The sequence below is a fragment of the Ochotona princeps genome, chromosome 23 (genome assembly GCF_030435755.1).
Source record: "Ochotona princeps isolate mOchPri1 chromosome 23, mOchPri1.hap1, whole genome shotgun sequence".
NCBI classification, from domain to species: Eukaryota; Metazoa; Chordata; class Mammalia; order Lagomorpha; family Ochotonidae; genus Ochotona; species Ochotona princeps.
Genome location: NC_080854.1, coordinates 30,796,726 through 30,868,630, shown reverse-complemented (window position 1 = coordinate 30,868,630; position 71,905 = coordinate 30,796,726). Strand labels below are relative to the sequence as shown.

The 71,905-nt window shown below is 44.7% G+C and overlaps 1 protein-coding gene across 1 annotated transcript; it reads left to right on the top strand.

The window, feature by feature from the left end:
- Window positions 1–16,573: 16,573 nt before the first annotated feature.
- On the top strand, window positions 16,574–60,864 carry BASP1 (brain abundant membrane attached signal protein 1). The gene is made up of 2 exons (XM_004583628.3): window positions 16,574–16,771; window positions 59,602–60,864. Exon 2 carries the CDS (start codon window positions 59,611–59,613, stop codon window positions 60,334–60,336), a length of 726 nt encoding a protein of 241 aa, XP_004583685.2. The 5' UTR covers window positions 16,574–16,771; window positions 59,602–59,610; the 3' UTR covers window positions 60,337–60,864.
- Window positions 60,865–71,905: the final 11,041 nt, after the last annotated feature.

Here is a 71,905-nt window from a genome sequence, read left to right as displayed (position 1 = left end):
CAGCCGGGGGCTGTCATTGGAAGCAGAGCTGCGATGGAGCTCATTCTCCCCAGTGCGGACTGTGGGGATCCCAGGCAGGGGCCATCCGGTTTTGGAGGATTTGTTCTCTCATGGGCGGATAATTAAGAATAAGCTACCACTGGGTGGTGTGTCAGAGCGGCTCTGCAGGGAGTTGGGGGTGCTATTTCCAAGGTTGTTCACCCGAAGTGCTTAGGACATGGCTTAGGACAAAATGTTTAGCCTCGGTATTTCCTGAGGTTGAAAAGAGCAATCTTAATCTTTTTTTTAAGCTGTCATGACAAATAAGGGCATGTCATGTCAAATATTTAGAGCAACTCAACGGAGCGAGGGCCTTACAGAACCAGCTGGGCTCTGATGCTTAAAGCCACTAGGACACATACAGGTAGATGCACTTGAAGCAAAGTGGGGGTGTCTCCAGGAATCTTGAAGAGCTGTGCATTCAGACATGACAGGGTGTTTTCTGTTAACTCCTGAGAAGGTTGCAGTGAGGAGGAAGAAGAGGAAAAAGCAGAAAGGAAGAGTTTTTAAAAGCACATGGTGACTGTGCCCTAGGGTTGTGGTAGGGAAACATCACACGCCCGGAGCAGCATTAGCTGCCTTGGTACAATCCAAGCGCGGGCAGGGCCAGGCCATTCTGCAGGATGCTGGTTCAGTCTCCGCTCAGCCATCCCTAGGGTCCCAGACTTCCGGATGCACCCTCCCCCTGCCTCTGGGGCTCCACGGCTACAATGTCTTCTTTCTGCACCCCCGAGCAGATTTCCTGTCCTTGGAAAGAGAGCAGTCAGGTTAGATTAGGGCCTAGCCCACTGACCTCACTCTAACTTCATTATATCAGCAAAGCCCCTCTTTCCAAATGAAGTCACATCCCATGTAATGAGTGAGTGAGGGGGCGGTTAGCACTTCAACATAATTTGAAAGGCAGAAGAGGGGCATAACTCAACCCACAACAAGGAGTAGGTGAGAAAGACCCTCATCCTGTCCCACGGCACAGAACTGGGATGCTCTCCACGAGGGCGAGATCTCCAGGGGATGGCTTTGGCAGGGCAGGCTCCACCAGCGAGAGGTCCAGGTGCTGGGGCGGTGTTCTAGGTGCCCTGATGGGACCTTTGGGAAAGTTCTCTGGGCTCAACCATTCAGCTTTCAGCACCGCCCTCCCTCTGCCGGGTCACTTTCTTTTAAACAAATAAATGCTTTTGAGAAATGGTTAGTTCAAAGAAGAAAAAGCCAACTGCTTTGGAACCGGGATCCGAGCGAGGTGCCATCTCTTGCTCCCTGCTTTGCCGCAGCTGCAGAGGGGCTGCAACCCAACCTTGGGCAGCACGGCACCGCGGGGAGCAGTGGTACCCTGGCTCAGCAGAAGGCAGCAGCTGGTGACAGCAGACAGCGCGAAGTTCAGTGTCCTCACTCCAGCCGGGAGCCCTCAGCTGGGGGCAGCGGGAGGGCGGTGGTGGATGAGGGCGTAGGGAAGGAAGGACGTGTCAGCTGAGCAGAGCAACCCAAGGTGACATTCACAAGACCCGCATGTTATCTCTGGCCCGGCTGGCTTGATCCACATTCCTGTACGGGTTCAAATTTCCCGATTGAGCTAATTCTAGATGCTGGAGTCAGCTACTTTTTAGCTTCTGCTGCCAGAAAAGGGATTCCCCCCACCCCCTTCAGCAAAAAGTGCCTTGTGCAGTTGTTGCCTAATCATATCTGAAGAAAAAAAAACCCCAGAGGTCTGTCATTTTACTGAAACAATTCACTTTGGATAGTATTAATAAAATAATCCGAGTTAAGGGTTGAGTTCATCCTTGCAGTGCCCCCTTGTGGTCAGTTTTATGCTACACCTGGTTCTCTGTTTTTTGTTTGTTTAATAAGGAAGAATAAATAGCATGTGAACACTTGCTTTCTAAAGTGGTCCATAACCCTGCACCCGCGTGGGAGACCTGGAAGAGGTTCCTGGTTCCCGGCATCGGATTGGCGCGCACCGGCCCGTTGCGGCTCACTTGGGGAGTGAAACATCAGATGGAAGATCTTCCTCTCTGTCTCTCCTCCTCTCTGTATATCCGGCTTTCCAATAATAATAAATCTTTATATAAAAAAAATAAAGTGGTCCATAGATTTTTTTTAACTTCCTGATAAGGTTCATATCAATACATGATTTAATTGTGTATACTCTAATTGTTCACAAGTTACTGGCTACATTTCCCCTCATCTGATAAGAGAAAGGTTTGATGGGGGAAGAGCTTAACTGATTCAGTCGGTTGGAGAGCAATTTAGTGCTAGAGGCTTGTGATGGGTGAGGGACTAGCAGGTGCAGGGACAATGGCTACTTTCCTGGTGCTCTGCATGGAGGTCTTGCCTGCTACTCGATCCTAATAACAGGCTGGGTGGGCGAGAGGGGCAGAGGCTTTTCAGAAAGCACAGGTCAGCCAAGGAGTGGGGTTCTAACCAGGATGGTCTTGCTTGGGGTGCAGCTATGGAGGGGTGCTCAGACTTTCTAAACCTGATTATAAAGTTCCTGCAGGAGCCCCAGACTTTGAGGTTTTTGCAACTCCACAAAAATTCTTAAAAAAAAAAAAAACTCATGGAGAATTTATGAAAAATTTTAAAAATGTAAAACTTACTTCTCAGTTGAGTGTTGTGACACAGCACGTTAAGCCAACACCTGCGATGCCGGCATTCCAGGAGTGCTAAAGCGAGTCCTGACACTTAACTGCAGATCCGGTTCCTAGCTGGTGTGCTTGGGAAAGCAGTCAAGCACAAGGCCTGCCCTCGGGGAGACCCGAATGGAGTTCTAGGCTGTTGGCTTGGCCTGGCCCAGCCCTGGCTGTGACTTGGACAGAACTGCTCTGAGCTCCCTCTGTGGCGTTCGGACCCAGAGCTACCTGGGAGAGCAACTGTTCCCTCTTGAGTTACAGGGCTTGCTCAGGCCTGGGGGTGCTGGGCAAGCCAGGACCAAGGGAGCTGCTTCCTGCAGTCCAGCTCAGCCATAGATCACTGAGGACAAGAGGAAACGACCCCGCTGGGGGAAGGGTGGGGGAGGGATTCCAAAGCCTGCCTCGGCGCTGTGCTGCATTCCAACACTCAGGAATGCTAGCTCCGGGAGGAAATTTTCTGACCCTCCTGACCAGGGATTTAGCACTGGGAGGGGCCCACAGTCCCGGGGTTGGATCATGCCATTCACACAGTGTTTTCATGAGGTGCCAGCATCCACTGGCATAGTCTTTTGAGAGGCCAGCAGCTCCACCTGCCACCTGCGGGACCCCACAGCCTCCAGCTGCAGCCTGCAACAGACATGCTGCCAGCGGTGGCTGGAGTGGGCTGTGGTCCCACTGGGCCTCCATGCGCTGAGCCACGGGCACGCAGAGCCTAAGACCTGCACCACCCCACGGCCCGAGAGTTGGTGTTGAGGCCTGAGCACTCCCACTGCTGGCTTGAGCAGAATGAAGAAAAGCCACCAATTCCTTTCTGGGACCCTTCCCCCACATTGCTCTTGGCACTTGATATCTTGTGTTCCAGTATTTCTCTTATTCAAGTTCAAAAACTCTTTTATTTGAAAGCCTTGTTTTACAAACACTTGTTTTCTCCCCAGATTTAATTCCGTGTTCACATGGGCTCCTTATTTTTCTGTCTTACCATTTAAATTATTTGCACATTTTCCCATTCTTTATTTTTTAATTTGAAAGGCAGATTTATAGTGAGAAGAGTCGAGCGTCCCTGGTTCACTGCCCAAGTGGCCACAGCTGCAGGAGTTGGGCAGGACTCCCACATGGCTGCAGGGGCCAAAGGACTTGAGCCATCCTTCGCCGTGTTCTCAGGCCAGTGCAGACAGCTGGATTGGAAGTGGAACAGCGGGGACTAGAACCGGAGCCCAAGTGGGACGCCTGTGCTGCAGGTGATTTTAGCCTGACGCACTGCAGTGCCGCTCTTAGCACACTCTCCCATTCTATGGCCCTTGAAAGCCAATGCGCCTCGCACTTGTCTGAGCATTATGTTGTAATCAGTGACCTATTTCAGCTCGGTTTGCTGCCTTAGGATAAGCTCCCCACAGCGGATAGGGCGCTGGCCCTCCTGCATGGTACGTCCATTGCTAAACTCCAGGATGTGAGGCGCGCTGCCTTGCTCTCCGATAGAAGAAAGTTCAAGAGCTGGAGATGCAGAAATCACCCGATATCATCCGGGTGACACGGGTGCTCGCGAGGGACACACGTGGGAGAGACACGCCGAGGAGAGGCAGGTGTGACGGCGGAGGCAGAGACTGCGGACATGCGCGGTCAGCAAGGGCGCTGGCCGCTCCCGGAGCTGCAGGAGGCCGGCACAGACAACCCCTGGGGCTCAGTGGGCAGCACCGCCCGGCCTCCACCTTGGCCTTGGCCTTCCGGGAGCTGGGACAAAGGCATTGTCTGTTGTTCTAAGATACTACATTTGTGGCACTTTGTCCTCGAAGCCCCAGCAGGCTGATACAGGCGCCCATGTTCTCAGCCTAGTTTCAACACACTTCCTAGACCGCGCCACTGAGTCATTGAATGGAATTTCCCAACTGGCAGGTTTTTTTTTTCATTCTGTCTTTGAAGTGACCACGTGTGGTCATTTTATGTATACTGTTTGCTGCGTTTTATTTGCCAGTTTATGAGCTGTGTCTGGAACTGGAAATACTGTCTCTGCCAGTCAGCAGAAAAAGAAAATGGCCGCTTACTCCGACCTCACAAATTATGGAGCAAAAAACCTGGAAAACTTACAGAATTGGACATTGCAACGGAAATACAAGTTACATCAAGGTGTATTTAGCAATTGCACTAATTCTACTCTTCTAGCAGTCTGTGTTTGAGTGGGGACTGGACTTGCTGGTTTGTAATTCAAAAAGCTCTTTCTATTCTCGGGGCCTCAACTCACACATGTGTGAAATGGGTGCAGTAATCATACCAGCTCATGAAGTTTTTGGTGAGGATTAAGAGAGGTGATACTTGGCAAGTTCCGAGAACAACATCTGAGACAACATGGGAGAATTGTGAATGGCTGCTTATTGAAAAAAAAGATGTAGTTTTATTTGAAACCCAGATTTACAGAAAAAGAGAGAGGGAGAGTGAGAGCGAGCGGTCTTTCTTCTGCTGGAGCCAATCCACAGCCAGGAGCCAGGAGCCAGGAGGAGCTCCTTTCAGGTTTCCCACGCGGGTGCAGGAAGCGCGGAGTTGAGCCACCCTGCTTGCCCAGGCCGCAGGCAGCTGCATGGGAGGCGGGGCCGCCGGGACACACAGAGGCGCCCGTGGGAGATGCTGCTGTCGCAAGCGAAGGATTAGCCCACTCTGCATGGTGCCAGCCCAACATGTGTGTATCATTTAGACATCAAACTAACATGAAAAGTCCTTAAAAATAAGGCTGAGTTTCCACAGCCTGTTATTTCCATAAGCTGAGAGCATCAACAAAGTGTGCCTGTGTGTAGCCGTGACAGTAGAGTGTTAAGCAGTTATGTACACTGGTCTGAGGAAGCGCAAGGGACGAAGTAGCCGCGAAGCCCCCAGTCACCCCTGCACAGCTTCGCAGGGAGTACAGTGCCAGGCATTATCCTTCATTAAAGCCGCGAGCTGGCCTGCTCCGTTGGTTCTTTGCAAATGCTTCTCCAGTGCATTCGATCGCTTCAATTCAAAGGTTAGCTGATCAAGCTCCGGTGGCGCAGTAGGGCTTGACAGAAGCACCATTGGGAGGATTCATGGGCCTGTCCTTGCACAACAAAGTTGTTTCTCCCCGGTGGGATTTTAAGCACAGCCTTCGTTCTGTAAAATCAGTGAAAAAATGTAATATGCCACATGAATATTTGGCCAATGCTATAATATTAATCGTGTGTGTAATGAAAGCATACTACAGAACGTGTTTTGAAATGAACTTACTTGAAAGGTGAGGACAGAGACGGCGGCAGGGGTGGGTAGGAGCAAACTGGTATCTGCTGGTTTAGTCCCCATGGCTGCAACACTGGGATTGGGCCTCGTTGAAGACAGGAGCCTGGAACTCCGTCTGGGATTCCTGCGTGGGTGGCAGAGACCAAGCAAATGGGCCATTTTTTTTTTTTTTTTTTTTTTTTTTTTTTGCTACTTTCCGAGGTGAAATATCAGGGAGCTAGATCAGGGAGCCAGAACAGCTGGGACTTAGATTGTGTTCATGTGGGATGCCAACTTTTGGCAGTGGCTCACCTTGCTGTGCCACAGCGCTGCTTCTCTGGGAATCTTCTGAGACACTTGTCCTGCCAAATGTGACCACGAATGGGAAGTGAAGAAATGGGGAAGGGTCCCACCTGTCAGGCCCTCCCACACTTTAGAATAAATCCATGCCGTCATTGGCCATGTAACAGGTGGGATGTGGACACGGCATCACTGTCTTGATGCTGGGAACACGCTTTCGCTGACTCCTGTTTCGTCCATGCTCAGGGGCTGTGTGCATGCCTTTGATCTACAGAAGCATTTTGCATTTTTTGGCCTGGCTTCTGGATGCAGGGGCCACAGCCTGGCAGGGGCACATAGCGCACCCTCTCCGGGCTTGCTCATGCCCCTTCTCCCTCCCAGCAGGCTGTCACTGCTTCCAGGGCATTGACTCGCCTGCCCTCCCACGAGGACAAGCAGGGTTGCCTCTGCGAGGCAGGTCCAGACTCACCCCCTCTGGAAGTCCTCCCTGCCGACCTGCAGCTTTCCAAGCGTGCTCCTCCTCCTGTCTCAGGACACGGTCTCCTGGCAACTCGTCAGACTGCCTGGGGACTTCTCTTATTGTCACTATTTATTTAAACTTCAATTATTCTCATCTTGTTCTTATGTACTCGTATGATAGCTCCTCAAATGAATGGCTATTTCCTTAATAATAGCTTGTATCTTGTCATTCTTTGTTTAAACACCATTCCCCCAGACATTTCTTCCCACCCTCCTTTCCTTCCCTCCTTAGGCACCCCCTCTCGGTTCCCGGTAGGTTCCATCATACTGCCACTCTTTCTGCGGTCCTCGATCAGCACTGATTGAGTTTCCGTCACGGGATATTGTAACAGACATTCTGACGTTCCCCTCCAGCGCCTCCTTGCTCTCAGTCCTTGCCTCTTCTCACCATGCTGTAACCTTCACCTGCGTCTTGTTGTTCCAGGACATAGCTGGACTACAGGAACGCAGTATCCTGCTGTGAGGACCGACTCAGGGCCTCTCTCCAAAAGCGCCAGTGTGATATTGTTCATATAAACCTAATGCGGGTTCCAAGATCTGGGCCTGAGATGTGCGGGCGCCCTGAGGGAGGATCCTGCTCCAGCCCCGGGCTTCTGTAATGCTTTCTATTCATCATGTGACTTGGGCGTTTACCAAGGGTGAGACATAGCCGACAGGCAGGAAGTATTTGGATTTTAAGGGAATTTAATTTTAAGGAGGAAATAAGTCCCACCACAGGAAGCACACGGGAAGCCTTCGGATGCCAGCCCATCATGACACTTAAGTGTTTTCCTATGGTTTCATCAAGTCTTGTCTGTAACAGGAAGCAGGCGCCTTCTGCTGCTGCTGTAATTTGTTGCACAGTATATTAGAACCTTCGTGATAAAATCAGCCCTTATGGGTGCTAGCTCATGTCCCCACTGCTCCACTTCCCATCCAGCTTCCTGCTTGTGGCCTGGGAAAACAGTCAAGGACGGCCCAAATCCCTGGGACCCTGCATTCGCGTGGGAGACCCCAAAGAAGCTCCTGGTTCCTGGCTTTGGATGGGCTCAGCTCCAGCCGTTTTGGCCATTTTGGGAGTGAGCCAGCAGATAGAAGATAGTTCTATCTGTCATTCCTTCTCTCTGTAAACATGTCTTTCCAATAAAAATGAATCTTCCAAAAAAAAAAAAAAAAAAAAGCCCAACATACAAGTTTGGCAACTCATGTGACAGGAGTTTTCTTGCACAAGCCTGCCACCTTGTGGTTGTGTGGAAAACCAGTCATGGCAGTACCTCTCCTTTAATAAGGGTCAGTCAGTCCCAGGCAAAGAGCCTACACCAGAAATGCAACAGGCAAGATTCTACAGCTTTCCAGAACAAACATGATATAGCATAGTATCTTGTGTATGTGCGTGAACCTACCAATTTACCGTCTGTTAGATTTCTAGACCCTCAGGGAAGGAACACAGCAGCCAAGCATAAAAAAGTGAAAGGCCTTTGTTCTGGGAACTCCCCCTCGGGCTCTCCTCCCACCCCAACCCTCAATGGAGAAACAGCGAGGAAGAGGGAGTTGCAGGGATGAAAGGCAAGCAAGAGAGCTCGCAGGAGCTTTATAAACCCCTCCTGACACGGAGGCCCCAGCGGATCCTGCTAAGGTCCTTGATGGATGAGGCTTGTGTTGGTCAACAAGTGAACCTTGCCCATCAGGGCTTGGCTGCCCTGGTGACGTGCCCAGTCCGGCCTGAGGCCTGAGTGATGTGTGGGGTCTGATGCAAACTCCGCCCTTCTCCCGTAACCCCGGTGCCCATCATCCTGTCCCCCACCTGTGTGTGCTTGTCTTACCATTCTTCCTGCTGTAAGTGGGAAAACACATACCCGTTCTATCCTGGCCCTTTGTCTCGCCTCTGGACCCAAACAGCTGTGGTTTCTTAAGGTCTCGGGGGCTTTTCAGATGTAGTGCTCCTGTTTTTCTGAATCATCATCAGTGACCCCCTCCTTCTGCATCAGGCTCTAATGATGTTCTCTCTCTCTCCCCCTCTCTCAAGATGTATTTGTTTTTATTGGAAAGTCAGAGATACAAATACTACAAAAGACAAGTCAGTTTGCTCAAACTCACAACTACAAAATGGAAGGCCGGTTAATGTTTTATTTTTTATTTTTTTTTAAAGATTTATTTTTATTACAGTGTCAGATATACAGAGAGGAGGAGAGACAGAGAGGAAGATCTTCCGTCCAATGATTCACTCCCCAAGTGAGCTGCAACGGTCCGGTGCGCGCCGATCCAATGCCTGGAACCAGGAACCTCTTCCAGGTCTCCCACGCGGATGCAGGGTCCCAATGCATCGGGCCGTCCTCGACTGCTTTCCCAGGCCACAAGCAGGGAGCTGGATGGGAAGTGGAGCTGCCGGGATTAGAACCGGCGCCCATATGGGATCCCGGTGTGTTCAAGGCGAGGACTTTAGCCGCTAGGCCACGCCGCCGGGCCCCCGGTTAGTGTTTTAATCCCTTGCTGTCAGACAACCCGGCTTGTTCATTTCACCTATAATCTCCCTGACTCAAGCCAACGGTCAGCAAGAATGGCTCTAGGAGAACAGAACCGATTTTCCTACTGAGAAAATGATGACGAGGATTGACAAAAAGCTTTTATTCACAAAACTTTCACGAGACTGAGATTGTTTCGCCAGGTGAAACCCAAATAGTGAGCCCACCACGGAAAAGCAGTCTAATCTTGTCGATAAGTAAAGCTATGCAACAGAAAGCCATTTAGTTCCTAAGTTGGTGGTATCGGTGCTGTAGGGAAGCAGGTGGTTTTGGTGGCATTGAATGTGTCTTATCTTATTGGATGGGGCAAATGCCATTGACATTCACAACTGAGGAAATGTTTCAAAAAGTGAAAACATATTGTTTGAAGCTGTCAAAGTAGAGTTGTTAGGAGTGAAAAAAAGATGGAAAGGACCTCCAGTAGAAGGCAAAATGCTTAGCTGATTTTTATTTACCAGCAAGGCTGTACGCTAGAAGGGCATTCAGAGACAAAGTCAATGCCGCATAGGAACTGGACTCAGGTGTGTGTGTGTGAGTGTGTGATGTGGTTCCCCTGATGCCAAAGTGAGTTAATATTTGCATGGGGTTGGGAGGACTCACTGTAGGCCCAACTCTGCTTGTTCCTCATTTGGTCAGCCACCTCCACACGAGTCAACCTAGCGTGGAGAGGTCACGATGCAGACACAGAAGTGACGCGTGTGCCCGGAGACCTAGGGTGGGACGTTTGCTTTTCAGTGAGGTTGAGAATGAATGGAGACAAGGAAGGAAGCACAGGTACGCTGTCACCACACAGTCCAGGGAAGTGCGATGAGAAGCCGACCTTCGGGAGCGATTCCCAAGCCACCAGATGCTCTGACACAGATCCTGATTACCACGACAATACACGGTCACTCCCAAACAGCCATTCAGCGTAGACTTTGTGGTATGAGAACGCCAAGCCACCTTCTTTCCCTCTGAAATGGCTCCCGTTCCCATGGGAGCCACTGGTAGCCTCTGGGGTCAACATATTCCGGGGTTAACATGCTCTTGTGTTCATTTCTGACATAAAGGAGGCAATGCTATTCATATTGTTAAGCAGTTTGCTTCAGGTACCTAAAATATGTTTTGACACCTTTCCTTGTGTTTGACTTTGATAAGATTAATGTCTTAATTACAATGAAATTGATTTTCCTTTTCTTCCAAGTCTTCCACGAATACTAATTCTTCAAGAAGCTAACCCTGATTTTCCAGTGGTGGCCAGCACCCTGTCAATTAGGTGGCCCTCAGATCATTGTCAGGCATGGCATTTGCTTCCCCTTACAGTAAGACATAACCATTGGCCTGTTTATTTTTTTATTGGTTTATTTTGTCCTTCAATGCCTCCTACACGATTTCAGACGTATCCCTTGTATCTGTTTAGCAACTTGCTCTCACACTAACACATTTTGGGTAGCACTGCTTGCATGGGAGCTCAGGGTAAATATTTTTGGACCAGTATTGTGACGCAGTGGGTTAAGATGCTGCTTGCGATGCTGATATCACGTGTTCGAATGTTGCTTTGTGCTCTGGCTGCTGCACATCTAAAACAGCTCCCTGCTAACGTGCCAAAAAGGTAGTGGATGGCAATCCCACTGCTTGGCCACTTATGTGCAACCAGGGTGGAGTTCCTGGCTCCTGGCTTTGGCCTGGCTCAGCTCTGGCTGTTATGGTCATTTGGGGGATGAACCAGAGGACCAAAGACCTAACTTAAAAAAAAAAAAATAGGAAACATTTTACTTACTTCTGGGAGCTGATCTGAGGGTAGATGCAGGTTGTCCCAGGCAGTGGGGGCTGGACTTACTGCTCACGTATTTCAACACCAGAACCTCTCAGTCTCATTCATGTGTCCCATGAACTGCCGTATTCATACACCATTGCAAATTAACTTGTTCCCTGGTGAGTTTAGCGGGTGATCATTCGGGAGTGTAGCCAAAGAACTAAGGACTATTATCCTCCCTTGACTCTTGAACTCAAATCCTTTGCCTTGTGTCTGTAGGGACAAAACGGTACTGGAAACCACTCTCAATGACTAACGGGGCACATTTTGTACTTGCTTTCACATTTTTAAAAAGAGATTTAGGGGCTTCTCCCTCAATATCCCCCTTTACCTCAGATACATGATGGAAACAATATGGACATAATAGTATTACCCACGTCCCTATACCCCCTGAACCTTTTTTTTTTTACCTGCAATTAACTATGTAAAGATTGTCAACAACAATACAATAAAAAATAAAAATAAATAAAAAATAAAAATGAACAATAAAAAAAACAAAAAAAGAGATTTATTTGCTTTTATTGGAAATGCAGATTTTTTTTTACGGAGAGAAGGAGAGACAGAAAGATCTTTTTGCTAGTTTAATCTCCAAGTGGCCACAGTGACTGGAGCTGAGCTGACCCAAAGCTAGGATCCAGGAGCCAGGAGTCTCTTCTAGGTCTCCATGTGGGTGCAGGGGCCCAAGGTTTTGGGCCATCCTCTACTGCTTTACCCAGCCATAAGCAGGGAGCTGGATGGGAAGTGGAGCAGCCAGAATAAGGGATGCTGACCCTGTACGTGAGGAATTAGGCAACTGAGCCATTTCACCAGCCCTGGAGCACATCCCTTTTGCTATTATCTGTTTGTATTTTCTTGAAAATGCTGGTAAGTAGAAGAGTGCTTTCAGACCGAGGGGACAGGTATATGTTAGGCAAGTGAGAAGGCAGACTGGAAAGAGGACCATCCAGGCAGACCCCACTTTTGTTTCCGTCTACTTCCGTCTTGGGCAGGTGCTGCCAGTGTAGCACCGAAGCCAGGCTGTCCTTCACACCCCGTGCTTCGTGGCAAGCAGCTCTTTGTTCAGGTTTCCCAGCTATCCTTTTACAGGGTGTAAGGAGGGTAGAAAGGGGAACTGAGGCTACGCCACTTTCTTTCAGTCGCTCAGTGGATAGGAATGACGAATGCAATTCAAAATCCTGCATTGCAGCCTCTGGCATCACTCTGGTAACGACCATGGCTTTTCTGTGTCAGGAGCAGTGATCAACCAAGGGCTCAGCATGCTTTGCAAACTCCTGTTAGAAAGGGATGTCTGGGGGCTGATGTTGTGTAGCGGGTAAAGCCATGGTCTGCAATGCCAGCATCCCATTAGGCACTAGTTCTAGTCCCAGTGGTTCCAGTTCCAATCCAGCTCCCTGCTAATGTTCTGGGAGAGCAGCAGGAGATGACCCAAGCAGGAACACTCATGTGGGAGGCTTGGAAGAAGCTCCTGCCCTGGTCAAGCCCCCGACACTGCAGTCCTTTGGGAAGTGAACTGGCACGTGGAAGATCCTGCTGTTCCTCACTCTTTTTCTCTGTAAAAATAAATAACTTGCAAATAAATAGAATTAATCTTATGAAAGAGAAAGAATGTCTGAAATGCTGTGCTTCCATGCCTGTTCTGTTGCAGAAGTCACTCCTAAGCTCAGAGGGGCGGCTCAGCCCAGGGCCAGGCTCGTAGGAAAACACTTTCCCAACAAGCAGGCCACTTCACGTTCCTCTGAAACGGGCTGTCTCTGGCCTGGCAGGATGGCTCAGTGGCTAAATGCTCACCTCGCATGTGCCGGGATCCCTTATGAGCACCAGTTTTTGTCCCGTTTGCTCCCTGCTTGTGGCTTGCGAAAGTAGTAGCAGATGGCTCAAAGTCTTGGCACCCTACACCTGTGTAGGAGACCGGGAAGAAGCTCCTGGCTCCTGACTTCAGATGGGCTCACCTCCAGTTGTTGTAGCTACTTGGGAAGTGAATCCTCAGATGGAAGATTTTTCTGTCTCTCCTTCTTTCTATAAATCTGCCTTTCAAATTAAAAAAAAAATCTCAAATAAAAAACAACCAAAAAGGCAAGCTGTTTGGGGCATGCTCACTAGTGACTTCTTGGAGTAGATGGGCCGGTATCCCGTATGTTGTGAGATGTTTAGCGACATCCCTGGCAACTACTTCTTAAGCACTTGCAACACCTTTCCCTCCCTTACCCGACTTGCAGTAACAGCCAAGACTGACTCCAGGAATTGCTACATGTCCTCTGCAGGAGCAGAAGCTCCAAGCCCACTGGGGACCACTGACGTAAGACAAAGGGCATCCTTCCACCCGGCCGCTCAGAGGCTGAGGTTACAGTCCCGGCATTGGTGAAGGCGGGTGGGAAGGAAGATACCGACATCTGTGTGTCTTCCCTCATCTTTCATCCTCCTCCCAGCCCTAAGTTAATGCTGAAAAAGCCTGGCGACTGTGGTTTCACCCCCAGTAATATTTTTTTTTGGAATCTTTTTGGATAGTTTCTGTTGAAGGGAAAAAACCCAAAAGCTTTCATTCATAATACTGACTATCTGGCCTCCGTCTGCAATTTATAGCAGAGATTTGGTAACCAAACTTCTACGCAAAACTTGCCAATGGAGCAGAATTTACGTTTAGCATTTTGAAGTGGGTTCCTGTGGGTTTGGGTTAATTCTGTGCTCCTTAACAGAAACTAGCCAGAAGTGTCCTGCAAAGGTGGCTGCGGTGGCATTGGGGTGACAATGCCGTCACCGGGTCTTTGCTGAATCCATGTTGCTTTGCACCTCTCAGTGGAGATTGTTAGCCTTTTTCCCAGATAGAAGGAAAGGACAGGGAAGCAAGGAGGATGCCAGGCCTGGTGGATGGTCCCAGAGGATGGGAAGAACTTGGAGTCCTCAGTGAGGGTGGATGTGACATGTGGTCTGTGTTGACATAGTAGGCACGTTTTGAAGAGGGACCTACACATGGAAGCTTCTGTAAAGTGGACAGTCCTTTAAGTGAAGTGAATCAATATATTGCAAGTACTTCCGTGGTAAGTCCCGTGAGAAGGTTGACCTTTCTGATAAATATCTTCCCAAGTCATCCAAGCAACTAAACCGACACTAGAATTCACTAATCACAGCTTTGTTGACTTAAAACATATTCATTTCCTGCTCATATCCTTGTGATATAGTCCTAAATTCATCAATCTATAATCCAAGCAGCGATGAGACATCCTCTCTGTTACTATTAACAAGTTTCTAAACGCCAGGGCTTTAAATACTTATATCCATTAATTTCCTAAGGACATGATGCATATTCCCCCCCCCCCAACTTCACCCTCCGAAGAGTGTAACTTGTTAGATGAACAGCTACAAGAGAATTTTTAAAAAGTTACCAAATTGAATTACACATAGTTATGTAGTTGCATTGATATGTACAATTTTGCCTGTCTACAAATTCTAGGAAAAGCTTCTATTTTTAAGAGTATGGGTACTGCTAGTCAATTGTATGACTGTTTCATTAAATAATTCTTTTTTTTTTAAAGGCTTTTAAGAGAATAACTGAATCTGAAGAAGACCCGGATGAGTGGACCAGCAAGCTGTCGCCTCCCGTTTCCACGGTAACTTGTCATCTGTATTCCAGCCACACCTTGAAAGGCTGGTTGTCTCCATCAGGGAAATGTACCCAGAGGCACTGAAGATAGAAAACAAAAATTTTTATGTCTTTCTTATTTTTTTTTTGGAAAAAGGATATAGAAAGCAGCAACCACGAGCTTATCATGCAAACATAGTAGGAGCATGCATTTGCCTGCACAGAGGACCGTTAAATGAGTACCTGCTCAAGCCCACTTGCCAAATGTCTTCAGCAAGGGTTAATCTTTTATAGCCTGATCCATTCGCCCTGGAATAATTTTGCCTCCTTAGACCTGGTGGCGATGCTGCTGTAGGTGGCAGAGGGGGGTATATGTGAATGTGCATATGTATGTGAGTGTGTGCATGTATGCACATGTGTGTGTGTGTTACAACACACAGGACAGCATCCTGCAGCAAGGATCCCACCCCCAATATTCAACCTTATTGATGTGCTGGTGTGAAAGGGGCAAGAAACGCTGAAATTAACAAAATGCTTTGGAAACAACCTCATTCATAATTTGCTTCTCTGTTCTGGCATCATGTCATTTCTTATTTTATCTCAATGGCAAAAAGAAGCAACCCTCACTCCCTTTCTCTGACCCCTCGTTGGTGCAAACGGGAGACGGCCAGCTTGCACACCTGGACTTAGCTTGGCGCATTCTTGGAGAAAGTGTAAATACGGGTTCTACCGCCAAACGGCGGGGGGTAACATTGGGTTTACTTCGCCACCTCGCTGAAATTAAGTTCGGGTTAAGTTTATTTTGCGGTTAAGCGAAAAAGCACTTACCTTTCCCCAGCTGTGCACGCCGCGCTTACGGGGACGCCTGCCGCCCTCCCAAAGGTTACGCTTCGTCCCCGCTACCCGGGGCGTAGTCAGGACCTGACTGCGCGCTCGGGGCTGGGCTGGGGTGGTGCAGACCCTCCCCGGGGGATGAGCTACGAAGCAATCGGTTTTCTTTGCAGGGGTTTAGACGGGCAAGGCAGGCACAGCCAGAGGGCGCCCAAATGCTGCAAATCAAACTTCCCAAGGCTCGGCTGCGTTTTGCAGGAAGATAGAACCGGCTTTGTGTAATGAAGAAGCCACGTTGTAAGAGATGCTACGCTAATATTATATTGCTATTATTGTTTCCCATTTCCCTCTTGCCAACACGTGCGCAGCTGGCTATATTTCCCAACCCTAGAGGCTACTGTGCGACCCGCGGTGACACCAAGTGACGGCCCCGCAGCGTCCCTGTCTAGGCGCGGCCCTGCTCCGCAGCCTCCAGTCCTCCTACCAGCCCAGACAAGCGCAAACAACAAAGGGTAGCCAGCCCCTTTCCCCCGGCTCTCTTCTTCCCTCCTGCCTCTCCCAAGTCCCCGCAGCATCCTCGGAGGGGCGGCGCCGCCTGCCAGGCTCAGCCCCGCGCCTGCAGGAGCCGCCCGAGGCGCGCGAGCGGTTCTCCGACGTGCGGGTGGCCGCGACCCCACTGGCTTCTGTCCCGAGGCGCCCCGGGCAGCCGCTGGGTCGCTGGGTCGTCCGGGCCGCACTGCCTGCGGAGAGCCCGTCGGAGGCGGCTGCTGTCACCACCGCTGGGGGTGGTGGGCGTTGTTCATCGCTGCCCCTGAAGTGGGAGCGGGAGTTCCATCCCTTCTGGTGCAACAGTCAACAGTTCCAAATCGCAGAGAAAGAGAGGGAGAGAGAGGGAGGGAGGGCGCGAGCCCCCGGACATCCCCGGAGCGGAGGGAAGGGGGTTCCTCGGGAGGAGGCCTGGAGAGGGGTTCTGGTGAGGGGGCAGTGAGCGGTGGTGAGCCGAGGACCTGCAGGAGCCGCAGGGGAGGCGAGGAGGGGGCGCGGGCGGGCGGGGCCGGCCCGAGGGGAGGGCAGGGGAGCGGAGGGGAGGGGCGAGCGGCGGGCGGGGAGGCAGGGCTGGCGCGGGGGAGGGCGCAGGGCGGAAGGGGAGGGGGAGCGCGCGGTGCAGAGGCTGCGGCGGCGGCGGCGGCGGCAGTAGCGGCAGCGGCGAGGCGGCGGCGGCAGCGCTCCAGCTCGCTCCTCGCTCCGGGCTGCGCCGTCGAACCGGGAGAGAAGCCTCGCCAGTGGCCAGGCACCGGGCGGACGACGCCAGCGACCCGGCCCTCGGCGGCACCGCGCTCAGCAGGGGCGGCACAGGCACCCAGAGCCGGTAAGGAGGCGCGCCCGGTGGCCCCTGGCCACCGCCGACCCCGGGCCTCCGCGCCCCTGGCACAGCGCGCCCCGCCCCGCCACCCTGGGCTCTACGGGCCAGGACCGGAGGCTGGGGGGATTAGACGGTGGCGGGTAGGTGTCCCTCCTCCAGGGCCCCGTCGGGGATCCCGGGAAAGGGGTCCGCGACGGGGACGGCTGCGGCAAACCCACCGAGTGGGGAGGCCGCCGGGGTAGTGGGGTGGGGGCCGGCGGAGGGGGAAGCTGCTGGTGCGGGAAGAAAGTGCCCCAGGCAAACGCCTCGGGGAGCGCCAAGTCCAGGAGACCCGGTTTAAGGGCAACAGGGATCGTGGCTGTCTCTGGATCCATCCATGGCTGGAGGAAAGCTCTGGGCGCGAGGGGCGCAGCGGCAGAAGATGGAGGGGCCGGGGCGGGGCGGGAAGGAGGGGAGAAAGAAGCCGGCGAGCGTGGCCCGATCCGAAGGAAGGGGGCTGGGTCCTCGGCGTGGCGAACGGGTGCTTCCCTTCCCACCGTGGGCCGCCCGGTCTTGGATGCGGTGGCCCGGGACCACGAGGCGCGCGGCAGCGTGCACCCAGCAGCACCTCCCAGGCGGCTGGAGGGAGCGCAGCGGCGTCTGCGCCGGAATCGCCCTCCCGCTCCCCGGCCGGCTGTCTCGGGGCATTTTCTGGCTCAGCGACTTGGGTCGAGCCGCCACCCTGGCCCTCGCGGGGGGCGTGAGCTGGAACCTGACAGCGCGTGGCCCTGTGCCTGCCCAGCCCCGCCTGGACCCCGGGCTCGGGTTGGGTGGGGGTGGCCAGAGAATTGCGCCCAGGGCGCTCGGACCGAAACCCGACGGCCTGCCAGCTTCTCCCCTCCCCCCCACTCCGCTGCAGTCCCTGAGAAAAAATAAAAATTGCAAGACCCCCGGTTCCGGTTGTACACATTCGGTTGCGCGGCTGCACACCCGCATTCTTTTCATGAATATTCATCGAGCGCTTGGCAGAGCGCCTTATCGGCTTCCCCAGAGACGAGTCCGCCCCGAAGGCAGCCCAGTGGACAGCGTTTGCCGGAGAAATGTCACCCTGCGGGCGCGGGCGCCGCGCACCTGGCTGCGTTTTCGCTGTACATGGTGCGGGGCTGCCACACCTCTTCCTTCGCGCCCCGGCGCGGCCGGCGGGGGTGGGGGATGGTAAACGCTGGCATTGACGTGCTCCTCTACTGTGGGGGTATGGATCTAGCCGCCCCCCATTCCCGGGGGTTAGCGCCGGGGCTCACACACCCCCGGGACTGCGGACAAAATGAATGAATCGGGACTGTAATTACCTATTCCTTTGTCTTGGCCTCGCGCATGCGCCGCGGAGCAGGGTGTGGAGGGCCCGGCGCCGCAGCGAGATCTCCCCATCAACCACCCACCCACCCCTCCCAGGCGACGAACAAAGGCGGCTGCCCTAAATGTGAAGAGCCCTGGCCGCGAATGACAGTTTGCGCCCATGTTTCCATTTCTGATCTCGCATCTTTTGCTTTCTGATTGATTTTATGGACCAACAATAAGAGGAGCTCTTATGATGAGGACACAGGGTTCATTAAATGATTTTTTAAATTGCATCTCGCTCTTTTCCATTGTTTTTCCTCCTGCAGCATACCTCTGTGGGGGTGTGGGCTTTCTCAGTTTTCATGGATTAGCTGTGTGCCCGGCAGATCTTTGTGCCCAGCACTGGATGGAGGGATGCTGGTGTCACATTGACCCTGGGTGTTGCCCTGGTGACTAGACATCCTGGCGTTTGTAGGAGCAAGATGGCCTACAGAAACTAGAGTGAGAAAATGGTTACCTACCCAGACCTTTTTCCCTGTTCTGCTCATTCTACCTCCTTGAACCCCAAGCAGGTGGCTGGGCTGAAGGTGTTAGAAGGAGTTTATGCTTCCTTCCTCTTCTTCCTCCCCCAGATCTGCTGAACGCCATGAGTACCGTCAAAGGCTGATTTTCTTTCAACCCATTTATTTCCCAAGTGAAGTTCCTTGATTTTGGGGGGATGGGATGGCGATGGTTTATTTTTTCATCACCTAAAAAGGGGCTTTTGATTGCATTTACAAAATGCGAGCTGAATATTTTTGTAATAGCTGGTTTTGTTGAAGACATGGGGGAGAACACGTGGCCGCAAATGGAAATCCTTCCTTTTGTCTTTTCCCATAAAAACTTGAAGTTGACAGTGTTTCAGATTCCAGGGCCTGTGCTGGTTGAGGTAGCTGCCTTAGTGTTGGGTGGCCTGCTTTGGTTTAAAGGGCTGTCTGTATATTTACAGTGGTTTTCTTTTCCTTTAGATTGTGTTTTTGGGGAGAGGTGTATTGGAGTATAGCCTGATTTCAACAGCATCCTCTTCCTCACACACAGAGAATTCAGTGACTCTTAGCTTTTTGAGCAAGATAATTTTTAAGCTGAATTTGAAATGATTATGACTATCTGTTTCCTTTAGCCAGTTATTCTTTCACCAAGCTTCAGTGGGTGGGGAAAGGGAGCTGCCAGCTTTGGATGTGGGTACCAACAGCGATGAGATGGGAAGGGCATTTCTGTTCTTTAGCTGCTGTTCAGGCAGCCATCATGATGTGTGGAAGAGAACCTTGTCTCGCCTCATATCACGCTGTTTCATGGATCCAATAGAAAAGCCCTGAACGGTTAGATTCTCCAACATTTATATCCTTCTCCTGCCTTGATCTTTTTCAGAACAAACCATCTTGTGTTCTCATCTGTACTGTGTTCTGTCTATGGTTTTTAAGTTTCACGTTAGGGGCAGTAATTTCGAGCCTTCCCTGGTCAAGCTAAGGAAAGCTTGCTTGAAGGTTATGATTTGTTGACTGTGAAATGGATGACTGTTAGTCGTTATCGTTTGCAAAAAAAATTGCAAAATCAAAAATGTTTCTTAAAAGCAATTAAGGTGCCATGTATGTACATACAAATGTTTAAATACACAAATACTACAAAGGCAAATGTGAGTCATGACATTAGCCTACTTGGTCTTGGGGAAGTCATAGCTTTTGGTCCTAAGTGTGCACTGGAACAAGAAGGCCTTTCTGCTTCACTGTTAAGCTTCATTCCAGTTGCTCCCATTTTACCCCTGAGACTAATGGGCTGTGTGGAACACTTAAGCTAAGTTGTTCACATATAGACCTAAACACTCATTTTAAATATTTCACCCTTTGGGCTAACCAGTGCTTACTAAATAAAGAATGAATAAAAGTGTGTCTTACTTTTCTGATTATTTGTAAATTATTTTAAAAAAAATGTCCATAGAAGACATATGAAGTATGATTTGTCAAAAGCAGTTTCCTCTGGTGTCTGATGCTGTTGAAAGAAATGCTCTGATTTGTCTAAATGTTTGTCCTGCTTACGTAATTTTTACCTGTTCACTTCCCACCTTCTTTATCTGCTTAGTGATTGTCTTAGCTGGTAAACTGGAACCCAGCTGACTGCTAAGGCAAAATCCTAGGTATCATGGTACGTAATCAGATTGGACAGTCTTATTCTTCATGAGTAGCTACCAAATTTGTGTCATTTTTTCTAGTTCTTAAATATTCATCTAATCCATGACAGTTTGCACTGTCAAGGTGTTGGGTAAGTCAATGAACTTGACTTTGCTGTTTAACTCAATGGGGGTACATAACTATCAGGAAGTAACTTTGGATAGTTACACATTTTTCAAAGAAATATTCTGTATGTGTTTTTTGGGGGATTTTTGGGGTGAGACTTCTTAGGGCATCCAGGGCGGGGGAATGCCATTGAATCTAGCCAAGTTCCATTTCTCTCACTTGTGAAGTGGATGGTAATTCCTATTTTCATGTTACCATAAGGGCCACACATACTGTCCGAAGTAGCACAGGAGCCAAGGCTGGCTCTGAAGCCTAGCCCCTCAGCCTGCTTTCCAATCGACACCACTTATTTCTCCATGTGCAGCTGTATTTTTATACCAGGTTCATTAATACACACCTGAGAACTCAGGGCTATTCAAATAGATTTTTGTTTCAAAGGTGCCCAAATAACATAATTCCTACTTCCATCCTTGTGGGTAAACATACTTGAGATTCTGGGATGTGCTGGGTAGAAATTCGCCCCGAAGTTGATCTGGTGATGTGAGCCTGGCCACGCTCCTAGAGGTACCCTGAGGGGAGAAGAGGCCGCCTATCTAACTCAAGAGGTGTAATTTAGAGTCTTTTAAGAAAATATGGGCATAATCGTCCTAAAAACACAGCCCTTACCAGCATGCCAAGGAGCCATTCCCTTCACAGCTATGAATGCAGTCATCCGGGTAAATTCATGGGAGAAAAATGGTCTGATAAGCTTTCTCAAGAGGAAAGACTGTGGGTCACTTTCATCAGGATGTAGTTAAATAATTTTAGGGAGACACAAGTCTAGGAAGCCATGATTAAAACAGAAGTCTTCTCCTTGTAGAAGTCAGAAATGGGCTGAAATGGATGGCAGAGAATGCCAAAGAGTGTGTTACTTTCTCTGCACTCCAAGGACTTCAGTACAAACCCAGGGAAAGCAGAAGTGTGGGTGGTTTTTTTCTTTTTTTTTGACTGGCCAAGGCCTTGAGTGGTGAGAAGTTGCAACTGAGCAGGCTTGGAAGTCCAGGAATACATTCCTGAAAGCTTTAGAGATTTAGAAATAGAAACCATCTGTAAGCACACCAGGGACCAAGGACATAAGGAAACGGTTCAAGATAATATAGGCAAGTGGTGTTCAGCGGTGAAGACAAAGCATTCGTGGAACTAGTTCTCCCTTATCACTCAAGAATTTTAAACACTTCATTTTTATGAACTCATTTTGGATGCGGGAACAAGGGCTCAAGTTCATTTTTTTTAATAGCTTCTCACTGGAATATATATGTTGGCAGTGTGTATTCTGTAGGGAGTGCGGTAATGAGGAAGCCTGATGTATAGGGTTAGTCGGTTCCCGAGTTGAGCTCTGGAGCCCGAGTCAGCTGGTGGCGTCCTGTCTCAGCCATGCAGCACATTCCTTAGCTTCTCTGTGTTCCAGTCCTTACCTGCAAAATAAGGAATGCAACACACACTGGTTTCAAGAGTTAAATGCGGCTGTCAAGCACTTAGGGTAATGGATCATACACTCGGTATTCAAGTTCACGTTCACCGTCCAGCAGTAGGAACACGGTTTGCTCTACTTCATTTTCTGTGTGTATTCACATGCTTGCTTCAAAGGGATCATCATTGCATGACAGATCAGTGGTGCTGCTCTACATAGTAGCTGATGGGAAACCTAAGCTCTGTGGTTTAGCAAAATCCTCTGGGCATACTTATGGTATCTTGAATATGTTGGCAGAATGTTTGAACTGTTCTCATAAGTCCACAGTGGGTAGAAGGTTAACAGACCCACAGTCTGCATATTTAATGAATTTTTTTTAAATGAAAAGAAAAAGGAAAAAAAAGGTGAAAGTCCTTAGAACTTCAGAAACCTTTAGAGAAAGAAAGGTTCCCTGCTTTGATCTATTGAGCCTTGGATTCAACTTGATTGCCCTGACCTTGGGAATAGACAAAATTCATTAAGATTGCTGAAGACACTTGACTTTCTCTAGTCTGAATCCAGATGCATTCATTAGCATTTGAAAGAAGTCTCTTAGTCATTAATAGTATGAGTGATAAGCCAATTTAGGTACTTCCAATTCTGTTACCTGTTGTTTAGTGAGATTTGAACTGGCACGTACACTCAATAGTGTACGTGTTTTCTCTTTCCCATGTTCTTTTGAACTGAGTATTAGGGATAAGCTGTGGCTTGTATTCTACAGGGATACAGAGGTATTGTCTCCTCTTGGTAAATTTTGTGGAGTAACTATCCTCAAGTCACAGAACTTCTTAAAAAATGAAAAGCAAATTCTGTGGAATTTCACATATTTGAGTTAAATCAATTCTGCAGTTGGTCTTAACATTTCAGGCATTTAATTTAGGGATTTGTCCAAAGGGTTTGTTTGTCCTCAACACAACTGATTTTTGTCTTGAGTATGGGTGAAGTCATTCTACTTTTAGAAAGATTATTTTTAATACTTTCTTTAAATAGGTCTTACAGATGCAGAAGGGAAGTTGTAATCTAACTTGGGAAAATTAAAGGGTGAAATGGACATTATTGGCTATCTTGTCTTACAAAGAGAATTACTGAGCTTTATTGTGTCAATCAAATTATAAAATGTACTTGATCTATGAATAAATGGAAAAGAGAGGATTAAATATTAAGCCTAAGATCTTAGAGCTAATAGAAGTGGTAGCATTTGGATTCATATGTGGTCCTTTCAACCCATTCCATTTATTTATGCTGCATTCGCATTCCACAAGCCTTGCTCATTTTGCCCATAATGTAATTTGCCCCTTGAGGATAGCATATTAATGTTTTTAATATCAATTTAGAAAAAGTGGCATACAATTGTCCAATAAAGAATTGTCATTAAAGAAATACAGTGTACAGTATAGGTCACAGTTACTTTTTGTCGTTGTGAACATGGACAGTATCCTTATCTTGAGTCTGATCATGATGATGATGATTTGGTGGACATGAACTTGGTTGGACCCTTTTAGTTCCTCTGTACATGACAGGGTTGAAGTACTATCCCAGATGCGTCACCTGTAGCTCCTGCTTGGAGCTCCTAGTCAGATACTGGTAGGTCCACTTGCAGTTGTATTGTCACGTTTACCTGTTTAGAAATAGACCAAGTTAGCCAAGGCTTAAGCTTGTTAGCCAGTAATCTCACTGCAGCTTCAGACCCTGTTGTTTTTGACTTACATTATAGGCGCATGTCTTCCTTCAGATGCCAAAGAGCGTAGAGCAGATATTAAAGTAACTTTCCTCAAAAATCTGCAGTTTAGTGTTGTGTCTTTGTTCTTTGGAAATGCAGGGTTAGTTGGATGTAGTGGTGGGCACACAGTTGAAAAGAACTTAAGACTTTGGAGCTGTGGAATGAATAAACTGTCCAAATGCTACCCCAGAAATGCTCAGAACCTCTTGGGAGGTCCCTGTGCCGTTGCCGTGGGTGGGTGATGGGCAGACAGGGCTTTTGTGTGATGACTAGTGTTAACTGGCTTATTGATTTGGAAGCTGCATAGAACAGGAGGCTTAATTTCTTTTCTTTATAATTACCACCTATAGCATTGGACTGATGTAGAGGCTCTTAAAGAGCTGTCCAAAGTATTTGCTAAACTGTGGAACTGAAGTACTTATGAGTTGGTGACACGCTTTGTTAAAACTCAATGTTGGGATGTTTGAAGCAGATATTAGCAGTTGAAATTGTTTATGGGCATTTGTGGGTAAACTCTGATTAACTTATTTTCAGATGGAATATGATTTTAATTTTGTGTTTAAAATTATCTATTTAGAAGCTTCAGTGAAGTGGAACTTTGATGAATATATATTTTTTCCCAGAGAAATATGTAATAAATGGCTTGCCAGTTTCCATAATGCTTTTAATTATTAGATTGATTGACTTTGACATGGATATACTTCAGAATTAACCAAAATGAAAGCTACATTAAAAAATGTTGTTGAGGAAATAGATGTTAGAGACCAACTTCTGGCTGCGCTTTCTGAATTCCAGGTTTCCTGGATTGCCAGGCAGAGTGGTTTTTGAAAAGATCCTCTTTGTTTTCCCATTGAAACCCCATTGCCACACAGACTAACCATACAAGAGCCAACTTAAATAGTAGCAAGAGCTAATGTGGAAAATGATGTTTCAAAAGAAAAAAAATTACATTAACCATCTAGTAGCAGAGCAAATATCGCTGTTTCTAAGGACAGGACCAAGAGAGTTTCAGAATTGTTGAGTCTTCGTTGAGTTCTTGCCTAGGTTTCTCTGGGTTTGGGAAGGTTTGCCGTGGAGAGTGCAAGGGCTGCAGGCGCGTTGACTGGCTTTTGCAGATGTTCTCAGCGGTTGCACAACTGGATAAGCCCACCTGTACTTTCCATAGGCATATTATAGATGACTGGAAAGAACTCAGAGGAATCTGCTTTCCGGGTGGGCTGTTCCTGGCGCCATCTCCTTCCTCGTGCTCAGAGAAAAGGCAGGGGAAGTTTGTGACTGGTTAGGTATTTGCTAAAGGCTTCCCTATGGTTAGATAAGGGGTGCTGGAATCTTGGAATGATGCATTTGCTAAGGGTAAAAGGGAAGAATCTTAGTTAACATTTGGTGGTGGCAGAGATGAATGGGCCTTCTCTGGAAACCCAACCTCGGGAAAATGGGGTAAGTGCCCCTCTGTGGACGGGGCAGGTTTTGTTCTGTCCCTGGTGACTTTGGCTGAGATCTCAAGGTCTGATTTCGTCAGAATCACCCAACTGGACTTTAGAAATGTGGTTTCAGAAACGTCTGTGTTTGGTTCAGACAAATAGCAACGAGTGTTTGTGTCCGTGCACCTGCAGAAAGCTGTCCAGAGGAGCTGGGTGGTGGCTTCCCAGGTGCGTTTCCTCCTCTGGCTTAGTGCTACTGTTTGCTGCAACCCCAATGGTTGATGAAAAGTCTCAGGTTGGTGGAAGAGAGAAAAGCATAAAAGCACAAAGTTCATGGAGCACTCCATTTCCCTCTGCCTCTCCAGGCCAGCTGGTTTCCCTCTGCCATTCACAGCTTATCTGCACCAAACTCTAACGTGTGGATAGAGGGTGGAGGTGGTGCATCCTAGAAGTCAACCTGCATGTGCAGAGAGGCTAGCTGTACAACGGGGTGTTAACAGGGATTTCCCAAGGTAAGACTTCAGGCTCCTACATGGGACAGACTCTTCATGGAAAGGAGCTCTCCTGTTTCTAAGATACATTGTCTCTAACCTAGTACTGACTTTAAATGCAGAGAATTCAACAGAAAAGTAATTGTAACCCCCAACTGATATCACATCTTTCCACTTTGCCAGAAAAAAGGAAAAAAAAAAAAACGCATTAATGATCCTTTGGTGGCAATCATTTTGCTGAAATGCTGTTGGTAGGCCACACGTTCTTTGACCACACCCTGGGAGTGCTGGACTGACTGGAAGAGATGTCCTCTTGCTTCCCTTGGAACTTGCTTTCTCTAGGCCAGATGCCTCTAGTTGGGGCCCTCACCCCAACTAGTTGATCCCCATGGGCCAGGCACAACCCCCAAAGAGGAGCCTCTGTCACTTCTCGAGGGAGCCAGGCAGAAGCCCCAGATACTGCGCAAACGAGTCCAGCATGATGTAATGCTGCAAAAAATGTTACCGTTGCTTCTAAGGCAAGGGAAAGAAATTCAAGCCAGTTTTGCGTTGGGTGTGATTCTTGTAGGAAGAGGGTGAGAAATGGGGGAGATTATAGCTTAAAAAAATACCCTTAGGGTGTTAAGACAATGGTTAATATTAGCAACACACAGCCTGGCAAACCAGCAGGCCCTGGCATGTCAAGGTTGTTTGCATAGTTCACCTGGTGAAGAAATAGCCGAGAGGCAGACCCTGTGCAGTGCAGCACTAATAGGCACTCTGGGTCATGTGAGGTTTAACTGGTTGAGGATGCATTTGCATTTGAGTCTGGCCCTGATAACACGTTGAACTACCTGCCTGGCCAATTCTGCAGTGGAAGAGCTCTGTGTGAACAGTGGCATTTCCTGTAAAGTCTGGACATTTGTGAAGTTCTGCTGGAAAGAAGGGCATGGCGAGCGAGGGCTGAGCTTGGGGTGTTGGCAGTGTGCTCCTGGATGGGGCGAGGGGACCTCCCCTCCCTTCCCACTGTGGGGAGTGTGCAGATTCCCCTTGTGCGGGTGCTGTTTCCGGTAAGTCTCATGCAAGAAGCAGAGCTGTGTGGTTCTAGGTCAGTAGGGACCTCATTTTTGAGCCTTGCCATTCCCTCCTTATAGTGGTTACACGGGAGAGGAGGAGGAAGAGCTGGTAGGAGGCAGGGAAGGGAAGGTGTAAGGAGATGCATTTGCTACTGAAATAGGAGAGGTCCCAAGCCCTTTACTCAGATCTTGTGTCCATCCATTCACTGTGCAGCACAGCGTGTTGTGGACTCAGTGCTGTCAACAACCGGGACCTGCTTTCTTTGCAAAATTTTGAGAGAATGAGTTTTCTGTCTGCTGATCACTCCAGATGGTCTCAGTGGTTGTGGCCCAGACCCGACCTAGGGACCAGGACCTCATTCCAGGTGGCCCACAGGGAATGCAGGGACACATCAGTTAGTCCTCACTGCCACCTGTATTAATAGGAAACTGGAGTCAGTAGCAGAGCCGGGAGTTGAAGCAGACACTCTCCTGTTGGATGTGACATCTGAGGCAGAAAGTAAAGCCTGCAGTTGGAGCTGAGGTCCAAGACGGAGCGTTAGAGGCCGAGGTCCAAGATGGAGCGTTAGCACACACTGTTTCTTGGAAGCCGTGCTCTGCATCTCTCCGACTTTCTCTGTGAGTGTGTCAGTCTCCTGTGTCTCGGTGTACCCTCGTGCTGTCTTCCTGTGGGTATACTGCTGAGACTGCATTAGGACTCAACAGCAAAGCCTCATTTTAACTTTCCCTTAAAAAGCCCTACCTACAAATATTGTCACATTCTAGGTTGCTGGGAGTCAGGGCTTCAATGTAAGAATTTGGAGTGGGGGTTGCAGTTGAACCCATGAAACAGCTTGGGGTGAGGACTTGTGGAAGTCTCCCCCCTGTCCCCCAGTTCTGCTTCCCTGTGCCTGCTCTCTACAGAGCTGAGGACTTCTGAGCCTCGGCTGGAGGCAAGCAGAAGGGCCCTCGCTTCCTGCATATGATGCAGAGAAGTTCATTTCAAGGTAAGAGGTTTTCCTGGCTTCATCCTACTGAGCATGGCAAAGGGTGGTCCTGCTCCCCCTGTTGCACTCCCGGTGACTGTGAAAGCACCTCAGAATCCTTCTCAGTGCAGTGCATTAGACAGCTCCCACCTGCTAATAGGCTTAACGCATGCTGAGACTGTTTTTCATTCTGACACTATATGAATATCATGTTTTCCTCTGCCCAAAGATTTTCCCATGTGAGCATCTACATGCTCAAAGATTTGAGGGTACCTAAAGAAAGAGAGGAAGGTAGGCGTAGTACATGTAATGAAAAGAAATAGCGTGTCTTTAGTGCTCTAAATCAGAATGGAATTATTCTGGGGGAAATGAATGTTAGAATCTGCCATTAGTGGTGCTATGAGAGACATTCTAATTAGAAGGAAGAGTTGACCAGATGCACAGGCCAGTTTAAAACCCTATCTTAGCCTCTCTGTATATTTGGAAGGATTCACTGGACAGAATTTTATTGAGAGGCAAGTTTTACTGCACGGAAACTTGAGGCTGAAGTCATGAGAAGCCAGGGGTTTTAATAAAAGGGGGGGGGGTGGCTGGCCTTTGGGTAGGTTTATGGGCGGTGTGACACAGGTCAGGAGTGGGAGCACCAGGTGTGGGATTCTTGATGACAGCAAAACTCAAGACTAATGAATTTTGGAGCCTTTCCAAGCAAAGAATAAGTAGCAGTTCTTAAAGGGCTTTTCTGCAGGGACATTCTCGGCACAGATAGATGTGGGAAAACTGGCATTTAGCACGTCTGAAGTGATCATTTTCAAAAGAAACTTGCAACTCTGGGCATGCTCTTAACTGATTCAGTCTCTTCAAATTTCAAGTATCTTCGTGCTGTACTAACTATGGTAAGGACTTGTAGAAACATCACTTAATTCATCCACAGTGAAACTGATGATAAGAATGCGATTTAATCTGATAGACAAATCCCTGACCCTAAAATGATTGCAGTTGATGCTGTCTGATATTGTTCACAACTTCACTTATGAATAATCTGCATAAAGTATGTCATATGAATTAGTTATGTTTTATTAAAATTTAAATGTTAGCATATGAATTGTTAAATTTTAAGACCATATGCAACACCTGTTTTCAACCCAGGGTAACTGTGCTTCTTGCATCAGGGTAGATTTCTCCCCATGATGTCTTCCCTGGCCCTATTGGGTTAGAGAGCTCCACTGTCTTACCTGGGTCCATCCCTCTCCACTCTAAGGCATGAATCTAATGGGAACTTACATGTTTCTACTGGACCACTACCTTACTAATCCTCCTACAGCCAGGCATGCCATTTTGTACCCAGAATGAAGTTTGGAATCTTTTGCTAATTGGTAAAGCATCCTGCACATTGACTCTTTTTCTCGCCAACTCCCTTTCCTACTTGCTTCCTTTTCTGCCCTATCTTGTTCAGTGGCAGTCACACCCAGAGACTTTTCTAGGCTCCCAGCGTCCCAAACTCATGACTGTTGTCAAGTCGGAGTTACTCCTAAATCACTTATCAGCTGGAATATTTTTTTCTTACTGTGGAAGTTGCTTCTAATGCAGGTCTCTGCATTGCCAAAGATGCCCCACACGTCATAGCCTTGACAGTTTTGTCCCCACTCCTAATAAGCAGGTGATTATTTACTGTCTCCATTCCAGGGGGCAGGGTGTACTGGTTTTGTTAACCCATGGCAGAGGCCTTTACCAGTTTCTTGTTATACTAGTTGCTTTGTAAGAGTTCAGTACAGAAGTTGGTACACATTATTTTGTATCTTTATTGTGTGTCTTCTGACAGCTGACATGGCTTCCACAGCTACGGACACCGAATTTTTCCCCACATGTTATATTTCATATGAAGATGGATAGCTGATGAATTCCAGTTACTGTAATTATCCTGTTTCTGGACAGTAACCTTAGTAATTAATTGTTCCAAAATCCTGAGACATTGCAGGTAGTTCATACTGATGGCTCTTGCCCCTGAGCCTTCTAACACAGCGTGTCAAGGGGAAGAATGAGTTTATATAACTTGTGATGGGCTCTTCCAAGTCATTGAATGTCATTGGTCAGCTTCAGGGTCGATCATTATTGAACCATTTAACCAGTTCGTTTTAGTAACCGCCGCGCGAAGTTGGCAGTGATCATCCCCTAGATGAGTATGTGATTGGAATCTTTACACATCAATCAATTATACGCCTAATGAAGCAAGAATTAATTTAGTCCCAGTTCTGAGCTGTGAGTTCTGTGAGGTCAGGGCATTGCTTTGTTAATTTTGGAATGGCCCTTCCTGGCACTGAGCCTGCAGTCCGGGAAAAGGACTGGATACGCGGAAAGCGTGTTCATGGTTGGGTGGCATTGTGCTGTGCAGAGGACACTGTGCAGAATGGTGACCCTGCTTTACTTTCACACCCGGGAACCAGCTTGTAATGAGCCTTCAGCCAACTGTATTTTGTTATTTGTTTTTTATAAGGGTGGGAGGAGTTAAAACATTTGTGATCTCCTCCCCTCCTCTCCCATTTCCAAGTACTCTCTTATGGTGCATCAGTGGTCAGATTCTTGTGTCTAACCCCTCAGTGTTGTTGGTCGTAGTTTAGCCAAGACTCAGAGATTCATGTTTTCGCCCTCCTGGCATCTCGCATCAGATCTGTGCCTCTTTTTTTTTTTTTTTTTCATGAAGATTTATTTATTTGAAAGGCAGAGTAATAAAAGGAGAAATACAAAAAGGGAGAGAGTTATCTTCCATCTGCTGATTCACTCCCCGAATGCCCACAACAGACAAGGTTAGACAGGCCAAAGCCGCTGTCCAGGAACTCCATGTCTTCCGCAAGGGCGGTGGGAAGCAGGTTATATCCACTGCCTTCCAGGTACGTTAGCAGGAAGCTAGATTGGAAGTAAGGGCCTGGGATTTGAGTCAGTCACTCTGATTTTGAAATGGCATCCCAAATGGCGTCTTAATCTGTTATACTACAATGCCTGCCCCATGCTTCAGTTTTTTTTTTTTTTTCAGCCAATTTCTGTTGATGAAATGCTTACTAAATTAGGATTGTGTCTTTTTTGGCCAATGATGAAATTGATTTTCAAAGTAATCTGTAGGGGGGCTGGCTTTATGGAGTAGTGGGTGAAGTTACTGCCTGTCACTGCTGGTTCATGTCCCAGCTGCTGTACTTCCGGCCTGGGAAAGCAGCAGAAAATGATCCAGGTGCTTGGGTTCCTGTCCCTTGTGTAGAGGATCAGTTCAGCCCTCAGTGTTGCAGCCTTTTTGGGAGTGAACTGGAGGGTGGAAAATCTCCTTCACCTCTTTCTCTGTAACTAACTTGTAAATAAATGAATCTGTAAAAAGGGAGAGCACGATTGTGGATCATCTAATCTCAAATCAGTTTGATTTCACTGGGGTAACTTAATAGAAAGAGTGGTGAGAGCTCTTTGCAATTTTTTGTTTTAAGCGTCATTCAGCATCCCGGACTTAGGCTGCTCCGTGATTTCTCACATACTGAGCTTCAGGCACTGTGTGGAAGCTTGGGGTTGTGCGGTAGATTGGTTTTTTGATAATTCCGTTCTTTATGGAGGCATCAGTGGTATTTGTAATTGTATTTTCAAGCCTTTAAAAAAGATTTTGAAGCTACTCCAGAATGCTGATGATGCTGCAAACTTTTTTGCTGTACATGAATGGCTGCTGACAAGAGGTGTATCTGCTGTATTAAATTAGACCTAGAAAAATGCAAAGCACATTAAAATACTGCAGAATTAATATTGGTTCTTGATAGAGCTGGAGGAACCAGGGCGCTGTTAACTTCCTTTAAGCAGCTGACAGTTGGTAAACACGAGCAGGTGCAGCCATACTTTTAGCGAGGCAAACGTTGGTCTTCAGATACGTGGAGTAACAGTGAAGTCAGCAAGTGCACTCCTCAGATGAGCATCATCTCTGCCTTCTTCTGCTGTTGTTGTCAGTAGACTCATCTCTATCACCGACTAAGCCAGGGATGTATCAATCCAATGGCTTTTTATTGAAAGAGACTTATGTAAATAACACTTTAGAGAAGATGGGAAAATTTAGGAGCCTGTGTGTTTGAGAGGTTTTAATTACTAGATAGAGGAAAATATATTTATGTATCCCAGGCTTTCTTTACACCCGGTGATTTGGGATTTTAAATAAAAGGAATCTCCTCCAAAGTGGCTGGTTCTTAAAACGTGGCTAAAGTGGGCTTTCGAGCCCAGGCAGTGGTTCCCCAGTAACTGCCGGACCCCCGGGGTCCTTTGATGTTCCCTTCAGACATCCCAAATGTGGTCAGGCCCACTCAGCTGGGGAGAACAGAAGACTTGGCTGGGCCTCGCACTTTCAGAAGTCTAGGATAACTTCAAAATAGTTTGCAAGGTTCTTGAAAAAAATTTTTAATGATTGGTTAATGTATTTGAAGGATGGATTTCTGCAAAGTGGGAGTGAAAGACAGCACTTCCATCCACTGGTTCATTCTCAAGATGGCCACACCAACCAGGGGTGGGCCACACGGAAGCCAGGAGCCAGAAACTTCTTCCAGGTCTCTCACAATGGTGACAAGGGCCCAAACGCTTGGGCCATATTGCATTAGTTTTCCCAGGCAATTAGCAGGGAGTCGGATTAGAAGCAGAGCAGCTGGGGCTAGATCCTGTGCCACGTGGGATGCCAGGTAGGTCACAACGGTCACCCCAGACCCTGAATCCAAAGAATGAATAAATTGTTCTAGAGAAAATGTGGTTTCTAGGAAGACAAATTGGGCACTCATGGAAATGACTGGAATTGTGAGTGAAACAAGATGAAGAGTGACTCTCTACAGAGAAAACATTCTATTTTGATAGAAGCTGCTTGCAAAGTGTCAATTCTGGAATTTCTTCATGGGATTGGATAGTTGTAGTGTTCGCTTGATAGCAGATCATTTCCTTTCATACCTAATCACATGAATTGCAGATAGCTTAGGAGGTAGCTAAGGGTCCTTATTTTGTTTTATTTTTTTTATTTATTTTTTTTTTAAGATTTATTTTATTTTTATTACAAAGTCAGATATACTGAGAGGAGGAGAGATAGAGAGGAAGTGGAGCTGCCGGGATTAGAACCAGCAGCCATATGGGATCAAGGCAAGGACCTTAGCCACCAGGCCACGCTGCTGAGCCCTATTTTGTTTTATTTTGAAACACTCGACAAACTTAAGGTCAGGCTGTTATCATCTCCTTGGCCTCTACCTGCCAGTGTGTTTTGTGTTGCTCATTTGTAATAGATTCTTTCTGTTTGTCATTTATTTATGTATTTGGTTGAAAGGCAGAATTACAGGGGGAGAGATGGAGGGAGATTTTCCACCTGCTGGTTTATTCTCCAGGTGATGTGTCTGGGCCAGGAGCTTCACCCGGGTCCCTGACGTGACCACAGAGACCAGAGTTCTTGGACCATCTTTTACTCATCTTTTGCTGCTTTCCCAAGTGTGGTTTCAGGAAGCTCAATCAGAAGTAGAGCAGTTGGGACACAAACTAGCACCACAGGGGATGGCTTAGCTGGTTAGACCACAACATTACCCCCAAGGATGGCTGTTTCTTCATAACAAAATGCTTTGTGTGTAGGAATCCTGTTTGTCTAATTTTTTTTGTTAACAACTTTAGACAGTAATTGAGCAGAGTATTTGGTTGATGTTCATTAATGCATTCCTCTCAAAGACTGTTCTACCTCACAGGGAAAAAAAAGCAATAATGGTTTATTACGACATGTGTTTACGTCAGGGTTGACTTTTGTGAGGATTTTGGGTAGATCATCAGAGATTTAGTGTCATGGTGGATAAATGGGAATGAAGTGTTCATTCTGAATATTCTCTTTTGGGTATTGCCTAAGCATTTAGCTCGTATGAGATTCTTCAAATCAAATAAGCAAAAACCCAAAAGCTCCAAGGATGTTTTAAAATAGGAATAGAAAACTTATGTCAAGGGCCTGGCGCTATGGCTCAGTGGTTAAATCCTTGCCTTGTAAGAGCTGGGATCCCATGGGGTGCCCATTCATATTCTGGCTACTCCATTTTCCCTTACTGTTCCCTGCTTGTGGTCTGGGAAAGCAGCTGTGGAGTGAACCAGTGGACAGAAGATCTTTCTATAAAATAAATGCATCTTAATAAAAAAAAAAAAGATTATGTGAAGGCCTTCACATCTAAAATGTTAAATGTCTTTTAATTAAGTTCATAGCTTAAAAATTCTTAGGTAGTCTTGATTGAAATAAAATTGGTTCTGTTCATCAAAAGTGCTAATTGTACTACTGTGTAATTCCCATGGAATTTTCAAAAGCTGGATTTTTTCTGTGCTTCCTGAAAGGTTGCTAATGGAATCTTCCAGCCCACCCTGCAATAAATATCCAAGAATTGTTCCAGGAGGTGTTGGAAGGAAAACTGGTAAGGTTGTCCAGTTAGGGACTGGGGCAACATTCCTTGAGCTCATCCAGGATGCCTGTCTGAGTCAGTACACAGACCAAAGGGTCTCCTCTGAACATGAATGACGTGGACATTACTCACTGTGAAGAGGACTGCTGGAGTGGTGGTTGGACTTGCAGATCTTGCAGGAGTTGGTTACACGAGTTCTGTGACCTGGCCAGCTGTCTGACATGGCTGTTGTTTAGCCTAGTTGAAGCTCTCTGTCACCAAGCCGGAAGCACTGATTGACATTAGAAGGTTTTATGTCAATGTTTATTTCAGGGATTCCTATCTTTCCCTCTTTTCAACCATTTTTTCCCTTTGAAGTGAGTGAGCAGTTTGATGCTCCTACTCACAGGTTAGCTGGTTCGGGCTTCCAGTCGTTTTTGTGAATGATATTTGTTCTATTACTTAATTCCTGTGCTATCCCTCCTCCCTGCCTTTGTAAGCTGGTTGCCCTTTGCGTGCAGTGTCGGGCTTCTGCTTAAGGGCTTTCCAAACTCATTTGGCTCTTCTCAGCCTCTTGGCCATGCTGTTCTGCGGACCTGGTCAGTATCCTCAACCAGCTAAGTCTGCAGAGCTGGTATCCAAGTTTCTATTGAAACCAAAATAAAACTTCAAAGAAACAGAAGCAGTCCAAGTCTCCCTCCTCCCACTTTCAACTAACACCTACCAGTGTTTATCTTGGAAATAATTTCATGTTTATTTGATGAAACCTGTAGTTAAGTGTTAATAGAGACTAATGTTAAGCTTTAGAATGGTGTGGAGAAGCCTGTAATATGCTGTATCAAGCAGTTGATATGAGCAGTTCATGGAACCCAGGAAAGGCAGAGCAGCATACCTACCTGGCTCCCACCTAGTCTCAGCTAGGTGTCCTGATGTACAGCCACATCAGTGCAATTCTGAGCCAGACACACTTTTTCCTCCTCAGCTCTGGTCCTCTCTTCTACCCCCAACTGGTACTCCTTTCCAGCACCATGAGCTGTTCATAATATCTGATAAATATCTGATGCGTATCATACATTATATGACTCATTATGATTTGTATTTGAAGAACGCATGAGTTTTCAAAGAACACATGGAAATCTCTCCGTGTCATCTATTCATCATCTGTTTTCTGTTGGCTATCTCTGGTGAACTTTTCACATTCATATGCCTGTACTCAAGTGAGAATGCCTAAGCTTCCTGATAATGAAAAGAAGAATTGGTTTAGTGTTCATTTTAGCCTGAAGAGAGGCATGTTTTGCTTGGTCCCTCTAACAGAATGTGTGGCTGAGCTGGAGGGTGATGTGGCACCCTTTTTTCCTTACATGAGGAGTCAGTCTGCCTTTTACTAAATCAATCCTGCAGTACATCTTGGGTTCTTTTTTTTTCCCAGGACCTTGTCAAGTAAGACTGTTTCTAGATAGGACCCAATACAGAATTTGGGTGCCTGGCATATTTGCATCTGGTAACATTCTTCTATGGTTAAAAACACAGAGCTAACTTAGTGAGACTTCTAGTCTGGATTCCCCTGTCATCTGTGAAGTTTGACTAGGTCAGATTCCTGTGTATTGCTCACCATCATAGCTGTAGTCTTGGAAATGGGGTGAAGTTCTGAAAAATGTGCTTTGGATGTATGTGTCCCTTCAAAACTTATGTTGATACCTGATACCCAGTGTAATAGATGGTATTAAGAGATGGCTAAGTGATCAGTTGAGAGCTGCACCCTCATGAATGGGGTTAGTGTTCTGGTAAAACAGGCCGGTGGGCGTGGCCTAATTCCCTTTGTCCTTGATGTTAGATTTTCATCTTCCAGCACTGTGAAGACATAAATTTCAATTATATATAAATTGTCAAGTCTAAGGTATATGTTGTAGAAGTAGGAATGGGCTAAGATAACCAACTAAAGACTGGATTGAGGTGGTTTCTGTTTTAAATTGATATCAGAACCACTGTTACAAGGCACATGAAACCAGACACAGATTTGCTTTTTACATGGGACTAATAAACACTTCACGTTCTGAAATTATACTTCAGGCATCCTCAGGTGCATCTGTGGGTATGGAAGTTGCAGGTGGGGAAGGCTGATGGCAAAATACCACCTAATAGTTTCAGAGTCTCATGGTTTCACATACACAGCAGCCAATGCTCCAAGCTTTATGGAGACTGACATTTTAAAATAATATGAACTCGTTGAGGCAGGTATTATATTTACCACATTGAACAAATACAGAAACTGAGCCAGACAGAAGTAAATGTGAGGTCAGAGAGTCAGAGTGACCCAAGATGTTTTAGTTTGATTGATGCTTTTGCATTTCAGTCAAGAAAATGTAATTTTTTTGCTTACACTTTGAGCACCTTTTTATGAATTTTTGTAATCAAGGACTGTACATTAGCTGCTTTTGTAGGAAATGAAAGCAGCTCTGGATCGTCTGAGAAACTGATGTGGAGTCATTGTGAACCACCATGGTGTTTTCATGATGGGATGCCCTCTCCGTTCCCTTTAACTGTTTGGGGCAGAATTCAGACATATGGGACCGTTCACAAAAACTAAATGGAGGCCCAACCAAGGGCTAGAGGAGTCAAGTCTAACCTGCCAATCTAATACTTGAAACCGAAACTTGGAGTCCTTAGAGATGTAACCGTAAGCCTTTTTTTTTTTTTTCAATTAAATTGGGGTGGAAGGGCTCTGAACAGAGATTGAACCACTGTGTGCAGAATGCAAAGCAGGTAGTGTTTTAAGGTAAATGACGATTAGCAAGAGAAAAACACCTCTGTCCTTTCACCCTGCTCTGTGCGCCTCTTTTGTGATCAAGAGAGGAATAAATCCTACTAGGTTACCATGCTGAGCCTCAGACTCCGAAGGCGTTCTTTGACGCCGTCCATGAATGGTAGCAATTACTATCAACTACAGTGAACACATAATTCCTTTTTTCTTATGTGATTTATCAGTGACTCAGTTGTTAATAAAAGCCAAGGAATGGTAGGAATTTTTAAGTGATTACATTTATGCAGTGAGTGGGAGTGAGAACGAGCCTGTGGTTTTGTTTCTCTTTTCAGATAGACTTTATTTGTAAAAAATTAAGCAAAAGGAGGGGGTTTCCCCTTTGCTACCTGCCTTCCCACTGTCCATGTCTCCCGTTGGAATGGGACATTTGTTAGGGGTCATGACCAACACGGGTCGTTATCATCCAAAGGCCTCTTGTGCTGGAGGCTTCATTCTCAACATTGTACCTTGTATGCATTTGGACAAATTTATAATGACCTGTATCTGCTGTAATTGCGTTCAAGTAAATGCCCAAGTAGAACATCATTTAATATGGGGGGGGGTCAAGTGACTGTAGCTGCTTTTGTTATGTTATCATGCATATTAATAATCTGTTTAAAAGAGTTGTAATGCTTCACATTATAGCTTTAAATGACAAAAAATAATGTTATTAATAATGGTACATGCTTGCTCAGTTTGCTATATCCTTGGGTAGAGAAAACAAATCTAGAAAAAGTAAGTATTTTTCTTTTTGGTGGGTGGATAGGACATGTCCTGAAGTAAGTGAACATGTGTTTGTAAATGAAATTTTTTAAGGCCTTCCATCTTCATAAGTTTGCATCTTTTTTTAAAAAAAATCTGTGTTTGAGAGTGTATGATGCGTTTCAAGGGAAAGGGAATGTTCTGGAATATCTGTGGCATACTGTCTTAGGCAGGCCCACCTGGAAGTTGATGCCAGGCCATGGTGATAAACCCACCTGGCTGCAGTGGTTGCAGCCTTCCTGGCTTTGTTTACCTCGTGTATAAGTAGATGTTGATGATGTCCACCTCGTGTTATTGTGAAGATGAGCATTTCACATCATAACGCCTGAAAAACGGCCTACTCCCCTCCATTCTCTTCTCTTCGTCACCGTCATTATTTTCTTTGTGAATCTGACTTACTTGTGCGCTTACTGTGTGCTCCGACTGGTGAAGTTGTCTTATTTGGAGGTGATTCTGTCTCTCTAAACAGCTTCAGCGTGAGCCTTAGGTTTCCTGACCCCTTATCTATCTCACGCACGGCTGTATCTCGTACACTTTGGTCCTCTCTCCCAGGAGAACACATGTTCCTGAGGTACAGATCTTGAGTGCAGTAAATTCTGCATTCTATGTGAAGTTAGTAGCGTTATCTTTGCTTGCTAATACAGCTTTACCTTCTAGATTGTAAGCCACAATTGTAAATGTTAACTGTCATTTAGGTTCTTAAGTATTAGGCTATTTTCAATTTGGTGATAATCTGTTCAAAATATTTCCAGTATACACCTTATTAAGCAGGCACAGGGCCCGGTCCAAAGCCTAGTTGCTAAAGCCCTCACCTTGCATGTGCCTGGATCCCATCTGGGTGACGGTTCAAATCCTAGCTGCTCCACTTCCCATCCAGCTCCCTGCCTGTGGCCTGGGAAAACAGTAGAGGATGGCCCAAAACCTTGGGACCCCGCACCCACATAGGAGACCCCAAAGAAGCTCCAGGCTCGTGGCTTTGGATTGGCTCAGCTCCAGCCGTGTGAAACAAGCGGAGGGAAGGTCTTCCCTCTGTATCTGCTTCTTTCTTCCAATAAAATAAAGACAAAGTCTGCATTGTATATCCTAGTCTTAAGGACAGAATAATTAGGCGAAAAGTTGGTCAGACATTGTATGTTTTGCCCAAACAAGCAATTTAGTCTTTGCATATACTTGGGTTGAGCTTACGAGTGATTGCTAGAATTGTAGTTTGGCTTTTGTACGGTGTCATTGTTTGGTTTGTATATCCAGGTAAAACTGGACCTCACACATGAACAGAACGTGATAGTGTGATAGTGTTATCCGACAGAGGAAACAGTCTGGCACAAGGACCCGTGAGTGTCTGGGGACCTGCGTTCTACTTAACGACCTCACTGAATTGAGGTCTTAGACTGTGTAAGCCCAGAGGAATCCTGGGCGTCAGCCAGCTCCCCAGTGTAGGGCTGAGGGAACCTGAGGCAGAGGGGTATGCTATCCACAGGCACGATGTTTCACCCTAAATGGGGCAGGATAGACGTATAGGTGTTGAATGCCTATTTGTGTTGTTTGTGTATCTAAGATATGACAATTACAGTTTTTTAAAAAATATAGCATTGAAACAAAATGTTTCTTCTTTCAGTGTCTGTCACATATACTAAAGTTATTTTTTCTTGTGGAAGATCTTCCTCTCCTCCCTCTTTGTTGCTGTGCCTTTCAAATAAAATTTCTTAAGAATATATATATTTTTAAAATGGTGCAAATGTTCTGGCGTCATCTTGGATATGTCATAAACCCTTTAGGCTGCCTTCTTGGGCTCTGTTCACTTGGCTTTAGGAAGTTGTGCAGCGTTCACTGTGGGACAGTGGTAGGAGCCAAGTGTGGATGTTCAGTGCTCTGGCATCATGTGCTGCATCAAACTTAGACTAGTAGACGTCATGTTATGAGGCCCCTGAGGTAAGTGTGCTGCAGAGGATTTGGAAATACTTATTGTTTTTGTGGTGTGTTTAGCAGTGCACCCTCGTTTCCTAGAAAAAGTGTTTGTGATCAGAGACTGAGGTAGGCATGGCTCCAGAGGGCCCTCAGCCTTGCTCTGTCTTGTTCTCAGTTGCTCATGATTATTTGAGTTCAAAACACTTGAGTAGTTCAGATTTAGCATAGTAGACAGATGGTTTCATGTTTGTCAAAGCCCCAGTAAATGTATTTTTGATATTTGCTGGCAGTCATATACTGTCGGAATTCTCACTTCTACTGCAAATGCGACAGTGCCTTCAGCTCACACTTACCCATAGCCCAGTGCCTGTAAACAGCTCACATCCAGTGTCTGCTGGCTGGGGCATCCTCTGTTAGAAGTTCAGTGTATTTGATGTGAAAACAGTTATGTCATGCATTAAAGAACGTTTTTCATCATAGGCTATTGTTGCGTGTGCAGGGCAGGGCTTTTATAATTCATACTTTTCCTGAATGTTGATACATGTTTAATATTATTTCTCTAGGGGGCTAGGCTGATCTTACTTAGGTGGGGAGGTAATATAGAAGCAGTGAGATGTGCCTGTGTTGGTTCAAGTTGGATGGGCCCTAGTCTGCAGAATGATGTTTAATAATCACTGCCCTAAGAAATTCAGTGTTTATTCTTTGATCGAAAATTCTTATTGCGTCAATTTGAGGATTAGTAGAATCGAGTTGTGGAACTGCAGTGTTCTCTCAGATTAAATGGAAGACACTGCGTCCGAGTGTAGGAGGTGAAGGACCCAGCCCATGGTCCTCAGAGCACCATGTCCTCACACAGGCAAGGCTGTGGGCGCCCACATTGAACAAGATGGCACAGGAAGTTGTCTTTTAATGATTGCTTTTGTTGCAGGCATAAACTTGGCTTGTACCAGTAGCTTTCAGTGTGTGTGTGTGTGTGTGTGTGTGTGTGTGTGTGTGTCAGTGTGAGTGAGAGGGAGAGGGAGAGAGAGAGAGAGAGAGAGATTATGAATACATGTTTCAGAGGGGTCTCCTCTCTGCTCCTTCATTCTCCTGAGAGTCACAACTGCTGGTGCCAGGCCTGGCTAAAACCAGGAACTCATTCTGGATCTCCCAGGTGGCTGACAAGGACTCAGGTACCTGAGCCATCGTTGTTGCTTCCTTATATCTACAGGAGGAAGCTGGAATCAAGACAGGAGTTGTGACTGGAGCTCAGGTCAGATATGGGGTGTAGGCGTCTTAACCACGGAGGCAAACACCCACACCCACATTGACCATTTTGGGTCTCATTGCTTTCTATTTTCAACCCCCTCATCCACCACTGTTCCCATGTTTCTAGCATTTCTTAATTGTAGGGCCATCTTGCCCATGTCATAGTAAATATTAACACATACTTGCTTCCTAAACTCAGTATAATCTGCATCATTATAAATGTGCTGAGTCGTCAAGGGTAATTGACGTAACTGTTACTGAAGACAAGCACTTACTTGTTTAAATCTGGAGGTCTCTTTTGCATTTAGCTGGTTTTGTTTCATCTCTGAGGCCTTGAGCTTTCCTGCTCTTCCAGGACTCCCGTGAGCGTCTGACGCACCCTAGTGCAGCACCTCCAGGAGCCGTGCCTGTGGCTGAGCTGTGTGTTCAGTCCTTCTGCAGCCTTAGAGTTTCCTTCTGTTTCATCCAGAAGAAATGTGGTCAAATGTTAAAAGCCAGCTCCTGCTCTCTGTGCATGTCTGGAGTCCAAATTTTTCTCTTCTTGAATTGCATTATTTGGAGCTTCAGCATCGCATTTTTTCCTTGTGAGCCATGGGCCGGAAAGGCCTAGGTGGCTGTGATTAACTGATGAAGAATTTGAAAAGCAGAATACAGTTACTATGTCGGTGAGGCTCTTTCAGTTAGATTTTGTTAACACTAATGTGGTTTCCCAGCATCTTTTACCGCCTACAGCTCTTTGCCTTTTTATAACTTCAGTGTAGAGTGCATTCCATTTCCGGTCAGTGATTTTTTTTGCAAACCAAACTTTTTATTTTTGCTTGCTGTGTGCTTTTCTATTTCATTAATTTTTCTTCAACTCACAACTTGATTTTAAGTCTTTTTGTCTGACCACCCTTAAGGAGTTTTAAATTGCTTTTAGGATACCCTTTATGTTTAGAATCCGCAGAGGGTGTTGCTGGTGCTGTTCGTCTAACTATACGAAGACACATCTTCCACTTTAATGTGTGTGATGGAGTATGGTGCCTCTAATTGTAAGTCACTTTGCCCATGTGACAACCTTGCACTTCATAAAAAGTGATTTTTTCTGTTTGTTTTTTCCCTCTAAGTTTTCTGCATTGACTTTAGAGTAACTATTAAGCATTCATCTATTCTTTTTATGGATTAAGTATATATTTTATGTGAATAATTCATTTAGGAGACATATTTTTCAAGGTGTATCTCATTCTGAACACAAATAATTCAGAAAGATCATTTACAGGATGAAGGCTCAAGGCAGTGCTCTGTCAAGTTTGGAGCTGGAGCAACTGGCTTGTCCAGAGCCTTTGATCTTTCAGATGGTTTGTTTCTGTGGCGTCCAAGCTCTCAGGTGGGCACAGTACACAAGTGGTAAGAAAGTGAAGCCATGAAAGAGAGTGCTGTTTTCAAACCGAAAGCCGCCCGTGTGGCATTCCTCCTCACTGATACTGTTACTGCAGACCATAAAGTGCTTGGTGAATCTTTGTAGTATCCTCGGACTTGAACCCCACTGTTATCTGCTCACAGAACTCAGTCACTGGTTAAATACATTCATCTCAGACTCAGACAGGGGTTAGCAGACTTTTTTTCTGAATGGACCAAACAGTTGAGACTTTGCTGCACTGTTTTTCTCTTGCCGCTACACATCTTGGCTTTTGCAATGTAGAAACCCTTATGGGCAGCATGTTACTGAATGGTCATGGCTATGTTGCAATAAAACTTTATTTTCAATTAAAAAGCAGACTGCCCAGTTCACCGACTAGAGTTTCGGGCTTAATCTAGCAATTAGAATCATCCAATAAAATTGGGGAATCTGTTCATTGCTTTTCATGTCCGGAATTAAACTATTCAGTCATTTAAAACATGAAATTCTAAAAGGATCTTTTGCAAAAGGTGATGATGTTTTGAGGACAGATAGGAAGAACAAAATTAGATTCCCACTTTGTTCTGCTTTTCACCGGTGAGGTTAGGCTGGGATTCTGAGTAATCAGGTTTTTCCCAGTCTCTCAGAAGTAATTCTCCAACTACCTTTGTATTTCAGGAACCCTTGGTTGCCAAACTGAGGAGTTGAGTCATGTTGATTACCATCTATTTGGACTCCAACACCTGTGGGGGTATGATTTCTTAAAGATTTACTTATTTATTTGATGGAGTTAGAGAGAGAGAGAGGAGAGACAGAGTCCTTCCATCTGTGGGTTCACTTCCCACGCGGGGAACTGAATTGGAAATGGAGCAACTGAACCTTGAATGGGTAACTGTATGACGTGTTAGCACCATGGGCAGCAGCCCTAACCTGTGGGGCTTGAGACTGGAACCATGGTTAATAAAACTTTACTTGTCACATTACAAGCAGATTTGCATGGATTTTGCTCACTGGCAATGCCAAGATGACCAACACATCCAGGAGGTTTCATGGAACAGGAGACTCTTTCAACACACGCTACTCTGTTTTTTTTGTTACAAAGTATGTGAATAGCTATCACAGAAATACATAGCTAAAATTTGCTGATTGGGGGTTTTATGCTGTGTTTCAGTTGCAGGTGTTCATTTGTACAGTACCTGAGAGTTTTGGTAATTTGAACTAGACTTGATCTCTCATAATGGAGAACACACTAATGGGACTTACAAGCATTTTGTATGCAAGGCAATGCTGATTATGACAAATGAACATGATTATTTATAAGTGGGTCAGAAACAGGTTCTCGATTCTGTTAGCAGGTAATTCTTGTAATTGAAAAAGCAAATTTCTGTTTGAATAATTGTAATTCATCTTCCATATGCTTGGAAAAAATACATTTTCCTTCCTTGGCAGGCTGGATTCATTGCACTGACGCAGGGGTGCACATTAAAGAAGGGGGCCTGATGCTGCCGTTGCATATCCTGGTTACAGGAAAGAAAATATTTTTCCTGGTACAGTCTCTCAATGTTAGGATGATTACAACAATTTAGAAGACTTGATTTCAGGAATTCTATTGGAACTCTTAATATCACCTATGGTAATCAAGTTTCACTAATTCCAAGTAGAGGCAAGTTTGCCTGACCTAGATTTCAACATAGGGCTTTTCTTGTTTGTCTGTTAAATGAATTTTTAGGAACTTTGAAACTACTTTTGCGTAGAATTTTCCTGTGTGAATAAGTAAGTTGGTAGAAACATTTAATGTGTGACCGTTTTTCCTTATGTCGTGAAGTACTCAGTACATTTTTGAAAAGCCACATTTACTATTTTTCAGATTTTAGTTTGGTAAGGATTGCAAATTCCGTGTTTGGGTCAATATAGCATGTTAATCTTTGACCTAGAATACTCAGATTTTACTATATACAATCCTTGGTTCTGATGCTAAGACATTTTAGGTTTAGCTGAGAAAATGATGCCCATAATGAAAGTGGAGAGAGAAATTTTCAAGTATCATCTCTATTGGATTTCCTTATTTTGGTAGAAGCTCTGTTGGACAGCCTGCTCCGGTTGACGCAACAGGGAATAACAGTATTTCACACTGGCCTGTCTGACAGGTGTTGCTTCCTTTGATGGTCTTGGGTAGTTTAATTTCATCCTCTGCTGTCTTCCAGCCTACTGGTTGTGTAGCCTTGATGTTTTCCCCTGTGTTACAGTATTCTTAGCAGCAGCATGTCATTGATTAATTTTGGGCCCATTTGCTAGAATTGTTTGGATGTACACATTTCTCTGTGTTGGTGTTTGTTGTATCAGTGGCTTAGATAAAGACATTTTAGAGAGGATTTGGCCTCAGTGCTTTCTTTGGAAGAATAAATCTTGTGGATGCAGAGATGTGAGGCACAAGTATAAGGATGCAAGAACCGTATGATGTTCACAAGAGCTCACTTGAAAGAATCTTCTTTTAGGTTCAATTTAATCTATTTTAGGCCCTTCTGTCTCATTTGAATGACATAGTAATCTACCCACCTCGTAGTGTTGAAAAATTGACCGAGTTTTTCGCCCTTAAAGCAGACTGCTGAGTCATTGCCTGTTAGTGTCTTCACTTCTGTGCGTTCCATGGCGTCGGAGAGCTCAGTGGAGTCTCTGACACCTGTGCAGTCTAAGTCGGCTCTGGGTTTTGAACTGCATTGCCTCATGCTGCATGTCTACCGGCCATCAGGAAGTGTTGTAATTTGTCACCCACCACTCTTGACTGTGTTACAGCATCGGAAGTCATAAGGTACAAAGTTGGTTGTGGGCATGAGAAGGAGGTTGAGCTTTGCCTGCTTGGGTAAGTCAGGTAAGAGTTTTCATGTTAAATGTCACGGCTGCAGCATGGCCACCCTGTTGTAACCTCACAGTAAATTTGCCTTTGACTTCCTTATTAAGACAGCATGCCTCTCCTCAACTTGTCTGTTGCAACCTGAGTGTTGCTTAAGACTCCTCTGTCGCAGGTATATTCCATTTGGCAACATCCTGTGGAGCTGAGTGAGTTTGTAAGTGGGCACTCCAGACAGCCACATGGGGGAGGCCTGGGTTGAGAGCCATGGGTGGGACACTTGGTCCATTAATTAAGGGGAATATGTGCCTGTTGGAATGACTGGAAAGCATGCCATTGTTGAAGTCTGAGCTTTTCCTTGTTTCTCATTTGTCTGGTCTCTGCATGAACTTTGTCACCCCACATCTTAGGAGCTCTGCTTTTGACCAGTTTTAAGACTGCACAAAAAACTTGAAAAATGTCTTTTAAAAGTCCCAGAAAGTCGCATTAGGATTTGGGATTATGACTGTATGAAATTACTGCTGTAGCTGACTTCTAAATATTTTTAAAATCATACCATCAGATTTAGGTTTACAGGCTAACATTTGCCCTATACCTTTGATCATTTTAAGAGACATATAATATCTGTGGTCTAGGACCTAGGATGGAAAGTTCTATGAGAACTTGGAGTTAGGCTTATTTCTGTTTGGGTGCCCTGCATCAAGCACAGTGCCTGGATGTAGTGTCACTTCTGAAATAAAAAAGTAGATTTGGAACCAATGTGGTGGTGTTGCAAGTTAATGCTCTGCCTGTGGCGCAGCAATCTCATGGGCATTGGTTCAGGTCCTGGCTGCTCTACTTCTGTTCCAGCTTCCTGCTGATGGCCTGGGAAAGCAGCAGAGGATGACCTGAGTCCTTGGGAGATCTGGAAGAAGCTCCTGGATCTTGGCTCCCTGACCATTGCAGCTACTTGGGAAGTGAACCAACCAGCAGATGAAAGATCTCTCTGTTGCTCCCTCTATCTTTTTGTAATTCTTCTTTAAAAAAAGATTTATTTTTTTATTGGGAAGGCAGATTTTTACAGAGAGAAGATTGACTTCTCCAATGGCCTCAATAATCAGAGCTGAGTTGACCCGCCGGGACACGAACTGGCACTCATACAGGATGCTGGGACTTGTAAGCGGGAGGATTAGCCTATTGAGCTGTTGCACTGACCCCTGTAATTCCGACTTTTAGGTAAAACAAATAAGTCTTTAAGAAGAAAAGTAAATTTGGGTGCTGTCTGCAGTCTAGTTAAATATGTATTGTTACTACATGTTTGCTGAAAGATGAAAAGCTATAAATCTAAGGGATGCAGTTCTAGTCATTATGTTATAAATGGAATAAACAAGCCTGAGGAGTAATAAGGGGACTGCTTGGCATGCTCTGCTTAGAATGAGTGTTTGGGCTGGCCTTTAAACCCTGGTTAATAACGCCATCTGCCCCATCTGAGCACCTGGGTTCCAGCCCCGCCTCACCTCCTGACTCCAGCTTGCTGCCGGTGAACAGCTTTCAGGGCAGCTGCTGGGCTTTCAAGCAGCTGAGTCCTCGCTCTACATGGGAGACCTTGACTGGCATTTTTGCCCTCAGCTTTGCCGACCTGCTTCCTTACCTATCCTGTGGGCTTTCGGGGGGAATGAATGAGCAGATGAGCTGGTCTGTCATCTGGATTTTGCAATAGAATTGCATTGTTTTAAAGAAGTATTTATTTGGAAGGAAGGGTGGGAAGAGAGATCTTCTGTCTGCTTCTTCACTCACCAAATGGCAGTTTTCTTTGGATCAAAGAAAACAAGAAGATGCCATTTGAAAAATTTGTGTTTGGTGGATGTGATGGTACCATTGCTGCAGGGAGTGACTTGGGTGTTCCTATGTGTCCTGATGTTGCGTTCTACATGTTGGGTTGGCATTTGGCATGGGCTTGGCAGGCTGCATACCTACATGACAGCCATCTGGCTTGGCATGCAATATGCATTCCCTAGTGCCTCGTAATTTCCAGAAAACTGCTTCTGGATGTGGCATCTCATTTTCTTATATTGCTTTCTCTAACTCTGTGGGGAGAAAATGGCGAAGGCAGAGTTTGGCCTGAATTTGAAAAGGTTGGCTGCTCGTATTTTCTTTCATTTTTGCGCATATGATTGTGTACTTCTAGCCATGAATATAAAATAAAATATTCTCAGCAAAATAATGTACTGACGAGTCAGTTGAAAATGGTTGTTGCTCACCACACAGGTGAACTAAGCAGAAGGGAGCTCTTTGCCACAGCCTCTCATTCTAACCTACAACAAATGAAATGGAGGTACACAAGGCCTCTCTGAGCTCGCCTAATGGAGTATTTCTTGGGATTTCATACACATTAAAAAGAAGTTCTTCCTTTTTAATTGTCCCTGGTGGCTTTTGCCGCTGCTGTACTCAGTCATTTCCTTGATTGGTATTCATTTTCTAAGTTAAGCATTCATATTTTAAATTAAAGATTTACATATTGTATTTGAAAATCAGAATTAGTGAGAGAAAGAGAGTGACATCTTCCATTCACTGGTTTATTCTTTAAATGGTTGCCATGGCCAGAGCTTGGCTAGTCTGAAGCTGGGAGTCAAAAGTTTCTTCCGGGCCGTGCAGTTGGGTGCAGAGACCCAAGGACCTAGGGCATACTCTGCTGTTTTCCCAGGCCACTAGCAGTAAGCTGAATAGGAAGTGGGTCCATATGGGATGCCAGCATCACAGACAGAGGATTAGCTTGCTATACCACCTTGCTGCCTTGCCCACACCCCTTTTTCCTTTCTTTCACCAAATGAAATATTTACTTGCTCTTAAACCTCACAGATTCTGTGATGGACATTGCAATGTTCTGACTTAGAATTTAAATGTTAAATAAAGAGATTGTGTTTATTATAAATAAACCAATTGCTACTTGATTTCCAGTTGTGAGTATAGTAATTTGTCCCACCTCCAATTCCACTTAATCCTGAAATTCAGTGTTATTCACTCTTACATAGTAACAGAATTCATAGATGGCTTCATGTAAAGCAAGGTAAGTGAAAATTTCTGGAATGCCTATTATGTGTGAAGCTAAACTTTATCTATTACTGCAGATATTCCATTCGATGCTGCTAAGAACCTCTGCCACTCTTTTTTTTGTCTTGTTGGCTAGGTTGAGTTGCCTGTGGCGGACTTGCTTAGCTAAGTTTGCATAGTTGAATGTGGCTGCTGACCCCTTGGCCCATATGCATTTTTTGCGTAGTATATTGGGCCAGGGCTGAAAACTTACTGGCAAACCGTCAAAGTTCCATTTGAACTAAAAGAGAAAAACCTGTTTTCTGAAATGTGAGCTTTAGTTACATAAAGTGGATGCTTCTGAAAACAGCATTGTCTCCTAGGGTTGGCTACAAACCTTGAACAATCAAAGCCTCACATTGTGTAAGAAGGGGGCTTACAGACCATACAGCACCTGTCCTGTGTTTTCTCTACGAGGGACAAAAGCAGTTGGGTGGGTAAGAAGTGGCCACCTGAGGTCTGGTATTGGCAGATGATGGAGTTCTCTGGCACTGGCAAAATGGCTCTTTGACTGGAAACCTTGCTTTTCCATACAGGCCGATTGTGTTTTATACCTGTGGCTAAACTGTGGCTCTCGTGGAGGGGAGAGGAGGTGGAAGTCGAGTGGTAGTTGGGGTGGGAGAGCAGTTAGTTACTGGAGAATTTCTTCTGGTAGAAATAATAGTCCCTGATCATTCTAATTCATATGTAGCTCTGGTAGCAAGTAGATGGCAACGGCAGTGCGTGTCAGTAGGAGGTGATTTCCCTGGGGGGACCCACACCACTCCGCTGCGTGCACCCTCACCTCCAGGATAAACTGGCCAGATTTTTTTCTGTTATCTTTAGTTTTTTAGTCTCGTGAGCACCAGTTGACATACTAAGCTTTGGGATTTTCATGTGTCAGGTTTTACAGATGATACCAAAGCATTAACTGATTCAGTCACTGCAGATACCATGCATCTGGATTTGTCAACGAGTAGCCTTGGCACACTCTGTTTCAAAGTTTCTCTAATCAACTTGGCAAAAATAGATTCCTGGGACCAATCTAGGTTGCTTATTAATTTCTGAAAAGAGATCTTCTCCAGTCTGTGCTTTTATTTACCTGCTTCTCTGATGATTTTTATATGCACAGAATCCACTACTACCGTTTGACACTTTTTATCATGTTGTTGACCCATGAGGTTGAAGTGATTTTTGTCCCAAGTCATGTCATGTGTAAGGGGCAACTGGTATTGAATTCTAGTTAATCAAATTAGAATTCATTCACATTGTCCATTGAAAAGATGTCTATTTGTGCGCTGTGTGAAGTCTAGGAATGGAAGATGTAGGGATTCCTTGAGTGAAAAGAAATATCCTCAGTTGTGTATTTAAATCTCAGAACACTCTGGGGCCCAAATGCTGGGTGTTTGATCATTGCTAAGAGCCTCACTAAATGACCAAGAAACCTGGACTTGAAGAAGGTAAAACTATGAGGGAATGGGAGCACGGACAGTGGGCTTAAGGAATTTGGGAAGAAACACTTGAACTGTTATGGAGAGCTTGATGGCAAATGACTTCGAGTGTTACACTGTGTTGCTGGAACTCAAGCTTGTGTAGAGTTCTGATGGTGCATCCAGTGTGTACAGATAGTGTCCATCTGTGGACCTGAGAATTCTTTAGTTTATTCAGATTCACTGAACTCTGACTTGAAATAAGTGTGACACCGGGGGAAAAAGTTCATTTTTGAAAACATCAAGGGCTCATATGAAGATGTAGAATGGCTTTCATTGAGAATTATTTAAAAAAATAGTGCTAGGACTAGAAATGATGCTGCACTTGCTGTTGATATTGGGGGAAAACCCCCACTATTTTAGGTGGTTATAAAAGGACTAAACATGCCCTTTTATATACTTAGAGATGGAAAGTGCTGAAAATAAAATTTGCAGATATTTCTGAGATAAGTGGCCTTCAGCCTTCCTCTTAGCTACTATTGTGCCTTTGAATGTATTGAAGGTGCCTGTTATGGCTCCATACATACCCATCTTGGTCTGTCTAGCCCATTAATAAGTGGCAAAAATATCTCAACTGCTTCAAGTTCTTGCCCAGTGCTTTAGTTTGAATTCGGTTGTGTTTTAAATTAGTTGCAGTCATCATACCTATTAGTTTTCTAGGTCTGTGGAAGAGAAATGATTCCGAGATGATGTCAGTATCATGTGCTTCCTGAGCTGGTTGTGGTTCAGTTACTCACTTTACTGACTAAAAGAGCAGGTGATTCATACAAAGTCATGTTAGTATGCTGAAAGGACCACCGCTTACGTGCAAATAAATAATGATGCAGATGCACAAAGGACTCTAAAAGCACAGGAGACGGCTGATGAGAATGAATAATACAAGACTTCTGAGAGAGTTTGCTGTATGTGGCAGGATACATTCAAGAGGGAGAAGAAACGTTGGCCTAATGTGTACCGTCAGGCAACCTTTATATTCAAGGACAAGAGTGGGCTGTCATCTGCCAAGTGTAGGAGACCTCATTGCCATCAGTTTAGGATTTCATGGCTTAAACCTGTAGAATGCATTAGGAGGTACACATGGAAAAACTGATCCCATGGTGTGTTCACAGCAACACCAACAGAAAAAGATCTTGCGAATGTTGTTGCAGTCATTCATGCACTCCAACTTCAGCCCTTAGATGGCTCGTGAGCAGACTTTGCCCGTTGTGGATGGTGCCTGTAACCTGACTGTCACTTACAGATCACAGGGGGAATTTCGGCTGTAATGCACAATAATTTATTGTTTAACGTAACTGAAAGATAAGTTTGCTGAATTCAATTGATAGTTGAATTGTGTTAATTCTTTTAATTTGAAACTTGAATTCTTCAGTGTATGGTGAGTTTGCAGTATTTTTCAAGTTCCCGTAATACATTAGCAACCATAACACAGAATCTTTATTGTGGAGTCGTCGGGTAGCAGTTGAAGAAATATTGAAGAAAGACTTCAGTTCAACATTCAAGTGAAGGCATAGCAGTTTTGTCAGGATTTCCAACACAGTACAAAAGAATACGAAATGGTCACATAATGATAACCAGAAATGGATGGATGGTTCAACTAAAGACCAAGATAGGATTGCAAGCTACAGAATACGTTCTTAAAAATTGAGGTTCTTTTTTATAATTACATTGAGAATTATGTGTTTAAATGGTGATTCATATTCCTTGTCTAAGGAGCTCATAAAACTTTTTGTAATTCAGTATGCCTTTTTTTTTTTTGCTTTTGTCCACAAAGCAATTTCACAGTAGCAGCTCTTCCAGTTATTGTTTACTTGGTCAGTTTTTAATTTTAAGGTTTATTTTATTTTTATTTGAAAAGCAGACTTACACAGAGAGGAAAAAACAGAGCTCTTTCATGTATTGGTTCGCTCTCCAAGTGGTCCCATTAACAGGAGCTGGGCTGGTCTGGAACCTGGAGCCAGCAGCTTATTCTGAGCTCTCACATGAGTGCAGGGACCCAAGGATTTGAACCATTCTCTGCTGCTTTCCCAGGCCATAAGCAGGAAACTGGATCAGAAGTGGAGTAGCTGGGAAATACAAGTAATATATTTCATGATTCAAGATTCTTATAAATAAAAAAAATCTTGCCCAAATTTCAGGTTCCTGCCTTGACTTTGTTTTAAAAATTTATTTATTTTTATTGAAAACTCAGATACACAGAGAGGAGGAGAGAGAGAGGAAGATCTTCCACCCACTGATTCACTCCCCCAGCGACCACAATGACTGGAGCTGAGCCAATCCAAAGCCAGGAGCCAGGAGCCTCTTCCAGGTCTCCCACATGAGTGCAGGATCCCAAGACTTTGGGCTATCCTCGACTGCTTTCCTAGGCCACAAGAAAGGAGCTGGATGGGAAGTGGGGCTGCCAGGATTAGAACTGGCACCCTATGGGATCCTGGCGTGTTCAAGGCAAGGACCTTATTCCCTAGGCCACTGCGCCGGGCCCTGACTTTTGTCTACTGTTCACCACCATTATTTGGGGTTAACACTCTTCTGACTGATGCTCTCCTGCTGAACTGAGAAATGGACCAGAGGCAATCCCGGACAGCTCATTGCTAGGCCGAGTTGTGCAATCTGTTATCTTTCCTAACCTTTCAGTAGCCACGTAGGACTGCTTGAGACTACTTCCTGAAAGTCTCTCTTCATTTCTGAAATGTGGATTTTCCCTTTTCTCACTCCTTCTCAATGCGGATATGTTCACCATCAGATAACCTTAAGAGAGTTCTATCTCAGCATCGGTCCTCCAAGCAGATCAGCGTTGTTACTATCTCCTTATTGTGTGTGGGGGCTCTCTGGTAATCCAGTGCACACTTCTTTGTTCTGACAGCAGCACCTGATACTTGCCCATCTTTAGCTGTAGAACGTCCTTCAAACCATTTATCGTAATGTTTTAAGAGATCACATGCCTGATTCATTCAGCATCTCCATGAACTATCAGCTGTTTGATACTGTAAAATTAGTGACTTCTTGTGTATTTTAGTCTTTGCAAAAATAAATAATTCTAGGTAGACTAAGTACTATATGTATAAATACTTCTTTTTATTGTTTCAAACTACTTTTTAATAATTTTTTTTTAATTAGAAAGTCAGATTTACAGAGAGAAGGAGAGACAGAGAAAAATATCTTCCATCCTCTGGTTCACTCCCCAAGTGGCCACAATGGCCAGAGCTGTGCTGATCTGGAGCCAGGAGCTTCTTCTGGGTCTTCCATGCAGGTGCAGAATCCCAAGGCTTTGGGCCATCCTCTACTGCTTTCCCAGGCTACAAATAGAGAGCTGAATTGGAAGTGGAGCAGCTAGGACATGAACCGGCGCCCATGTAGGATCTTGGCACATGAAAAGCGAGGATTTCAGCCAATAGGCCACCTCACTGGGCTGAAACTGCTTAATATTTTTAACATTTATTTAATTTTGAAAGGCAGATTTTATAGAGAGTAAGAGAAAAATAGAGAGAAAGATATTCCATCAATGGCCAGAGGAGGTGATCCACTAGGAGCCAGGAGCTAGGAACCTCCTCTGGGTCTGACAGAAGGTTTAGGGTCCCAAGGCTTTGGGCCAGCTTCTGCTTTCTCATACCTTAAGCAGGGAGCTAGATCTGAGGTGGAGCTACTGGGGACTAACTACCTTACTTATAAACCTTTGTTGATCCCGTGACTTGAAATAACCACTCATGTGTTTGGTAAAACTCTTGTTTTTTCCGTTTCTTCTGATGCTGAACTTGCCATTATTTATACTTCAATTGTCATTTCTCTTGCTAGGGATAGTGATTTGCTCACTCAGTACCTGTTTCTCATGTCTTACACTCTGGATGCCCTTTGCAGCAAATCTTTGTCCACTGAAATCAAGCTTATTCTAGCATAATTAACCAGCAGCTGATGTTATTGAGGACACTGTGTGTATTTGGTTGGGATGTCCTCAAAGACTGTGAAGCTAGTATGGGCTTCATGAAGAAACAGTGGAAAGGTGGCTTGTGACTGCTCTTCTGTGTTGTAGAAATTCCTGACCTGGTAGAACCAGCTCAGTCACCTCTTTGGGAAATTGGCTTGCAGAAATATCAGCATGTGTATCTATGTGTATTTTTTCCTATAAGTATCTTGCACGTTTTGGTGATACATTTTTATAGGGCTGAGCATTTGTATGTGGTAGGGGAATAGACTGTCTTTAAAATGTTTTACTGAAATGTTCACCCACCAAGTTAGAAAGATTTGCCAGAGGATATTCTTACTGCCTAGATGTTGGTGATGCTCGAATGGCTGAATAGAGGCTCTGACTAAACTAGACACAACAGTTAATAGGCCTAAGAATGAAAATTATCAAGAGGCATTGAAGAAGCCTGATAGCAAAGCCTCATGATATGCTCGCAGGAGTACCAAAACCACATATAGGCTACGCAATCTTTATTTCATTTTCTCTTTTTTTCCCTTCGTATGAAATTTGTCCATTTTAAAGAAAGGAGCCAGTTATTTATTGAAAATGGAGATTGTTGAATATTTTGAGGTTTTTTTTGTTCTTAGAGAAAATATGTTTTGAATGTATTGTGCTTCTTCATTTTTTGTATATTCTTTCCTTAAAGTGAATTGCTTTTCTTTTTTGCTTATCCTAGAATTTGGGTTCAGTGAGAGTTGGCCAATAATGTGGTTTCTTTCAACCAGAGTAATTATAAACCCAGAATGCTTGGTGCTGAAGATGCGACTCATGAGTCAGTTGTAACTTAAACATAACTTGGAGAAAATCAGTGGTGGATTGCTTGACATATGGAAGTGTTGAAGCCTTGCAGCTCAGGCTTAGCTAAGTGACAAAGGCTTAGCTAAGGATGTACAGTTAATGCGTTGTAGCAGAGTTGGGTGAGAAACTTGTTTCATTCCCAACATCCTTAGAAGATAGATATATCATCTTCTAACTAGAAGATGAAAATAACCAAACATTACTTCTTGTCTTGATCATGTTTTGAGGTGCAGTCGAACCCCAATTAACACTACTGTTTGTTATTGCATTATTCGTACTGGGTTTGTTGTAGATTTGGAGTCGTCTTTTTCACTGGATTGATCTCTGTTCTGCTGCTGCTAGATGTACTGGTGAAGTAATGCAAATTTTCATTTTCGAAAGAGAAATTTGGCAGTATTTAGGACCTTTTTGTGATTCAAACTATCCTGTGTAGAACGTACGTAGATATTATTGCAGAGAAAAATAATATTAATGATAACAGCACATGGAATGGTGAATTAGAGACCGATGATCTAATATACGCCAGGGATTTTCATTGTCACAGTACTGTGTTATTCACTGACAAGGAAAACCATGTTAATGAGAAATAAAATTGGATCTCATGAAGTGTGTAGTAATTGTAGGAAGAACACATGAATGTAACATGCATGGTTTGGGGGTAGTTGACTCCTGGAAGTTGGGTCATCAGGCAAGGTTACATTTTCTAAAGAGGTACAGTGCTCATGGCTCCAGCCTTAGGACTTGAGGAAGAAAAGAGAAGGGAATGAATCGACAGCTAAAGCTTTCACTTTGGCAACATTTAGGCCATTTTTGTGATATGTCCTATCTTCATGTTTATTTTATCTCATTCATTTAATCTTTCTTCACAAAAATATCAAGGTATCATTTTGTCCACTGGGAAAAATCGATGTAGGTGTTAATCAATGTGCTCTGCTTATTTCAATACTGCTTGCAGACTCTTGGTGACAAAGCCATTTGTGGTTAGGTTCTGGAGACTTTCAGCATTGACTGAAAAAGAAACAAATGTGGAAACTGCTCAGATGATGTGAACTCAGCAGAAGCTCCTGGTGAGGGCAGGTCTCTGGGACTCAGAAGGCCCCTTGGAGCTAGGTTTCAGTCAGCATCCACGGCTGGTGCAACAGCAGCCCTGCTTCAGAAAAAGAGAAGTCATCCATTTGCATGAATGTGTTGCAGATCGCAGATGTTGTCCGTGGTGTTAACTCTTTCAGGATGAAATGGTGTAAATGGTGGCAGTAGGAAAGTCATTTCCGTATTTGTGTGAGTTTTTTTAAAATGTTTTATAAAAGAATAGCCAAATTGCTGAATTTGTTTTAAATGTCTAAAAGTTAAATTTGTGAGTTGTATTTAGCTGCTTTTTAGTGATAGAGGAGCAAAAGGAAAGTGAGCTTTGCAGGGTTGGTCGTCGTTTTGTGATGTTACCTTCCCATTGTAAGTTGGATGTTAGTGACTTGCTAAGACTGAGATGTTGTAGAAATTTGGGCCCAGGAACTCTTCCCACTTCATTGTTATGACCATTTCTGTATTGCAGAAAATAGGATGCGTGCCTCCTGTGAGAATGGTGCTTAGCCTTCATTGGATGGACTTAACATGGCATTGGAAAGATCCTTTTTTTGCATGTAATTAGAAAGTTTTAAAATTGGTAATTAAAAAGTATACATGTTTACAGAGCCCCAGGTGATGTTTTGTTTCATGTATAAACTGTTCAATGTTTCAGTCAGGATCATGCATGTTTCTCCTGACACACGTGACGTTTACAATCTGAAAGGTAAATATAAAAATGTCGACCGGCTGTTCCTCTTAACAGCAGTGGTTCAAATTGTAGGAAGCACCCTGCTCAAAGAGGTTGGGTCTAGGGCAGATCTTGCTAAACAGGACCACCAGTGGTTTGTAGACAGCCCATCTAAACTATAGGAGACAGAGCTGCAGGGCTGCTGTGTGATGACTCGCTGCGCTGGGACAAAGTTCTGCCCTAGCAAGCTAGTGACGCGTGACTTCTGGGATAGTTACGACTCTATCGTCAATGTCTTCGGTGTGCTGTTCCATCTTGACTCACAACATGCAGGCTATTTTCTAAATGTGATTGAAAACTCTAAAAAATGTACTCTTGTAGTAACTATTTGGATGTTTTACAAATTTTTATTTCTAATGTATTCTTTTAAAAATGTTCTGTTTCTAATATTAAATCAAGCTCTGCATATGTTGAAATCATATACAAAGACATCAACTACAATAATCAACCACTGTCAATCTAGAGTGTGAGATGGTATACATTTTTATGATGAGCAAGAGATCAGAACTTTATTGGTAATGTCATACTTATGCTTAACATTTTGTTTAGTACTGTAGACATTTATAAAGTTGATTTTCTGCCCAAAAGGAGAATGAACTTTAGGAAATTGGACCCCTAGAGAGGCAGGTGGTTTGACTGGAGATTTACAGAGGATGGTTGAAGGCAGAGAGCAAGGCCAGCATGGTTGCCAGCTTTAACAAACTTCATGCTGAGGGCCAAATGGCTCGTTTTAGACACACATGCAAAAAGCTGTGTGATTTGTTTGGTTTGTTTCTATGTGGCAGCCGTCCTTCTTTATCTTCTCAAACTGAAACTATATTTGAATTCTTTTAACTCTCTTGATAACTGGTTTATTTTAAGGAAAGAAGAACACTTACATGCACATTAGGAAAGTTGTGGGTGACTTGATGTGGTCAGTAGCCAAATCATTTTGTGATTTATGGCAACTGTGAATGTTTATTGCAATTTCACGATAATGAAGCAGGCACAGAAGAAGTGGTTTTGGTCTCTTCTGTCCCGGGGATTGCCTGCCCACCCTGACCGTGTGGATGATTTGAAAAGCTGATAAACACCTTCCCTGTTCCCTGATAGTCAGCCTTCAGTGAACAACTGGAACAGCTGGAAGGACTTTGTAGAAGAAATCTTTCCAGTTAAGAGTGTCTTGACTACAGTGAAATCTTAAAATTATTCTTTAATCTCCCAAAATAATTTTCAGATAATATTTAAGCCCTTAATAGTAAAAAGTAAAATGAAAATTGCTGTGATGGCAATATAAAGGGTCACATTTATACTTCCTATCAATGTTGGCTTATAAAAAGGATTCCCCTTGGGAAGAAATAACACACTTGTCAGCTTTGGGACTCAACAGAATTTTTCTGATGTTTGCTTTGGAGAAAAAATTACAGCCTAATTTTTTAGCCCATTCATGCAGCCTACCAAGTTGCTGTTATGCACTGTTCCAAGCATGAAGTTAAGAGAGGCAAATCTTTAGAAGTGTCATGGAAGTTCATAAATGCACACCTAAATTTATTAGCAAAACTTAATAACTACCAGTAAGCAAGGAGATATTTGGTGCTGGAGTGGAAAGTGTAGTCTAAGCTAATGACAGGTCTGAGAAAGCACTCTTGGCATGATAGGTATCATATGGATGCAGACGCAGGCAACCAAGAGTTGGGCGGATGTGAGCAGCAGCCATCTGACCTTGGAGTGTGTATTGGGACTGGGCCTCCTTAGTTGCTGATGCCTGTGAGGTGGACAGCATACTCAGATTCTCATGGGGGACATGCCGATTAGTTCATCTATGCCAGCAAAGGATCTGAAGTGTTTCATTGAGGATGAAAAGCAGAACAGGTTGAACAACTCTTCTGGCCAAGCTTTGCAGTAAATGTTTGAGTCTGTGGATGCATTAATGCAGACTTGGTCAACCAATGGACCTTGGAAAGATTTTCACAATCCTGCTACAATGAAGCTGACAGTGTCTCAGAACTGTCAAGACCACCCAATAACACCCATAGAACATTCTTCCCTACGTCAGTGTCTCCAAGGTACCATCGAATGACCTTCCCCTATCTCTGATATAGTCTAATAGCAAGGAGCAGGCCAATCCCCTTCCCCCTCTGTGGATACAGGAGAAAAAAGAGAACTGAAACATTTGTCTCACTCAACTTCATCCATACTTGACCTTCCACACTGTAATCAGACCCACATGGGCTGGCATCTCTTTCACCCATGTAAGCAATATAAAAAACAAAACAAAACATTGTTAAAAAGATAAATTTATTTTCGTGACAGAAAATTTGAAATGCACGTGCTATCTTTTCATTGTATCCATTTTTCCACAAACTTTTTAAGTCCCTGTGTGTGTATGTATGTAACTGACAGGTCGCAAGTTTCTACTCCCACATATTTCAAAATTAAAAGTAATACAAATGAGAGATATCATGAAACTCCCTTATTTCCCACGGATCTTGAGACGACGCTTTTGTGCCATTTAGGAGGATAAAGCATGTATAGGTAGAGGGGGCCTGACTTCTGGACTTGTTATCCCCTCAACATCTTCTCCCAAGTGCCCTGTAACTGAGCCTGAGAGCTTTGCTCTGCCTCCAGTTCCTTAGTGGAGTTCTCTTTAGCTTCCACGATGGCATCTTACTGAATTTTGTAAGATTTAACCATTTTTGTATGGTCCAGCTCCATGAATTCAGCTTGGTTGCACTTTCCCTAACAGGAAGAGGCAGGATGGTATTGGTATTCTACCATGGGCTGCTGTGGACAAGCATTACACAATGCTTGTGTAATGTGTTCTGAATTCTAGGAAATAATTTAAAATTGCAATTATAATCTACTTCTGGGTATGGACAAGATCTTTGGAAAGAATCAGCCTTCCTCTGATAACTAACCCAGGACAATTAGCAAAAAAGCATGGGTTGTTCTCTATTGTGTTGGAGGTGGGGAGAACCAAACCTGGATGGAGATCATTTCCTACTACAACCTGCGTATGAGTGTTCATTTCTTACCCAGCAATGAATCCCAGATGGATCTAGAATAGAATGTGATCTTAACTGTGTTTCAGCAAATAGTGCAGCTTTGTAAGCCAACATGACTTGTAACTCTGGGGGACGGCGATATAGAATTTCATGCTGTAGGTGTTAGAAGGTGGCACCCCAGTGTTAGACTCACAAGGCATTCTTCCATTCTGTGTCTACATTTTGTCTCATGGCCACTGGTTTCCAAGTTGGTTTGTGGGTTTCTATTACAGAATTGAGAGAAGCTCTTTAAAGGCTGACTTGCTAAGTTTTCTGTTATTTAGCTCAACTTACTATACCAAAATTTATCTTGCAATATTAAAGCTGAAATTATGTTTGATAGTAGCCAGTCATGCACACTGACTAATTCAATGGAAAATCCAAGGGAAGAGTTACAAATAGTACAAGTTAAAATTTTGGTGCAATTTCTTTTTTCATATTCCAATTATTGCTTTATGATTGCTTATATTGAAACATATTTTACCATATATTTTTCATATATGTTGACTTCCACCTTTGAGGGAGAAATAACAAAATATTGAGCCAAACAGAACCCGTTGTTTGAAGCGAGTTATTACCAACACTCTAAACAACAACGAAGTGTGAGAACTGAGCAGTAACGCACTTTGTCTCTCGTCTTGTGTTTGCCCGCAGGACTCCAAGATGGGAGGCAAACTCAGCAAGAAGAAGAAGGGCTACAATGTGAATGACGAAAAGGCCAAGGACAAAGACAAGAAGGCCGAGGGCACGGGGACCGAAGAGGAGGGGACCCCCAAGGAGAACGAGCCCCAGGCGGCAGGCGAGTCCACTGAGACCCCCGAAACCAAGGAGGAGAAGCCCGACAAGGAGGCCGGGGACGCCGAGGGCAAGGCTGAAGACAAGGAAGGCGACAAGGAGGCGTCGGCAGCCGCTGAGGGGGCTCCCAAGGCCGAGCCTGAGAAGACGGAGGGGGCCGCCGACGAGCAGCCCGAGCCGACCCCGGCACCCGAGCAGGAGCCCACGGCCAGCTCCGGCCCCGCTGCCGGCGGCGAGGCCCCGAAAGCTGCTGAGGCTGGGGCGGCGGTGGCTGCTGCTGCTGCTGCACCTGCTCCGGCCGAAGGCACTGCGGCCCCTGCCGGGGACGACGCCGGCAAGGAGGAAGGGGAACCCAAAAAGACTGAGGCTCCCGCAGCTCCTGTCACCCAGGAAACGAAAAGTGATGGGGCCCCAGCTTCAGACTCAAAACCTAGCAGCACTGAGGCTGCCCCCTCTAGCAAGGAGACAGCAGCAGCCACAGAAGCACCTAGTTCGACACCCAAGGCCCAGGCACCTGCAACCCCGGCAGAAGACGCGAAGCCTGCCGAGGCCCCGGCTGCTAATTCGGATCAAACCGTAGCCGTGAAGGAGTAGGGACAAGGACAGCCTATGGGAAAGATAATTCTGCTTAACAAAACAATCTCTCTCCTCTTGCTGTCTCTGTCTCTCTTTCCTCCCCCTTCTCTCCCTCTGCACCCTCTCACTCACCCTCTTTTCTCTCTCTCTGTCCTATACTAACTTGTTTCAAATGGGAAGTAAGGATATGTATTGCCCAAGGGAAAAATAAAAATAAGGATGTCCCATTGAGGGAGGGAGGGGTAGGGAGAATCCAAATAGTATTTTTGTGGGGAAATATCTACTATACCTTCAGTCAACTTTACCAGTAAGTCCTGGGTTGAAAGATCACTGTCTGAAAGTGCGGTCCCTTGTTTGTACCTGAGCTGCCGTGGCAGGCACCCCTTGAGAGCCAAGGGGCTTGCCCTCTCTGCAAGGGGAGTCGCGAGTGGTGTGTTTGATTTTTGCCCACAGGGCCTGTGCCAAGGGCCTCTGGATCTTTATGAAAGCAGTATTTTCTGTGTCTCGCTTTGATTTACAGCCTTTCTTATTTTAATATTTTTTTAACGTTGTGGATGAATGCCAGCTTTCAGACGGAGCCCACCTAGCTGTCCACATGTATCTCGACGCCACTTCTCCATTCTGCCTCTCCAGATATTTTTGGGAGTAACAAACATTCTCTCCTCCTACTTAGCCTACCTAGATTTCTCATGACGAGTTAATGCATGTCCGTGGTTGGGTGCACCTGTAGTTCTGTTTATTGGTCAGTGGAAATGAAAAAAAAAAAAGTCCGCGTTCATTGCAGTTCCAGTTTCTCTTCCATTCATGTGTCACAGACACCAACACTCCACTCATTGGAAAATGGAAAAAAAAACATTAAAAAAAACCCAAAAAAAGTACAATGGATGCATTGAAATTATATGTAATTGTATAAATGGTGCAACAGTAATAAAGTTAAACAATTAAAAAGTACGAAAGACTCTTGGTTTTCCTTGACTTTGCCTTGCTTTCCAGGGTAGCTAGCCATTAACAGCAGCATGCATGCTGATTGCATTTGAGTCAGAGCGGAGCGGGGTGCTCCAATTTGTTGAACTGAAGAGGCAAGTGAAAGCTTATGATGTCCGCAGATACACACCCCCCAAGAAGGTGGATGTAACTGCTTTCCTGAAGAGCAGAATATATTAAAAGACAATAAACAGATCTAATCAGGAAGGTTGGAGGGAAACTGACAAGATCTCATGGAAATATCGTATGTTTGTAAACTGAAACCGCTGATGCTCCCTCTCCTGGCCTCTCTCCCTGGGCTTTTGGACTTTTATCCTATCCAAACAGAGCCACAAGAGGGATGCTGAGTGTCTGGAAGCAAGCAGTGAGTAGCCCTGTGTGAATCAATTCTGGGACTGGCCTTCATGTGGCTGAATTTCTGTCTTGGTTTTGACGCTGGTGGGTCGCATGGCTCTGAGGTACTTCTTGGACTTTTGGGTTACTTGTCAGTTTGTGTGTCCAGTGATATTGCTATGCTGGGCACAGAGTATGACATCTCCAACTCTTGATTTCTCTGCTAAAGCTTGATGAGTGATTACCTGTGTGCTCAGGTTCCATCTGTTGGTGTAAGCTGTAACTTTTCGCCCTATTTATTTGAAATGCAGAGAGATGGAGACAAGTCAGAGCCCCTTTTTGCAGGTCTACTCTCCAAAGGCCCTCAGTAGCTGAGGCTGGGCTAGGCCCTGTATTGAGAATTCAATACAGATTACCCTGTGCGTGGTTGGGACCTAACTACTGGAGACACGACCTGCCACCTTCCAGGGTGCCCACTGGCAAGGAACTGGAAATGGAAACAGATAGGGCCCGAAGGCCTTCCTGTGTGGGATGCAGGCGTACCGCATGGATCTGACTGCCAAGATAAGCACTTGGAATGACCTGACACGCACATCACTTATAAGAAGCCCTTGTCTCTCGGAGGCCATTTGGGTCCTTACCAATTGGTATTGGAACTTGCATTTCAAAATATAAAAATATAAAAGCTTTTTTTTTTTTAAAAAAAACTTGACCCGAGGTGCTAGAAAGATTTCTTATTCTGGAATCAATGAAATGTCAGGGGGTGGCAGTTAATTATCCAGAAGCATAACAATTTCTTGGGATTTGTGAAAGCTGCTGTCATGCAATTGACTCCCTGAAGGACATGAGTGGTAGCAGTGGGTATGGATGCATCTGGTTCCATTCTTTTTTTTTTTTTAATATAAAGATTTATTTATTTTTATTGCAAAGTCAGATATACAAAGAGGAGAGACAGAAAGATCTTCCGTCTGATGATTCACTCGCCAAGTGACCACAACAGCCAGTGCTGCACCGATCCAAAGCCAGGAGCCAGGAAGTTCCTCTAGATCTCCCACGTGGATGCAGGGTCCCAAGACTTTGGGCTATCCTCGACTGCTTTCCTAGGAAACAAGCAGGGAGCTGAATGGGAAGTGGAGCTGCCGTGTTTAGGATCGGCTCCCATATGGGATCCCGGGACTTTCAAGGCAAGGATTTTAACCACTAGGCCACTGCGCCAGGCCCCAGCTGGTTCAATTCTTATGGATTGCATCATATATGGCTACATAAGGACGAGAAACTCATCAGTGTAGTCTGTAGCCTATGCCAAACCCGAAATTCACTGGGTATCAACCAGGGAAAGACCAAAGGTGACCCTGTGAAGGCACTGTTGAACCTGTTGGGCTCAATTTGTGTCTGTGGTTACTTGTTGGTGCTTTGAGTTCCTGTTTCTATAGTGAGATAAATTTGAACTCTTCATGCTTGAAAGCACAGCATGTAAGAAATATGTAAACACAGTAGCCACCAAGCAACTCTTTTAGAGTAAGAAAATTAGCAGGGGAAAGTTCATTTTACTATTAATGTGCCTGAACACATCTAAAACCACTTGGGGACAAGAGAGGAGAAAACAAATGAAATAAACCGCAGGGGAAATTTATATAGTTCCTGACTGCAGATGCAAGCAATATGTGATTCAGTCAGTTTCCCTCTGCAGCCAGTTAAAAATTTCTTCGGCCTTTTGGTGATTAGAATAATCAAATCGGCTTCCTGGATTAGCATTTATTGCTGTTGAAGGGTAGATGAGAGGAGACCTTGTGCCTAGTTTATTTATACTTACAGCTGTTGGGTGATGGGTGAGTTAAAGGAGAATTAAAATCTTAAACGTTATTAAATATTCAAAAATATCAAAAAGTGTATTCACTGAGATACTGTAAATGGAATCTTAACTGTGGTTTGTCACATTTAATTTTATTATGTTTAAGAAAGAAACTTAAGATACAATTTGAAATTCTGTGTTCTTCAGACAGTGTAGTATGTGTGGGTGTAATGGGCTCAGCCAGGAAGCGAATAAGATTGGGCATCCAGGTTAATTTTGGGTTCACCTAGATTGTTCTTTATGAATAATTTACAATGAGGTGCAGGCAATGCATGGGCTGTGCTAGTGTTGCCAGTCAGAGGTGTTTGGGAACTTACCCCATGTTGTTTTCACTATCTTGGGCATGGACGACCTAGCTATAAGATGAAAGGGCTCCAGAGTGGAACATTTAGGATGTCTGTGGGCCCACTGCAAAGAATAAAAGAGGAAGCAAAATGAACTTTTCCAAGATTACAAGATTCTGAAGCAGGACTTGGAGGTTCTGTCCAGTAGCTCTTGCTGCCAATGCATGGTGGACATGGGCTCCAGTCCCCAGGAGCTGAAGGGGCCATGCATACAGAAGGCCCTACCTGACTTCAAACCTAGCAGAAAGCCGCCTGCGGCCCCTTTCTGGCCATTGATGCAAAGGCCACTTGGGTAAGAATTAACAGAGTCATTGACTATTCTGTGAGAGTCAAGATCCCAGCCTAGTGGATAGTAATGACTTGGTTGCCCACTCTCCATCACTGACAAAGCCTCTACCTTCCTTCGCTGCCTATGCTGGGCCAAGTTTTGGCTTCTAGTAGAGCCAGGAACGCTGCATTGCCACACAGAAGTTCTTGTAAAACATCCTGCACTTGAATTTTCATTAAGTGAGATGTGGAATTTTGAAACACATTATCTTTACTGAAGTACACAGCATAGCAAAGTTGACTGAGCCAGTTCTGGAGGCACCAGGCTTACCTTACTCCTATTCGGCTAGGAAATGCTTGCATATCCAAATTTCATTCTTGTATCATTTATGGGGAAAGAAAAATTATGTTGGTGAGATGATCTTATTTTGTTGTTACCCAAATTCTAGTCTTAGAATTGTATCCATTCATTGCATTCTCTTCTGATTTCTGAGCGTACAGTTACGTCGAGCTTTAGCTGATTCACACATAATGAATACTGAGTGGGCTGAAGGTGATCTTAAGAAAATATCCAATCCTACTGGTTGTGATTCCTCTAATGAGCTTTTATATGCAAGCTTATAAGGGAAAGCAAATATATAATTGACCATGTCTTAGTCTTTCAAGAAAATTTAAATATTTGGCCTAGGAATGGCACCTGGCCTGGATATCATAATTTAATTTTTTAAACCTAATCTTCTATTTGGTAAGTAGCAGGGCCACATTAGGGATTTTTAAAAAAGATTCATTTATTGTTTTTTTTTTTTTTATTGCAAGTCAGATATACAGAGAGGAGGAGAGTCAGAGAGGAAGATCTTCTATCCTTTGATTTACACCCCAAGTGACAGCAACAGCTGGTGCTGAGCCAATCTAAAGCCACGAGCCTGGAGATTCTTCCAGGTCTCCCATGTGGGTGCAGGGTCCCAAAGCTTTGGGCCATCATCGAATGCTTTCCCAGGCCACAAGCAGGGAGCTGGATGGGAAGTGGAGCTGCCAGGATTAGAACTGGCGCCTATATGGGATCCCAGTGTGTTCAAGGCGAGGACTTTAGCCGCTAGGCCATGCCGCCGAGCTCACAGTAGGGATTTTTTGAGATGATATCTGTCTTTGATTTGAGGCTTTATCTTCATATCTTTTTAATGACACACATTTTATTAGTGTATAGCATCTTGGAGTCTAGAGAAATTTAACTCATTTTCTTTTCTCAGACTTCCTTTGTTAAGGGAAATTTTCATTTCAGAAGACATAGACTTCCTACATATATATTGAAGTAGGTCTATAAAGGGAACTACCTTTGAAAATTAAAACTGTGATTTTAAGAAACTCTCTGTCTTAATACACACTATTTCATATGCACTTTGACCTTCATGTGTCTTATTTTCAATTTTTTCTCTGAAAGTTTTGTATTTCCCCTGAATTTGCCTCTGGATCAAGAAAAAAAATTACATCTTAAAGGTTTATTTTATTTATTTGAAATGCAGAGCGAGAGAGAAAAGGGGAGAGAGAGTTTATCTTCTTGTTCGTTCCTGAAGGACCACAGCAACTGGGGTTGGGCCAGGCCAAAGGCAAGAGCCAGGGGCCCAGTCCATGCCTCCCCAAGAGCTTAGGTCCTCTGTTGCTGCTTTCCCAGACACATTAGCAGGATACTGAACTGGAAGTGGAGCATCTAATACTAGAACTGGCGCCCATGTAGGATACTGGCAATAGAGGTTGAAGCTTAGCTTATTGTACCACAGTTCTGGCCTTAAGAAAATTCACTTTTAGCTTTCATCTATAAATATATTGGCCTTATATAATGTACCTTTCTTTCAAAAACTCTGTTTTGTTCTATCAAGCAACGTAAGTATGGTTTACAAAGATTTAAAATCATTTAGAAACACACTTTTTTTTCTTTATATATTTTCTTGCTTATATACAGACTAATAAATAGGCCTCAAAAAGAGCCTATTTGGGGGAGGCTCATACTATAGACGAGTTTCACCTAATCCTGGAGCAGAGCTTTAGGTTACAAAAGCGAGGCATTGTTAAACTACAGATTCCTCTGATGTCCCAATTGTAGAAACTTATGCTGAAACTTAATAAGAGATTATTTCCTAAAATGTAAATATCCTGATAGGTTAAAAAGAAACCTTCAAAGTTGGAGTTCCAAACATCAGAAAGGTTTATTATTGGCAGCCTCACTATCTTTTGGCTTTTCAAGCTATGAATTTATTCAAGTAGAAAATAAGTTTGAATAGGCACCAAAGACTCTTGGCTTGCAATCAAGTGAATTAATCCTTAACGTTGTGTGGAGTGTTAGAGTCATGCAACCAAAAAGTTGGACACATCACATTAGTATTCAAGGAAAGCAAGGCACCTATTTCACTTAAGGGAAAATATATTCATGTAATCCACTTTAAACAGTATTTATTATTTAATTTGTAAGAGAGAAAAACATAGAAATCTCCCATCATTCATTTCCCAGATTACTATAACAAGCCAGGACTGGGCCATGCAGAAGCCAGGAGCTGAGAATTCAATTTGGGTCTTTCATGAGGATGGTGAGGATCCAACTGCATGAGCCAGTGCCTGGTGCTCCTGGGGATACACATTAGCACGAATCTGGAATCAGAAATGGTGGGCCGACGCCAAGCAAGCCCTCCAATATGGGATGTGGGTTTCTCAATGGTGGGATGTGGGCTTCCCAAGTGACATCACAACCACTAAGCCAATGTCAACCAAAGGAATGGAAAAGAAAAATAAGGGAAAAAAAAGTCAAATTTCCCTCTAAAATCGGCCATCCTTTTAATGGGAGAGGAAGGTGACATCGTAAGTTGATTGAAGCAGTGATGTTTGTAATTTGCTGTGAAAAGGGACTGGCGTGTGTTAACAGAATTCACACAAGTTTGGGAAGTTTGAGTAAGCCCCATTAGCAGAAGGGACTCCAGGTTAGACAGCAGGAGTGAACAATTCAATCTTGCTCTGCCTCAGCGGGAGTCAGCCAAGAATAGAGCCAGCCCCAGCCAGTCTGCCCACTGCTGCAGCCCTGGTCTGAATGCTATGCAAATTCCTGCTGGGAAGTTTGGGTTTTTTGTTTGCTTTTCTTTTTTTCGAGCTGAGATTAATAGAGACTGTATTTTGATTGTTATTTATTCAACTGCTTTCTCTTGTAAGAGTTGAAATTACTTTGATATTCAGAGCAAAATCTACCTTTTGAAAATAAAGCACCCACATGTGCTCACAAATACACACACGTACACAGCGGTACCCGCAGACATACAGTGGGAAAAACAGCTAAGCCAAAATAAAGCAGAAGACAAACTAATTAGAACACATCAGACTAGAGCTGCTCATGTTTCTGATGCTGGTTAGGCCCTCATGGTTGACTCTTGGCTTTTACATATCTTGTCTCTTTCTTATTCTGTTTCCTTTACAAATGTTTTTTATTCCCATCAAGTTCCTGCTACATTTTGGTTATTGTTCAGCAAATTCATTTTTAAAAATCTTTATGTGGAAGTTAGAGGGACGTGATGGGTGGTGAGAATGAGCTGGTTCACTTCAGCTGGAGCTGGGCTGTGCTGCTGCCAGGAGCCGGGAACGGAGTGAGAGGTTCTCACGCACTTGAGCCATCATCCGCTGCTCTCTCAGATGGATTAGCAGGAAGCCAGGTCTGGAAATGGAAGAGTTGTGGCACTATGATATGGGATGTGGAGAACTCAAGTGGCAGCTTAGACTGCTGTGCCACAATGCCCAGCCCAGCAGGTTAATTTGATAGTGTCCCCACCTGCTTGCTGTCCTCTCTTTTTCTCCCCTTTTCCTTCCTTCTTTCTTTCCTTTGGATCAAATCAGCTCTGGCCCTTGTGACCACCTGGGGAGCGAGCCAGTGGATGGAAGATCTTTCTGTCTCTCCTTCTCTCTGTAAGTCTGACTTCCCAAGAAAAACAATAAATCTTAAAAAGAAGAAGAAGAAGAAGAAGAAGAAGAAGAAGAAGCAGCTCTCTATCTCATCACCCCTGCCTGATTCCGTCAAACTTATTCCTTGGATTGTCTGTGGCTCAGTTAAGGCTACTTTGCTTCCACATACTTGACACCAAAGCACTGAGTCCATGCTTGACATGCTCCCTTTCTTACACCCCACAGTCCACTGGCTGGAAACTTCCCTTCCTTCTACTGTCCAGCAGGACCTGGGTCCAAACATCCTTGCCACCCTAACTCAGGCCTAATGAGGGGGGTGCAAGAAAGACGCTGAGAATGCCTAAAAAGGGCTTGTGTGCTGCAGGAACAATGAGTCTGGAGGAGCTGAGAAAGACTGCAGGAACTGGGAATTTACAGAGACAAAGCAAAGGAAGATGAGCCTGGATGTGTCACTGAGATGTGACCAAGCAGGCCGTGCTGAAGACTGGTCACCATCATGAGTACAGGGAGGAACTGTAGCAGGCATAGAAAGCAATGGGCACAAGGAAAAGAAAGGAAAATGTTTTCTAGGTCCAGAACATTCGGGAACTTACGGGATAGGTTCAGGGAGCCTGGTGAGGAAGTTCTTTTTAGACAACAGGGTAAGAGTTGAGTGTTGTGTAGATGACAGAGATGATTGGCAAGGTAAAATCAGGAATATGGAGTTCAGCTTTAGGTGGTAAAATGTATCAGATTTGGTTATTTGTGATTTTTCACAGAATCTGAAGCCCAGATAGAATGATGACTATGGGAGAATAAATGAGATAACTTCCCTGAATGCAACAGAAAGGGCAGGAGAGCTGCTGATGGTGACCAGTGTGTGTTCAATCGGAAGACATGTAGGAGCAGTCACACAATGGCTTTAATTTGCTGTCTGAAATATGAGGTAAGATTAGTTCCCATCTTTGAGGAGGCACAGAGAGCCTGGTGGGAGATGGAGATGGAGACAAAGACCTGAAAGTTGATCTTCCCAAAATGTAGTAAGGAGCTATGACCACTTGAGAGCCCAGTGGAGATTCCTGATCCTGAATGATGTTGCTCTTGTATTTCTTCTCCTCCAACATCCTTTGTTTCCTTTGGTGCAGATACACCATGGGAATCTAATTGGCTGTGGGAGGGGAATCCATAATGGTGTTTTTCTAGGTGGACATGGCAGAATCCAAGAGAGGTTAGGGAGTTGTTAAGTGCAGTTAATTGAGTAACCTCAGAACGATGGCTGGAAGATGTCTCTCTCCCTCTCTGCCTCTCCTTCTTTCTGTAAATCTGTATTTCAAATAGCAATAAATAAATATTAAAAAAAACTTGTTTGTTTATTTAAAAGGCAGTGAGACAAAGATTTTCCATTCCCTGGTTCACTCCCTAGATGCTGAGATGAGCCTGGCTGCACCAGACAAAATGTGGGAGCTGGGAAACACAATCTGTACACCTCCAAGGGTGGCAGGGGCCAGGTGTTTGATCCCTCATCTGCTGACACCCTGAGTGTGCACTGGCAGGAAGCTGGACTTGAGCTCAGGCATTGCGTTCTGGGGTGCAGTTGTCCCAAGTGGTGTTTTCACGACTGCCCCAGGAAGCTGCCCCTGCTGGTATCCTCACAAGCACAATGGAGGAAACCCTTTGTTTTCTTGAAGGTAGCCTTCCGTTGTACCTATGGGTTTAGTAGGCTGATCCTCAAACCAGGGTGGGCCTGTGTGCTTGACTGTTGGGCTAGCATACTCTGTTTGATCACATCTCCCCTAAAGCCTCCCATGCATTTTTGCCTCTTGACTCAATACTATCTTATGACTTGCACTTACCAAATGCTGGCAAACTCCCTGGCTTAAAGCCTCACTTTGAGATTTTTACAAAGTCAGTTACCTTGAGTGAGCTACTAACCTCTTTGAATTTTATCCTCTTTGTTTGACTACAGCATGGAAATGATAATGATTAGCATGGTTGTTACAGGATAGAATAGTATCGTTAGCCTGAAACACAGAATCTAGTAAGAGACTCAAGGATACCCACGGCTTCATCTCTCTGCGGTTATCTTAGCCGCAGCTGCAGGGGCCCTTTCCCACACATTCACCGCTTTCACTTCTGTGCTTTTGAACATGTCTAGCGTTCTTTTCCTTCATGATCCTGCCTCTGTGTACTTCCTGTTGCTCAATGATTCACGTGTTTTCTGACTGCTAGCCAACACGAGGCACTTCCTGATTGAGAGAAGCAAAGCCTAGTTACACCTAGGTGTGCTCCTCTGTCGCTCCCACACAGCTCATTCAACTTATTAAACCCCCCCTCCCCGCCCCCGTCCCCGCTCATGAGCAGGTGCTACTCCCTTACTGGGCTGGGGGTAACTTGAGTGCAGAGACACTCCCTATTTTCTTATCTTGAATGTTATTTCACACTCAGAATTCGGAAAATATTTGTGGAGATATAAACATGTTACCTGCCATGACTCATCTTTCCTCTCCCAGACTTTGTTGCTTTTTAAAACGAGATAAAAACTTCAGGTAAATAGGAGTCTTAGTTTTCTGATTTCAGGTAATGTCATTTGGAGGACATGTTAGGGGAGTTTGAAGAGGGAGTGGTAGTGTAGGTGACGATCATCCTAGAACCACCAAAGCTGAGTTATCATTTTCGATTCCTTCAATAAAATAGGACCCATCTTATATTTGGTGACATAAACATATAATGATTTCTTGTATTTGTAAAGGAATAGATGTGTTTGTTCTTCATCTAATACTATAAATGAAAAGAAGCACCCTTGACTTATAAATTGAAGACAAGCATTATTATTTTGCTCAACTGTTGACTGGAATAACCTCTACTATCTTCCCACCTCCAAATATATATCAAGTAGAGCTCCAGTGATTTTTACCAGAGACTGGGAAATAAAGTAGCATTTAGCTTCCTAGTGATTTTACAGAGAATAGTGCATTATTTGGCTTAACAGATGATTTAAAAAGCAAATACATTTGTGCTATGTAAAAACCCAAACATATTGCTTAATGTCTTTGGATAACATGACATTTGTTGAGTTATTCGAAGTTGGACATATGTTTTAGAATATTAATTTTGGCCCTTTCCTAAAGGTCTTGTTGCAAGTTCAATGCGCTGTTCTAGGTTGCTTAGAAGGACATCATGTCCTTACTTAATTCTCTAAAAACAACTACCAATTATTCCTTATTTTCTTATATGTTTTCCCTTTTTTCAGTAATGATATTTTCTCTTTCTTAATGGAAAACATGCTCTGCGGGCCCGGCTGCGTGGCCTAGCGGCTAAAGTCCTCGCCTTGAACGTGCCCCGGGATCCCATATGGGTGCCAGTTCTAATCCCGGCAGCTCCACTTCCCATCCAGCTCCCTGCTTGTGGCCTGGGAAAGCAGTGGAGGATGGCCCAATGCTTTGGGACCCTGCACCCACGTGGGAGACCCGGAAGAGGTTCCTGGTTCCCGGCATCGGATCGGCCCAGCACTGGCCGTTGTGGCTCACTTGGGGAGTGAATCACCGGACGGAAGATCTTCCTCTCTGTCTCTCCTCCTCTCTGTATATCTGACTTTGTAATTCAAAAAAAAAAAAAAAAAAAAAAAAAAAAGAAAAGAAAAGAAAAGAAAACATGCTCTGCTCATTATTTCTATCTGGAAAAGCACTCTAGTATAGACTTCTCTATATTTTTATTATACTATAGTAATTAAAAATGTACTAAGCTTTATTTACCAAAAAATATACAGAAAGATGGTTATGTTGAATATTTTTTAGATTTATTATATGTATTTAAAGTGCAGTATGACAGAGAGGGAGAGAAAGAAAGATATTTCCAGTCACTGATTCTTCCTCGCCAAATGGTTAAAGCAGTCAGG

Excerpts from the sequence above, each read along its gene's own strand:
- BASP1 (XM_004583628.3), top strand. The coding sequence starts at position 59,611 with ATGGGAGGCAAACTCAGCAAGAAGAAGAAGGGCTACAATGTGAATGAC.